The sequence below is a fragment of the Panicum virgatum genome, chromosome 8N (genome assembly GCF_016808335.1).
Source record: "Panicum virgatum strain AP13 chromosome 8N, P.virgatum_v5, whole genome shotgun sequence".
Lineage (NCBI taxonomy): Eukaryota > Viridiplantae > Streptophyta > Magnoliopsida > Poales > Poaceae > Panicum > Panicum virgatum.
In genome coordinates, this window is record NC_053152.1 from 12,020,488 (window position 1) to 12,090,532 (window position 70,045).

At 47.7% G+C, this 70,045-nt stretch overlaps 4 protein-coding genes, 3 long non-coding RNA genes and 1 pseudogene across 19 annotated transcripts; 4 read left to right on the plus strand and 4 right to left on the minus strand.

The window, feature by feature from the left end:
- Positions 1-5,782: 5,782 nt before the first annotated feature.
- LOC120685721 (AP-2 complex subunit sigma-like) lies at positions 5,783-12,359 on the plus strand. The gene is made up of 6 exons (XM_039967795.1): positions 5,783-5,976; positions 6,080-6,178; positions 6,265-6,315; positions 10,970-11,143; positions 11,527-11,586; positions 12,034-12,359. Exons 1-6 carry the CDS (start codon positions 5,974-5,976, stop codon positions 12,073-12,075), a joined length of 429 nt encoding a protein of 142 aa, XP_039823729.1. The 5' UTR covers positions 5,783-5,973; the 3' UTR covers positions 12,076-12,359.
- A 4,824-nt stretch (positions 12,360-17,183) lies between these two features.
- On the minus strand, positions 17,184-20,628 carry LOC120685894. Of its 10 annotated transcripts, none has more exons than XR_005679834.1 (5): positions 20,243-20,628; positions 19,946-20,003; positions 19,288-19,396; positions 18,487-18,672; positions 17,184-17,512 (listed from the first exon to the last, which is right to left on the minus strand). XR_005679834.1 is itself a non-coding variant. In XM_039968011.1 (3 exons), the coding sequence occupies exons 1-3, from the start codon at positions 19,352-19,354 to the stop codon at positions 17,460-17,462; spliced, it is 315 nt and encodes a 104-aa protein (XP_039823945.1). In that variant the 5' UTR covers positions 19,355-19,939; the 3' UTR covers positions 17,184-17,459. The 10 variants fall into 10 exon arrangements, 1 of the variants encoding a protein (XP_039823945.1); XR_005679835.1 differs by having other exon boundaries at positions 18,487-18,681; XR_005679833.1 differs by having other exon boundaries at positions 18,487-18,705.
- A 5,421-nt stretch (positions 20,629-26,049) lies between these two features.
- Positions 26,050-27,190, minus strand: LOC120684515. Of its 3 annotated transcripts, XR_005679332.1 has the most exons (4): positions 26,730-27,190; positions 26,534-26,649; positions 26,320-26,427; positions 26,050-26,084 (listed from the first exon to the last, which is right to left on the minus strand). It is a non-coding gene; the product is annotated as an uncharacterized LOC120684515 (long non-coding RNA). The 3 variants fall into 3 exon arrangements; XR_005679333.1 differs by lacking the exon at positions 26,050-26,084 and having other exon boundaries at positions 26,115-26,427; positions 26,534-26,616; XR_005679331.1 differs by lacking the exon at positions 26,050-26,084 and having other exon boundaries at positions 26,115-26,427; positions 26,730-27,189.
- A 4,916-nt stretch (positions 27,191-32,106) lies between these two features.
- LOC120686312 (probable LRR receptor-like serine/threonine-protein kinase At3g47570) lies at positions 32,107-35,572 on the plus strand. Its single transcript, XM_039968515.1, has 2 exons — positions 32,107-35,107; positions 35,202-35,572. The coding sequence occupies exons 1-2, from the start codon at positions 32,170-32,172 to the stop codon at positions 35,549-35,551; spliced, it is 3,288 nt and encodes a 1,095-aa protein (XP_039824449.1). The 5' UTR covers positions 32,107-32,169; the 3' UTR covers positions 35,552-35,572.
- A 5-nt stretch (positions 35,573-35,577) lies between these two features.
- Positions 35,578-41,512, plus strand: LOC120686313 (annotated as a pseudogene).
- On the minus strand, positions 39,540-42,150 carry LOC120686315. The gene is made up of 5 exons (XR_005680134.1): positions 41,896-42,150; positions 41,019-41,282; positions 40,674-40,831; positions 39,894-39,974; positions 39,540-39,787 (listed from the first exon to the last, which is right to left on the minus strand). It is a non-coding gene; the product is annotated as an uncharacterized LOC120686315 (long non-coding RNA).
- Positions 42,151-62,855: 20,705 nt separating this feature from the next.
- Positions 62,856-65,271, minus strand: LOC120686566 (putative UPF0481 protein At3g02645). Of its 2 annotated transcripts, XM_039968781.1 has the most exons (3): positions 65,021-65,271; positions 64,476-64,949; positions 62,856-64,397 (listed from the first exon to the last, which is right to left on the minus strand). In XM_039968781.1, the coding sequence occupies exons 2-3, from the start codon at positions 64,880-64,882 to the stop codon at positions 63,083-63,085; spliced, it is 1,722 nt and encodes a 573-aa protein (XP_039824715.1). In that variant the 5' UTR covers positions 64,883-64,949; positions 65,021-65,271; the 3' UTR covers positions 62,856-63,082. The 2 variants fall into 2 exon arrangements, with proteins under 2 accessions (XP_039824715.1, XP_039824714.1); XM_039968780.1 differs by having other exon boundaries at positions 64,476-65,270.
- An 864-nt stretch (positions 65,272-66,135) lies between these two features.
- Positions 66,136-68,500, plus strand: LOC120686824. The gene is made up of 2 exons (XR_005680395.1): positions 66,136-66,383; positions 66,986-68,500. It is a non-coding gene; the product is annotated as an uncharacterized LOC120686824 (long non-coding RNA).
- The last annotated feature ends 1,545 nt before the right edge of the window (positions 68,501-70,045 follow it).

Here is a 70,045-nt window from a genome sequence, read left to right on the forward strand (position 1 = left end):
CTCACAAAATATTACACCACAGAGTTTAACATAAAAACAGAATTACAAACCAAGTTCCAAATTTAACAAAGTACTTTTCAAACCAACGTAACAGAAGTTCATCAGAGTCCTTTATTTTAGCGGAAAGTAGGCACGAGAACTAATGACGATACGGATGTCTCGAGAAAGCCCGATACAAGACATCACTCGTTCTTGTCATCATTGGCCGGGGACGCATCCCACTCCACGGACCAACCAGGCGGAAGAGTGCAAGGCCAGGTCAAACTGGCAATCATATCCTCAAAGGTTTCACCTGAAACAAAATATAGCCACAAGCAAGGCTGAGTATTCTAATACTCAGCAAGGCTTACCCGACTGAGGGTATACTTAGCCCTTTACCTAGACATGCAAGGCTTTTGGCTTGAGGGGTTTGTTTTGCCGAAAAGCAATAAAAAGTAGATCCTTAATTGGGGGTTTTAACTTTCAGGTTCTAGTTCAATTAACCAGTCTAGGTGAGCATCTATCCAATAGCATGCATGGTGATAACATTTATCTTTTATTATCCAATCAACCATATTCATCATTCTCATCTTTCACTTCTTACTCTATGTGGCAAAAGAGTTAAGCAGTCCCATTATCCGTGAGAGGCGGACGATTCGAATCGAATTTGTTAACCTTGCAAGGCAGACCTAAACACACGTCACGTGGTTACTCCCAGAGTCACACGTGCAACATTTCCCCTTTCTTTCCGGGTTGTGGATCAGGGTCACCGTCCTCGACTACAGAGTACGACGACTCTGCACCCGCATGTGCGCGCATGAGAAACGACGTTCAAAGAAGGTGAGGGAGAAGTCCACTTGCCGGGCCAATCAGGTACTTAAGCTTACCGATTACCATATTCTCGGCATGTGTTTAGTACGTTCAAACGCTTAACTACCACTACCACACACTGCGGCCTTATCACATTTCACTAAATAGACGGAACATCCCAAGTACCACAGTCCCGCCCGTAGGCCTTATAGTTGCAGCAGGTAGTAAACATCCAACTCCTATATTTCTCGCGAGTGACAGGAAATCACTCGACTTCTACCGAAACATTAATATAGCCAACTAGCGACCTACACATACTAGTGATCAAACATCGGTACCTAGGATTATGCAATTAAGGTTCCAATCAACTCCTGTAAACTTAAATGCACAAATAGATAGGAACAATAAAAAGTTGCATAAGTTTAAAATAGTAGGACATGCTCCGGGGCTTGCCTTCCTGGGCGTAGCTGGATCTGGGCTCTTCCGAAATAGGGTTCGGGTCTTGCGCAGCTTCAGTTAGATTAACTTGAGCTTCGCGCTGCTCACTCTCGGACTCGGGCACCAGCTCGTAAGTTCCGTCAGCGAGAGTAGCAGTATCTATATGAGATGCAATGCACATGAGTAATTCGTTGTGATGGTAGGAATTTATGAATTATTTCACAATAACGGTGTAACACAAACAAAACCCAAAGTTAAAGAGTGAAACACTTTCATTCATATTTTACTGGGCAATCGTTTATAGAGTAACAACTCAACATATCTAACTACACAAGACATCATGATCAATAGCTCAAGAAAGCTATACTAATCTTCTAAACAAGTGGGAGTAACCTCCTATAGCAATTAAATCATGGTTGGTTAATAACTTAACAACTCAGCACATATACAGTATTAAATTCAACAAAAATTACTACAAACAGAAAGTAAACAGGACTAGCTATCCTGCAAAACTCATCCTAAACCTTGTAGCCAATTATCCAGAACAAATCATGTAGTCAGACAATTCCTAGAAAAAGATTGAATTATACAGGTTACACCAGAGTATAAAACAATCTCAAACTTTAACAGTAGGCCTAAACAGGGATGAATTAGCTACTGTGAATTTTTCAGGATTTATTAACCACACAAATAAATAGGAGAAAATAAACAAAACATACATCAGTTTAAAAAGATTAATTTTTAGATCCTGTTCTAGTCATGAACTGGGGCTCAAACTCCATGGACAAGCTAAACTATTCAAAAAGAACACTCAGAAATATTTTCATGATTTATTATCAACATAAACTATTTATCATAATTAAAATCTACTAAACAAACATTAAATCAAAGAAATTGCTACACAAATCTAAAAATATTGAAACTTGGAAAGTGGTGCTCATTTGGTATTGAAAATACACAGAAAAATTTTCATACATATATCTAAGTCAGAACATCCAGAAATAAAAAACAAAATAATTTACTAGATCTAGCCAAGATTAGGGTTTCATCTAGTTACAAAGGTCAACTGGTGCTCAAATTTTTACACAACACTAAGCATGCCATGTATTACATACCAGACAAAAATCACCTATAGATTCTAAGTAGAACTCCTAGAACAATTATAGCCTTTGAAATCTAATCTTTTTCCTAGATTAAAATACAAACAGAAAATAAACATGTGCATGTAATGAAAGTTGTAGATCTTGTTGCAAGGATTCCAAAACATTTGGATTTACATTTTTCTGATTTTTCTATGAATTTATATCGAATTTACAAGTTTGCTGGTTTGGAAAACAAAAAGAAAAAGAAAGAACTTTTTGCGCAGAGGCCCCTGGAAGACTTTTTCTTCTCGCGGATAGGCCCCTGGCCGGAGTTTGAAGCAGGGGAGCGGCGGGCGGCCGGATTCCGGCGCCTGGGGTCAACGGCGGCGAGGGGAGCTAGGGGGAGGAGCAAGAGGAGAGCGAGAGCAACCTTGGGGTGGCCTCGGTTGAGCTTGGGACGGCCGGTGGTGGCGCCTCCGCGGAACAGGGGCGGCGGCGGCGGCAGTTGGCGGCGGCGGCGGCGGTCCGGTGGCCCGCGGCGGCGGCGAGCGGGTCGGGGAGCACCGGTGGAGGCCAAGGGAGCGAGCTGCGGGGGTTGTTGGGCACGAGGGAGGGCGGAGGAGGGGGCTCCGCAGCAGCCTAGGGTGCGGCGGCGCTAATGGCGGCGGCGTCGGCCGTTTTCGGGCAGAGGGGCAAACGGGACGCGGCGCTCGTGCTCAGGGAGGAAGGAGAGAGGGGTGAGGGCGTCGTGGAGCTCGCGGGATGGTTCCAGGCGGGTCAAGGCGAGGGGGAGGGCATGACGCGGTCGGGCGGTTCAGCACGGCTTCACCGTGGCGGCTCGGCGTCTAACCTCGGCGTGCGCGCACGGGATGGCGCCGCGTGGAGAGGCCGAGAAGCATCGCGGAGGAGCCAAGGACGGGGCGCGGGGAGAGCACGGCGCGTGGCCGGCGGCCTTAACTCGACGGCGACTTCGGCTCGGCAGAAAACAGGGGAGGGAGAGAGAGCAGAGAGAGTAGAGAGAAAGAGGGAGAGAAATTTGTTTGATTTCAAATTTGAATCTTTCTCAAAATTTTCAATTAACACTCGAAAAATTTTGAATACGAAAGATGTTCCAAAATTCAAATCCTGCCACTTTTGTTTCAGGCCTACTTTCATTTGGGACCCAATTCAAAAGTTCAATGTGAATCCCGACAAATGTAGTTATTACCCAGTTCGAGCTAAATTCAAATTTTTCTTCAACTTTCGCATGAAAACTTAAATATATTTGAGCATGACAAATGTTCAACACTTAAAACTCTACAAGCTTTATTTCAAGAAAAATGTTCAATTAGACCACGGATTGAAAATTATTTTAAATTTAACACAACCAAGATTTTGAATTGCTAACCATTTCATGTAGACTTGCATTGGGTTAAGGGTACATGATTTGATGCTAATGACCCTGGTTTAGCTAATGACACACCTGGGGTGTTACAGCTTCAGAGCGCCGCCGTCCGCGAGCTCGAAGCGGAAGAGAGATGGAGGGCGGAGGACGGCGCTCCGCAGCCGCCGTCACGCGCGCACAGTACTGGGCGGGGATGGAGGAGGCTCGACGGAGCTCGAGGAGCTCGGTGGAGTGGCCGTCGCGTGCGCGCTTGCCGCGCATGCCGCCGCGCGTGGCCGCCGCGGGCGAGCGCCACGGCCGCCCCCGGGCTTGCCACGCCGCCGGACCGGCGCGAGCGGAGGGAGCAGGGCCCTGGTCCCGCTCGGCCACCCGCACCTGCTCGGCCTGCGCGTCGCCAGCCCCGCGCCCGCGGGAGCCGCTCGATCCGGGGCGAGAAGCAGCCATGGAAAGGGAGGCAGGGGCGCACGCCGCCGGAGAGGAAGACGAGGACGGTGCTAGGAAGACGTGCTTGGCGGAGCTCGGGGCGAACACGGGCGTGGGGGAGGATGCCCTCCAAAGCACCTCCACCCCTGCTCCTTCTCGTTGCCTTGGTGGCCTTGGTCAAGAGTCCGACAGCAATGGAGTCCATGTGATCTGCGATTCCCATCGGGGTGGACCTCGGCTGCGCCTACTGCTGGTCGTGGATGGAGCTGACGAGCTTGTGGTCCCGTGGGTGAAGTGATTCGGTCGGAGATGCGCTGTGGCCAGTGAATTTGATCGTCGGAAGGAGAAGTGGAAGACAGAGATGGAGAGAGAGAGAGACGAGAGTCAGAGAGAGTTCCAGAAGGGGAGAGACCGAGAGAGATAAAAGAGAGAAAAAAGGAAAGAAAAATAAAAGGGAAAAAAGAAGAGGAGAAACAGTAAGAAAAAAAGAAAAAGAAAAAAAGAGAAGAAAATTAATTTTTGAAATGGTAATTATAGATTGTTGAGTAAAAGGAAATGTGTTTGTTAAAACAAGATGGTAGTTGGAGATAGAATAAAATATGTGGTAGTTGGTATAGAGTATGGGATATAGAGGATGACGGTTGCAGAAAAACTGAATGTAGAGGAGAGAATTTTGCTGATTAGGATAAAATATTTCTTTTAGAGTATAGAAATAGAGTACAATGAGTGTGGATAGTCTAGAGCCCCTTTTGCAAGATTTCAAAACCGGCACCAGCTGGCGTCATGGGAAGCCCTGTCAATCGGGTTGCTCCATGATAGCTCCATCAGAGGAGCCTATGAAATTATGCTCTCTGGAGCCCAACGACGGAGGGTGAGCAAGAAAACATAGCTCCACGCGGCTCCGCTCGTCCATTTCACCTCCTTTGTCCTCGTGAGGGGCGGCGGACAGAGAGACGGTGTGGGAGCTCGACGTGAAGGGACGGAAGCGGCCACCGCGGGAGCCCGAGGCAGGGCGGACGGGCCGGCACCCGGCGACGGGAGCGGAGGCGAAGCAGCAAGATGTGTCGGACACACGTGATTTAAGGAGGAAGAAAGGAGTAAGGTAGCCGACGATGGGTGGAGGTAGGCCGATGGAGCATGGGAGCAAGCCACGGCGCACGGAGGAAGAAAGAAGCGAGAAGAAGGGATAAGGAGGAAAGAGAAGGAAGGAAGGAATGAAGGAAAAATAAAAGGAAAGGAAAAAAGAAAAAAAAAGAGAAAAGAGAAAATAGAGGAGGGGATATTATAGTCATTTGACCTTTTATATGGATATTAAATTTTCTGAGAAGCTGTTTCGTCAAATATTTTTTAAAATAATTGCAACTTTATCAGAGAAGCCGCTCCACCCGATAATCTGCAGCCAAGCTTTTTTAACGAGCCGAGCCTTGCCAAACGAGTTCTTATTTTTCTCTACCATCACAAAGCTAAACTGGTTCTCTCGGTAGAATAGAGTGATGACGTAATGTTTTTGTAATTCTTGTTGTCGTGGTGTTATTTTGGAAATACCAGAAAAGGTGTATTAAAAAATAAAACAAAATTCTTTTACTTCAAGGTTCTACTCCTGTGCTCCATCTTCTAGTTTTATTTCCTTTGCAAACCATAGAAAATTTTACTTTCTCAAGGGGGATATATGCTAAAATCAGAAGCCGTGGATGGCAACAGGCCGGAGACTTCCGACTTCTCAACCACGGCTTCCCTCGTCTGACCGTCGGCGCCAAAGGGCAAGGGGAAAACGGAGTGGTTCTTGTTTCTCTCCCCAGCGCAAGCTGGTGGCGGAATCAACCCAAAACCTTGCCGGATTTCCGACCTGATCACGACATGGTAACTCGCGCCCAATCGATTCGAGTGCTCGCGGGATCCCCACGGTTGTCTTCCAGTCGGATCTGAATAAAACTTCCTTCTTTTCCTTGGCATGGCGGTGCAGATCCGGTTCATCCTGCTGCAGAACCGGCAGGGGAAGACGCGGCTGGCCAAGTACTACGTCCCGCTCGAGGATTCGGAGAAGCACAAGGTCGAGTACGAGGTGAGATGCGTGGATCAGAGCTGCTTTCGATCCCGTTCTTGATTTTTTATTCGGGCTTCCTGATTCGGTTTCTTGCTGGCCCGCAGGTGCACCGGCTGGTTGTCAATCGGGACCCCAAGTTCACCAATTTCGTCGAGGTAACTCCGGTTCCTGGATCTTTGCAAATTCTTCTTAGGGTAGAAATTGAGCATGGTTAGGAGGGTCGTGGCATGTGGGAGGTGGACCAAATGCGAGTTTGGGAATAAATGGGGGTTCATTTCCATTGATGACAGTAACAACTGAGCAGATTATGTGGGCTGTTGATCAAGAACTAAAGACTTCTGTTGTTGATACTATCTGAGTGAATGAATGACATATGCTGTATGAATAGTTTCTTTTCTGTCAGCATTTCGATTTCTTGGTCGAAATTCTGTAAGGCTGTCACCTAGTAGGTTGATCTGTGGATATCAATGTTAGCCTAAACGGTAAATGCTAAACGGTCGGCAAGGTGCTGTGTAGTGTGTAGACTGTGTACATGGCGTGTACACGGAATTAAACGGATTACACATTTTTGTACTATATTAATAAAAAATAGATACAATGACATGTATATATGTCTAAAAACTTGTAATCATAGCTCAAAATTTAAGACAAACATTAGTATGTAACACTAACATGCAGCCTTATAATTGATACTTGATTGTTCTCATAAATTACTGAGTGAATGACGCTATGACAGTCACAAGTCACATTAGCACATAGTTCTCAGTTGACAGTTCTCACAGCCACAAACATACATAAGAGTTCTCGCAAATGACTAACATCTAAAAGTTCTTAAACATGCATATATGATGATAATTGATAAAGTGATAACAGTTCCATCAAGAATGTCAAGGCACCAAGCTCAGTCATCATTCTTTCCCCTTCCACCTCTTGCTCATAACTAGTTGTCACCACATTCTCTTGATAAGACTCAAATTCGATTTCTTCCTCCTCATCGTTTATTAGTTCTTTTGTTTCAGATTGGACATCCACTTCAATCTCTCTTGGCTGAGCCAATCTTGAACTCCTATGCAATTTTGTGACCTGCTTATTGAGTTGCATGCACCGACTAGTTCAACCCAAAAGCTTAAGCTGATGGGGAGAGGTAGGGAATTCACTTATATTCCAACACTCCTCACGTGGAGGCTCCCTCAGGCCTCAAACGTGGAATAGGAGCGAGCAACAATTATTTTATTTAATTGCGCTAACCAGGATTCGAACTCGGGACCTCTGGCTCTGATACCATATTGAGTTGTATGCACCGATCAGTTCAACCTAAGGGGGTGGGAATGATGAGGACATCCTTCACTATTACCCACTGGCAAAGACGCAACAAAAATGGGCCAAAAGTGGCCCAGTTGTAGTCGGGCGGCGACCGTGTGAGCCGCATAATCCCACCTTGCTTAGCTTGGGAAGAGAAAGCCACCTTAAAAGGGAGAGCCACCCTTCCCCTATTGGACTAGTCTTTTGGGGCGATTGGGCCTTTTCCTGAGTGGGTGCGCCGGAGTGCGGTGCTAAGATTGCCGAGGCACAACAAGAGGCCCTAGTGGCGTTGTAGGCCGGATCAGTGCGTCGTAATCTCTGTTCTCAAGGCGTCGCCTAGGCGACGCCTAGGCGTCCATGCGCCGTCCACTGATTTGCGCCTTGCTCGCCTAGGCGCCCAGCCGCTCCACCTTGCTAGGCGTCCGCCTTACCGCCTTGAGAACAGAGGTCGTAATTTCGGATGCCGGTGCTAAGATTGCGGGATTCGGGGAATCCGGATCGGTGTGTCTGGCTTTTCATCCAATCCCACCTGGGCCGGACCGTGGAGAACAGGTGGGGTGGCGGCGGCGCGAGAGGAGGGGCGCCGGCAGCCCTAGGGTTAGGGCAGCGGAAAAAAAAAGAGATCGAGTTTTGGCTCTATACCATGTAGAAGAGAATAGAGATGCGTATAGTATTGTGGATTGTATTAGCCTGAGCTTTGGGGCTGAATATATAGGGGTACATGACTTGGAGGGCAAGAAGCCTCTCCTACAGATATGGTAGGATACGGATACAATCCTAATCTACCTAATATAGAGATATCTCTAATATACTCTAACACTGCTCATCCCCACATGCCTCTGCAATCTGTTGCCATGTCAGCCCTGTAAGAGCCTCAACATCAGAGTTGTCATCATCTCCAGCATCAACCATCCAACCTTAGGCACAAGTTGCTTCTGTTGTGACCAAGGGACCAATGTTGTTGTTCTTAGCTTTAGATTTTCTCTTTGTATGAAGGTTGTTGAATCGTACATAGACAAGTTGCTCAACTCTCTCACAAGTGAGCCTGTTTCTTTTCTTCATATGAATCTGCATAATCAGATTCTCAAGTTTATTGATTAGAGTGTTGGACAGAGCAAACATGGTCATAATTCACAATCAACTCAAAGTTTGGACAGCTAGTGACTCACCCCTTCAAAGCAACTCCAGTTTCTCTCACACCCTGATGAACTTGAGGTCAAAGACAAAATCCTAATGGCCATCCTTTGCAGCGTTGAAACCTGTGTTCCATAATTTCCCCACCATTTGGCTGCACAAGTATAAAGGTACATAAATTTAGATACTACTCAACAGCTTGCAGATCTGGAATACTTTGTAAACACCAATTTAAATTTGCATACCTGGACAAAAATTGTAATCCTTGCAGCCTGCCATTGCTACAGGTTTTGCAAAGTGGCCACCTTGATCTTTGAATTTGTGCAGATCCTCATTGAGAACTTTATTTTTGCTTGTCATAATTACCATGGTAAAAAGTAGCAACAAAAAGAATTAGCAGAGAGAGCACATGTCAGCTATAGAATAAAGTTTTGAATATTTAATTTGCTATACATGAATCAATGATCAATTGACTGGCTACTTGCTGGTTCAACCTACGACTAGCACAACTGCACAGCTCAAGCTAGTTACAGAAAAGAGCATTTAGCATTGCAGGTTTAAATATCTACTAAATACAATGGAAGTAAATTCAGAATTCAGAGATAAATACAATGGAAGTAAATTCAGGATTCAGAGATAATATAGCTGTATAGAGTCATAATTCAGAGGGCACATTTGTTCGTTGTGGCTTGTAATTCAGAATGAATAAAACTAGCTTTTAAGTGCAGGTTTAAATGAAATAATATGAAAGAACATTTAGTGATACATGCAGCCATTGAACAAAGAGAGAGATCAAAAGGCAAAATTCTGAAGAAGCATTGAGAGCATATGCATGAGACAAAATTCTACATATTCAGAAGTATTCAGAACAAAGGTGGAGATAAATACCAGAAATCATTGGGAACATCAGGTGCATCAGACAACAAAAAGAAAAGGAAAGACTCATACTAATCTCTAATCTTTACAAGATAAAAACTAAAAATTTAAAACATTACTAGAGCATATCATTCAGAGAGTACTACTGCATGCTTGCCTTGGAGAAAGGCATTGAAGAGTACTGTGCCACTAGCACTAGCACCACGACACTACTGCAGTAGTACTGATGCCTTGGCCGAATGCATCTCAGGGCCTGGCCGCCTGGCGCAGTACCTGATATGCATACTACAGAGTAGGCTGTAGGCATACTACAGCTACAGAGGAGAAAGGGAGGGGGATATTACCTTAATTGCTAGAACTCGTAGCGTGCTGGCCTGGCGTGCTGCTGATTTGCTGTGTCCTCAGCTCCTTGCTTGCTGCTGTTGGAGTTGGAGCTCGATCTGGTGGCCAGTGACAGTGGGGATTGACGGGGTGGCTGGCTCCAAGGTGCTGCGCCCGCTGCTGCGCTCACTAGGCAGGCCCTAGTGCGCGGCCAGCACTGCACATGTGGCTGGTGTGGCCCTGCTTAGGGAGCACCTGAGGGGGATCTGACAATGACGATGGAGAATGGAGGGTACGTGGGCCGGCGGCTGGTGAATTTGGGCAGGCAAACCCTAATCCAGAGGGTCATTGGCATCTTATACTGGGCGGCTGGTAGCGGCGGCAAACAGGCCGATGAAAATTTCATCCCCCGCCCATTGATTTTGAGCTTCGCCATTGCCTAAACACCACTGTAATCGCTCAACTCGCCATGCAAAACCGTGCTGTGCCCATGTCGTGTCAACCATGTAGACCGTGTACGACCAAATTTGACCGTTTAAACGGGCTGCCTGTGTAATCATCATTTTTAGCCTAAACTGCACAGTTGACTGCCGAGTAGTGTTTACATGCCGTGTACTCGTTCAGTCGTTCTACACGGCCGTGTAGGCGAACACTGGTGGATATATATATGTCTGGTTATCTAACATAACGCACTATCGTTCTATTGGTTCACCGTTGGACTGGACGATCCTCCTCTGCAGTACTGATCCTTCTGTCTGATTTAAAAGAATGAGATACAAATTTAAGTCATGTGCAAAAACATACAAATCCTTTTCATTGCTGGTTGGAAGATTTGTCACTGGGTTCAATATTTTGCAAACAAAAATGCAATCCAGGCCATATTGAGTCCAATGTGAAGCTCACGTTTATGTAGCAGGGTTGGCTTTGAAACCTCCATTTTGTAATTATGAGCCTGTTGGTTTGAATTGGTTGTTTGTGTAGGAGGCTTGGCTTGAATCCTCCAGTACCTTGACTAGTTTTATACTACCTTGTAATGCACCCTGGATACATGTTAAATGGAAAGTATAAAATCAATTTCTGACTAAAGTATTTGCTGTACCTTTACTGATCCATGTAGGCCCTGAATTATTCAATTACTTCATTTTCTCCTACTAATCTAGAATTTTTCTTATGCAGTTTCGCACACACAAAGTTATCTACAGAAGATATGCAGGGCTGTTTTTTTCAATTTGTGTGGACATAACTGACAACGAGTTGGCATACTTGGAATGCATTCACTTGTTTGTCGAGATATTGGACCATTTCTTTAGCAATGTTTGTGAGCTTGATTTAGTGTTTAATTTTCACAAGGTAACAGATCTTTCTCTAGTTTACCCTGTAAAATTCTTTGTTTGTGGCACAATTATGATCCTTGATGCTGATGGTCCCTTTATATGTATTAAATGAAACATGTCGTTGGATTAACCAGTGGACTTGTTTATACTCTTTCTGCTTCACTTTTTTCCATGGTCAAAACAATACATATGTAGCCTTTGTTGTTACACTAATTCGCATTGCAAGTAATAGTTTCACATGTTTATATAGCTTTAGTCAAATGGCAAGAAAACATCTGTCAGAATTCAGCTGACTAAACACTGAACATAGATGTAGCTTTGTGAACCTCGGGTTTATGATTTTAGCAATTGAAGTTCAGAAACTACCAATTCTTATTTTTTGTTCTGTTTATCTTGAAGGTTTATCTGATATTAGATGAATTTATTCTTGCCGGAGAGCTGCAAGAAACAAGCAAAAAGGTATAGCACCTGCCTCACGTACTTGTATGGCTCTGCTTGTAAATTTATCTGATTTTGCTCTGATTTGGAGTTACGTTGAACTGGCTTTTGACTTTATTTCTTAGGTTATTGCATTTGACTAGCATATGTCAATAATTTCTTGACATGTAATCTTCTTATCAGCATCCATTCACATGCACCTTATTTAGTTTTGACAATTTTGCATGTAGCATGACAGAGCTAAATACTGTCGCACATGACCAGTGCTAATGATGTTTATATTTTTTCACTTTTCTTCATATCTGTTGTTCGTTAGGTGGCAAGTTTCACATTGTAACCTAAGATGTGATAACCAAATTGTATTGTAATCTTGATTCACCTGTCCAACGCCCCACCCAAGATTCCAAGTGCGGGCTTTCGTGTTAAAGCATAGAAAATGAATTAATGATACCCCTTTCACTTCTGCAGGCGATAATTGAGCGAATGGGTGAACTGGAGAAGCTGGATTGAGGATGAGAGGGAAGAGGCAGCTGCTCATGTGCGCTACCATTTGTACAATAATTTGTAGGTGTTGTGCATTTAATTTTGATGTTCACCATTTCGGATTTCACTTGTTGACTTGGTCAGTGGCCCATGCTGTCACTGTTGTCTTGAGGATTAGTCGCCGATGCTAGCTTGAGATTGGTCGCCAGCTGTAGTAAAATCTCTCTGCATCAGTTTCTCCCTGCAGTTGGAAAGAAAAACAATGTTTTGTACTGTGTTGCCACATAGATTGCTTTATGCTGTTTTCCTTAGCTTTGCTCGGTGAAACGTTGTGCTGCATAGATGGGATCGTTCGAGTCGGATCAACAGAAATGCCACATGAGATTCTCTGGCGCGCTTGACTCTGCATTTTTTCGCATATTTGATGAGATGGACAATGTGGAATGTTCTGATCTTCCACCAGGGTTTGCCGTACACGGTTTGGGCCGCAAAGAGAATAAGAGTTTTTTTTTTTGATAGCTGAGAACTTGAAGATAGCTCAGCTAGTTTAGGCTCAACTGGGCGTGAAGAATCGATGAACATAGCTCCGGATCAATGTGGTTTTACTGATCAACTATGGGCGCCTGTTTAGGAGCACTCTACTCTCAAAACAATCATTCCACCAATTTTACTCTACCAACTCCACCATTTCTAGTCCACTCTGTGTTGGGTATTATGTAGCTTCATTCCACAACTCTAGAAGGCCAGCTCAACTCCTTCCACCTTGTTAGCCCAGCCCATTTAAATTACCCCTCCCTTCCATGTGGATCCCCCAGCCCATTTAAATTACCCCTCCCTTCCATGTGGATCCGGTTGTCTTCTACCTATCTCGTGCAGCCGTGGTAGTAAATCGCCTCAAGGGGCAGTGTGGTGCCACGCGTTGTCCAAGGGGCTGGACGTGTCCGCGATCGCGACAAGGGAGGCAGGGCTGGCGCTCGCGGAGGAGGGCGTCACCAGCGAGCAGCCGACGGCGGTGGAGGAGCTCTGCGGTGGCGGGACTGGTCTACTGCTCGGCGTGGGAGTAGCTCGGCGGCGGCCGCCGCTGCGAGCCCCGACGGCGGTGGCGACGAACCTGGGGGCGGGGGCGGGGATTGCTCATCGGCGGCGAGGTCGGAGGGCGGAGAGCGCTCAGTGGCAGCGAGCCCCGAGGGTAGGGGGCGGGGAGCGCTCGATGGTGTCGAGGTCCGATGGCAGCGGCGGGGAACGCTCGGCGGCAGCGAGATCCGAGGGCGGGAGAGCGGGGAGCGCTCTAGGCGAGGAGCAAGCCTCGGCGGCGGCGAGCGCTTGACGGGCGGCCTCACTGTTGACTTTTTCTATTCTTTTGTGAGCTCTGATAAGAATTTGAGTTTAGCCGAAGACCTCTGCTATTCCAAAAGATTCCTTTCGTTTTATACTCTTTGTTTTCTTGGCTAACTTTGTCCCTATCTTTTTTTTGGGGACAGGTTTGAATTTACTAGATATAGATTTTTTTTCGTGACTCGAGAGGACAAATATCACCTAGGTGACTATTGTTCTCGGTAAGGAAATCCTCCAGTGCTGCATTATTCAATTGCTTTATCATAAGTTGATCAAATCAATCATCCTCCGTGTCATCTAAAGCATCTAGATCTTTACTTAGATCTCTTTTAACTTTAGATTGGTTAATTGGTGAGCTGGCTAGCCTACCTTGTTTCAGTTCCCTAATATATCTAGTCACATATTTAGCCTGAGATTCACTAACTCCCATCAAAACACCTAAAGCAGTGAGGTTTTTTGTTTGATTTTTTGATTATGCATAATTTTTTTATTAATACCAGCAAAGTTATACATCTGAATTATGCATTAAAAGAATTCTTGATTTTCCTTGAAAGTATGAAAGGTTAAGAATGCAAAAGAACATTAAACCTGAGTAATAGGTGGGTGCTTATAATAAAAATAATAACCAGCCGGGGCTCGAGAAGAGGCGCAACCCCCCACCCCACCCCCACCCCCGCGTTTTCATTAAGAGGACCAAGTCTCCTCGCTGCAACCACCACTAAGCTCCTGTAGCTAGTAGTCTGCCAGAGCCCTACGAGTGCTTATAATAGATGGCTGCAGTATATTCTTCTTGTCGAAGATGCTTACAATGGAGGTGGAGCTGGCGTTAGACACTTTGAAGACATCAATCGCGCGCATCTGCAAGAACATTGCGTGGACAGTTCTTGAGCTATATTCACTGTTTCTCCCAAGCTTGCTTGCAAATCCGAAGATAGCTTTGGCTCCCTCATCTTGTTTGGAAGCGCCCAATTTCAATCCAAATTATCCAAGAATCCAACCAAGTGGCAAACTTGAACAATTTGAATTGAAATCAGGTAATCCTTGGGATGTGGTGCAATGGCCAGGATCCGGCCACACCCCCTAGCACAAAAGCACATCATCGCAGAAATAAGCACTTCCATACATGATCATACAAGTTTTACAACAATAAACATGTTTACATTAACTGGGATGGTAGAAAGCGGAAGTTTGCAACTCTCAAGAGAAATCACTCAACGGAAATAAGATAATGAGCCATATTCCCAAGAGCTTCATCCTCAACATACATCGGTCACTTACTCCTCGCTAGCACCACCATCAGTGTGGAAGAACTCCAAGCAACGCGAACCACCCGAAACAACTTAACAGGTACACCGGTGAGTATAAAGGTACTCGCTGGACTTACTAGAGCACCCAGGGTTTAAGAATTAGAATTTGAAAGTTAAGATGGGGTTAACCTGGCGAGACCGGTCCGATCGGTCTCATTGACCGGTCAGACCGATGTCTCTGCTCGCCGTAGCAGAGCACACATCACGGCGTGCCCCATGTCGCCACCGGCGATCACAGCGTGCCCCATGTCGCCACCGGCGAGCGCGCCACGCGCCGGCCATCCTCGGCGTCAACCACGTCGCCACCGCCTTGCCATGTGTCTCCCCTGGTCACGACGTCCAAGTCCCAGTTTGCTTCTTCCTCCTCCCTGAACAGAACTCGAGCAGAGCCACCGTTGCCACCGCTCCGGCCAGCTCCGCCCACCGCTCGTCGATTCCTTCCACCAACACAGTCCTCACTTCATCCTCCACCCAGCCACGAGCTCGTTTGAGCCATTTTCTAGCCAAAATCGGCTCCCCACCATCGTCTGCCATTGTTAGCCGCTCGGAGCTCCGCTCCCACCGTCGAGCCCCTTCTTCCGGCCTTCCTCCGCCCGATTCCAGCCCGAGGTGAGCTTCGCAGTGTCGCCTCGTCCTCCCCGACCCCTCCACTCGTCGTCCTCGTCATCACCGGGGCCAGAGCAGCTGTTGACACTTTTTACGGGCCAACACACGATCGCGCTAGGTCGCGCGGCACGAGTAGGAGCTCCTGGCAGCACCTCCTGCGTGGAGCGGTCAGACCGGTCGCCGTGCAGAATGACGACGATCTGACGAACGCTCACCCGGGAGGGACCCCGTCGGGGTAAGCACGCGTAGGGTTGCCCTAGGCTTGGCAGGCCAGCTAGGGTGTCCTCAAACGCCATGGAGACGAGAGAAGAACAGCATGTCGAGGTTGGAAAAGCTAGGGTAAAAAGAAAAAGTAGATAAAAGATAAATGTATTTGATTGGTTCGATTGGGTTGTATCCTCAATCAGCCGTGACACTTTATATTTATAGGGTGGGGAAGACTTACCCCGCAAAAAATCTTATTTATAGATCTAAATTTATAAAATTCTCTAATTGTACTCGGACTCCTCATGGACCGGTCGGGCTCCTACCGGATCAACTACAGCACCAGACCGGTCAGACCTCTTGGTCAGACCGATCAGACCGATAGATGTCAATTTTGGCTGTCAACATATGCCCCCCCTATTTTTTGGTAAAGCTTGCTTACCAAAAAATATTCTTTTGAACCAAAATTGTCTAAGGACGACGATTAGCAACGCATTGGCCATATATTATCTCTAAACATGCTAAAAATAGCCGAAATAAGAAAACTAGCAAATGTAACAATTTCTAGCTTAGGATGAGCGAACTATTTCGGCTTTAGCATGTTCAATAATAGAAATCTTGACACGGCCAATGCGGCCGATTATTCAAATTTTGGCTTCTTGGTATGGCATAGTCATAATATGGCAACCAAGGATTATACCATAACCATGGATTATAATTGGGTATACCTCAATACGCGTTCCATGGCATATGCATCAACAGAATAAATGATGAAGACCAATGCGATGACCGCTGATTCTTTCTTGATCTTGGTGATGAAGCCCTTCTTCGTTTGCCTTCTAATTGATTGCTTTGTTTTTTTTCAGACACCTTCTTGTATTTATCCAGAAGCTCCTCAAAGGTCGGCTTGGTACTATTTTTTGCACCACCAGAATTTCTATGTTCAGACCGGTCTGACGAACCGGTCAGACCGCTCCTGTCAGAACCGATATGATTGCTCTTATCTTGCCCCTGAGCCGAACTTGAATATTGTTCGACTACATTATTTAAATAATGATCATCATTGGGGACAATTTTACTAATTGAGCTATCTGATTGCTCTTCAACAACCGGCTTTTCTTTATCTAATGTCAAATCTGAATTTTTGTTTAATCGTCCATCTTTTTTGACATGATAAACTTGCTTGATCACCTTATATTTCTTTTTCTGTATAGACCGATCTTTCTGAACAAAACAGTCATCATTGATAGGTGATGGTTCTCTAATTGCCGGTTCCCTATAGGTAACATATTTTGAGCACAAATATGTAGGGAGAAACAGCATACATGAATTATACACTACTAGAAACCGAAATTTCCCTGTGTGCCGGAAACCATCAGGGATATAGGGTAAAACCGTCTGGAAAACTAATTCTAACAGCAAACCGACAGGGATAAAGTGACAGAAAATAAAATTGCTGACGGGATTTTCCTGTGTGTTGACTCACAAGAAAAAATGTCTGTCAGATTAAAGAATCAGTCAAGAATCATTTCCCTGTAGGACCTTACCAATTGAATTTCCTTGTCAGTTACCCATCAGTGTTATTGATTTATCCCTGCCAGTTGCCACACAAGGATAAAGTATTTTTCCTGTCGGTTGCCACACAGGGAAACCTTACTGGACTTTTTTAAAAAAAAAAACCAATACACAAATTACCAATTTATAACTGACATTTCAAATTCAATCACAATCAGATATTGCACATATAGCTAATTTCAAACACACAGGCTTATACATCTGTACAATCCATGTAAGCATCAATCATTTCTCAAAATTTCTAGCATGTACATATCAAAACCAGCTCTCTATATTTGTTTTCATAGAAAGTGAAAAACACACACACATCATAAACACACACATCGATGAGGCAGCACTAGCTGTGGATTCAGCAGGAGGCGCCCATGGATTTCTCGTGGTCCTCTAGTCGATCCCGGACACACCATACCCGGCCGCCGCCAGCCACACGCCGCATTCTGCATTCGGCGATCAACCATGCATTTGCAGTGTTCAGAAACAGGCCAGGAAACAAAGAACAAGAAAAGGAACATCTCTGAAGATTATCTGATTCTGATCCATATTGCATTTCATAATGGGTTGCATAGGAATCGAGCACATTATTAATTTATTTATTACAATATACTTTAATCTATATCGCTGTACCATAACACATGAAATCAGGAAATGAACAGATTAAAGCAATAGGAAAGGCTGAAAGACACTATCTGAATAAACAAACCATGTTACTGTAAAAAGCTTTCCATGAAACCAAGGTTCTAAAAAACGCTAGACGCTAGGCGAACACTTGCCTATGGTTCAGAGTTTTTTGTGATTAAACGTAGATTGAACATGATTAAACATGTGTTGTGATTAAACGACACTGTGATTAAACGCAACGCTTGGCCACCGTTCAGCATTTAATCAAGATTAAACGACGTTTAAAACGTTTTTTAGAACACTGAATGAAACATGCCCAAAGATGAGGCAGATCATACATGCATGTGTTAAGTGAATTATGCTAGTCCATGTTGAACTCATCCATTTTTTTAAAAGGCAAGATTGTACTGAACTTTTTTTCTTGCACAAGGAAACAGTGATACAATTAAAAGGACCTGCGTACCTTCAAAAATGAACTATAGGCTCTTTCTGGCAAGGTTCAAGAAATCGCGATTAATCGCAAGATTAATCGTGATTATGCGTTGCGCGCCGGGTAAACACGTCGATTACAACTTAATCGAGCATTTAATCACTGGACGCGTTTAATCAAGCGTGTAGTGCGGCCTCGTGTAATCGCTAGAAACGCGCACGTAACCGGTCGAAAATCGTTCGCGCGGTTCCCACGGGCGCGAAAGCGAGAAGCGGGGGCAAAATTGGCGCGCGGCGCGGCGCGAAAGCGGGCAGGAAAGAATCACGCGCGGCGGGAAAGATTGGCGCGGGTCCGTCGGGTTACCTCTCTGTCGTGCCCTTCCCAATCCATAGCCGCCGCATTTGCTCGTCCACCGCGCCTCCTGCTCATCCAGACGTCCGCCGCGCCTCCCTGCGCCTCCGCCGCGCCTCCCTGCGCCGTCCGCCGTGCCGTTTCGGTCCGCTGCAGCTCTGCTTCCCCACCTCTGCAGTCCACGCCTCCCCGCGCCATCTTCCCCACCTCGTAGGAGTGGAAGGAATCAGCCTAGAGATTTACATGAAGAAGAAGAGTTCGAATCTGAAGCCGACAGTGACTATGAGGAAGAGCAAATTCCTAGGATTGAAGCTGTCTGGACTGTGGACTGCTGCATGTTGTGTTTGCCTATCATATTTTGCTTGATTGTGCATTTGTGCTATGTACTATTAGCTGCTAGCTGCTAGCTGCTGCTATGACTTTTAAGTTCTTATTTTCTTCGTGTCAGAAGTTTGAACTATGAACTATGCTATGTCATCATGTGGCTATCTGCTACTTCATGTGGACTGGTATGCTGCAGGCTGCAGCTGTTAATTTCATGCTCATTGTCATTCTTTCTTTCTTTTCTTGGTCATAATCTATTGTTAATGTCCAGCTGTCATCTTTTTGTTTTTTTTCATGAACTTAAACAGTTAAACTAATTAGGTTGTTGTCATTTGTGTAGGTACAGTTTCTGTCTAGCAAAGAAGATGGCCAGAGGAAAGAAATTACTGGTGTAAGACCTCTTGAAAACCTCCTTTTTTATTTTTTTGGCAATATTAGTACAAACGATTAATCACATTTAATCACGATTATTCACGATTACTCTTTTACCGTGCTCGAACGCGCGCACAGCGTGTAGCGATTTTTTGAACCTTGCTTTCTGGATCAGATTCCCCATCTTTGCCCGGTAGCTGCACCATTTCCTTTCACGCCATCACAACTGAAACTTAGCATAGGGGAAGTAATATCAATTCAATAACTTTGCTGCAGTCAAATAGAAGCCAGTATACAGAAAATACTACTATGCATAATAATACCAGAAGCTACAGAAAATTAAGCCATGTCACTACCAATTAGATAGAGAAAATGCAGCGCTTCTAGCAGAGGAGATGGAAAAAAATGCAAGATTAAGCATCAAAAAATGACTATTATTCCTATCTTCAGGTTTCCTATCGAATCCTTTCCATCTCAGTATGAAAACAATATCACATAGCTCAATGAGTAAACAAATGAAGCACAAAGTAGAGGAGCCAGTAACATAGCTAAGCTAAGACAGTAGACAAGCACTATTACAAAAGCAGTTAAGCACATGATTTTGTAACTACAGACTACAGGATAGAGGCACAGAGCACAACCAAGTTGCACAAGCAGGAAGAGGCACAGAGCACAACCAAGTTGCACAAGCAGGAAGCAACAGAGCAGAGCATAGCCAAGAACAGCAATAGGTACTGAACACCATTAGTTCTTGGAATGCAAGATACGAGATTACCTTCCCATTTCAACAGAGCATGCACTTGCACCAAGCCACCAACGTGTAAACTCTTATCCTGAAACCATTATTATCATGTATTTTAGCATAGTTCATTGGGGATGGGCATGTTAGCTAGAGGTATTTTAGCACTACATGAGCACTACGTGGAACGAAAATCAATTGGAGCTAGATCCATGAGCGCCTGGCCTGCCGCACGTACGGGCCCATCACATGCAAATCCGTGGAGCTAGATCTTTTGGTATAGGGACTCAAAGGGCATAAATAATAGCAAGAACGAGTTTACTTCAGACCTACCGTAACCAGATGGCCAGTCGTTCCAACCGAGCCTCGCGGAGGAGTAGTCGCGCGCCGGCGCTGAGATGCGCCCGCAGGCTGCTGCTTGCCGTTCCGCCCGCCGAGATGCGCTCGCAGGCTGCTGCCTGCCTTTCGCCCGCGCCTCACGGAGGCGCAACCAGGCGCCAACGCCGGGTCGCCGCCCGCCGACGGAGCTTCCTAGCGGCTAGTGCTCGGCCGAGCCATCGCCCGCCGCGGGGCTACCGCGGAGCGCCTACGGGGCCGCCATTCACTCGCCTCTCACCTCCTGCGGAGGATCTGATGAGGAGTTGTCGTCGGTGGAGAGGGAGAGGCGTGGATCTGAGGAGGGGTCTGGCCGTCTGGGGGCGGGGGCGGGGGCGGGGGGAGGGGGATGGAGTAGTTTGCTAGGGTTTCCCGTTGGTGAATGTGATTCATTTTATACACAATAAGAAAACGATCTAAACCGTCAGATGAGTGATGGGTGGATAGAAAACTTTGGGCCAACTTTGGGCCGTGTGTGCGTACTCGGAAAACGGCCCAGTCTCAGATTTTTCAGCCCACTTAGGTATTTGTTTTTATTTCAAACTAAGACATCTTTGTAAGTGATATATAAAAATAATAATTTAATATTAACCAATGCAATTTTCATATATATTATACTGCATATAAGTTGCCCCGTAAAAAACTCAATAATTTTTGAACTCATTTACTATTTTTAATACTTTAATTATTTTCTATAGTTTCATTGAAAGTAATTACAATTTAAACTATATATATTTCAAATAATATTTAAAAAACTATAAAAAATGTATTTTAAGAACTTCTGTTCCATTGTAGCTCACACCCTAAAAATAGATGAAAAAGTTAAATATTCGTTAGGAGAAATTCAAACTTCTATCTACAAATGACAATATAATAATTACAATAATATTTAAATTTGATAAAAAAAATTCTAGAAATTGATGTGGCAGCATAGTTTTGTCCTATAAGATTTCTATAAAAAGATTAAATAATTTTAATAAAGTGAGACCACACATTGTTCACAAAATGATACATCTTTCATATACTTACATATAACTCAAGGCAAATTTTCAGATTTGCATACCTTCTAACATTATCAAACTCGTATGCACCTCAAATTTTAAAACAATCATATGTTTACCGTAATATTAGAAAATATGAAGTTATATTATCAATTATTATGTAAAACACATGTTTTTATATTCTCTATTAAAGTTGATGAAAACATGCCATATGAAAAGAATCCAAAAAATTAGCAATTAGCATACAAATAAATGCCATTAAATGAAAGATATTGATTTTAGATAAATATAGCAAAAAGAATGATCAAATTTGGAGTTCATATGAGGGATAAATACCAATTACAAACTTCAATTCCAGATTAAAAAGAAAAATTGAACCATATATGTGTTCTTCACCTCTAGCGCAATTTCCCTGTGAGTTGCATATAAACTGACAAGAAAATTAGTATTTCCCCGTGAGTTCTATAAAGGCGGACAAAGAAATTGCAATTTCCTTGTGAGTGTGGGAAACCGACAAGGAAATTGGTGTTTCCATGTGAGCCTTCCTGATACCGTCAAAAAAATTACTCGGCACAGAGGGAAATTTCGGTTTCCAATAGTGATAATACCATGACTGATAAAAACAAGGCATGCTATAACAAGATCAACATGGCATAGGTATAAGTGACCCATATGACGGAAATGGCACTGAATTAGGAAAATTATTCCATTGCCGATTCCGATCGTAGAATTGTTGTCTTGGAGTAGATCTTGAGTGTTTTGGATGTTTTGGCCGACTAGCATCATTATTTTGTTTTTTGGATGTAGTCGGAAGCTCTCCAAGAAAAGGCTTCGGCCTTTTCTTTTGATGCTTGTGACGGCCTTTGGATTCAACGGTTTTCCAAACACCAACCTCGGGTTTTTTGGGCTTTACCATCTTAGGTTTTGTTTTATTTTGCAAAACCCTAGATGAACCGGTTAGACCGGTCAGACCGGTTGCAGTGCAACCAACAGTTTTGCCTTTGTTTTGTTGCCCCCTGAGCGTTAAAGTACTAGATTTAGTCTCTGTGCTCTTGCTAGGGGATTTTGGTTTGACAATTTCGGCTTGAGACGACCGAATTGTATCTTGACCAGCAACATTAGGCAAACTTTTGCAAGGATTATTAGCTGGCTTTTCAATAACCGACTTTTGAACAATAGGAGCTTGAATTGAACTATTTTCTTGATCAATCAAATACTGGACAAGATCAGATAGAGCATCGGATAAAGTATCTGAAGATTGTACCTCTTTTAATAGATCAATCGTGGATGGTGGCTTCCACTCCTTTATCTTGATGACGCCTTGCTCTGTTTCACGATAACAGGATAGAAGCAACCTTTCATCCACTTGATCGCACTCTCGCCGATACTCTTGAAGTAGTTCCTCTTGCTAGGGTTTGACGTATCAGCCATCATAGCCTGATTCCCGTCCCCAGCGGAGTCGCCAATTTGTGTTGACGCCTTTTACGGGCCAACACACGATCACGCTAGGTTGCACGGCGCGAGGAGGAGCTCCTTGTAGAACCTCCTACGTGGAGCGGTCAGACCGGTTATCTGGACCGGTCAGACCGGTCGTCATGTAGAACGACGACGATCCGACGAACGCTCAGCCAGGAGGGACCCCGTCGGGGTAAGGGTGCATAGGGTTGCCCTAGGCTCGGCAGACCAGCTAGGGCATCCTCAAACGCCATGGAGACGAGAGAAGAACATCATGTCGAGGTTGGAAAAGCTAGGGTAAAGAGAAAAGGTAAATACAATAAAAGATAAATGTATTTGATTGGTTCGATTGGGTTGTATCCTCGATCGGCCGTGACCCTTTATATTTATAGGATGGAGAAGACTTACCTCGTAAGAAATCCTATTTACAGATCTAAAGCTATAAAATTTCCTAATTGTACTCGGACTTCTCATGGACCGGTCAAACCGGTCGAGCTCCTGCTGGATCAACTACAGCACCAGACCGGTCTAACCGGTCGGGCAACCTATTTGACCGGTAGTAGTGCTGGTTTTGCTATATCGGAATTTCCGACACTCTGTCGGAACTTCTGACAAATTTAATTCAATCGGTCGAGGACCTTTTGTCGGAAGTCACCCAAAACTTCCGACGGACGTCGGAAGTTCTGACCCCAGGTCGGAACTTCCGATCAACATTTCCAGTGTCATGCGGGTCAGACCGGTCTGACCGATTTGGTATACCGGTCTGACCAGTTTGAGTAGTAGCAATGGGGACTGATAGGGAAAGTTAGTGCAAATTGTTAGCAATTGGTTGCGATTGTTGGGTATTTTGTAATTGTACAATCGTATTTGCATTCACTCATAACATATGCATACGATGTAGCAGCCGCGCGCAGCAGAAAAGGTTGTATACAAGGTGGTCGCAGAGCTGCAGGAGCAGCCAGAGCAAGCCCGGCCGGAGGTTTGCGAGAGTCCGGCCAGAGGCCTAATTGAGTCCAGCCCTGTGCAGCAGCCCGAAGTCAAGCCCCGGTGCATAACCCCTATTTTTAAATTATGAATCACTATATAATTATTACTTGTGCATTACGTATTAGGAATTATTTGAAAGTTTAGTTGCATGATCCCTAGGTTCCCTTAAGTCCTATACTAGTATGTGTAGGTCGATAGTACTGTCATGCTTAATAGGTTTCGGTAGAAGTCGAGTGATTTCCTGTCACTCGCGAGTTATAGGATAGAAGTCGAGTAACTCCCTGTTACTCGTGAGAGCCAGGATGTATTTATATTTCAGAATGTGAGTTACCAAATTCAAGTTGGGATGAATGGAAAAATTGAGACCGGACGGGGAATGATAATGGAATGCAGGTGTGGCATCAGGACAGAGTTCTTGGTTATCTTAGCTCTGCCTATGTTGATTAAGGACCGTACCGTTGTTGGCAATGCTCATCGGGGATTGAAATGTACTAACTGCAGGTCGGGAGTAGGAGGTAGTCGAAACCGATAAGACTAGTACTGCCTTGCTTCGAAAGTACAGGAACCCGCACCCAACTCCTAGGGTGGTCGAGTGGCCACAGAGAAAGGGGTTGCATGTATTTACTTTTGGTGGTCTTTCGTAGGGCTCGGCTGACTATATGTCGTTGGGCTGGTTCCTGTAGTCCGAGGTGGGAAAGGAAATGGTTGGTGCGTGTGGTCCGATGGGACATTTGCGTGCCTTGTTGGTTAGGTCCACCTTGCAAGGTTAAATCGAATCGATTCACCGTGTCTCGTGGATATGAGAGCCTTGATCTCTTTGTCACATCGTAGTAATGAGATATGGAATATGTATTACATAGGATGATGATTACTCTGAGTTGTTATCTAATACTCCACCATGTTTGTTCTAGATGTTATGCAAATATTAGTTGATGATTACTCTATATAGAATCATGAGCTAAAATCTTGGAAATAAGGATCCACTTTTAGTTGCTTTTCCGCCAAACAAACCACCAGCCAGAAAGCTTTGCATGTATAGTTAGTGGGCTAAGTATACCCATAGTCGGGTAAATCTTGCTGAGTATTAGTTGCTCAGGGTTTGTTGCCACAATGCTTTCAAGCCATACAAATATAGACTTCTGTCCCTGCTGCGTCAAGTTCATCCGCTGCGACGTGGAAGGTTGGGAAGTGGCGGAATCGGATACTTAGCTTCAGGAGATCTTCGGGGGCACACTTAGGGTGTGTCATTTCCCATGGTCAGTTGTGGGTGTAGCTGTAGATTTTCCTTTTGTTTTAAACAGTTGAAAACTTGTAAATTAAGTCTAAATTTGAGCTTCCGGCTTGTAAATTATTTATGTTCTCAAAACTCGGTGTGTAAAACTTAAGGTTTCTTAATATATGTTGTATCTGTACTTTCAAGTATTTGTCGTGCTTGTACCATTGCGCTCACCTTTGTGTGGGACCAGTGTCGTTTCGATCGGGCCGTGGGTTGAGAAATGACCGTCAAATTAAACCGTTAAGTTAATGCGCCAGATGTATTCAAATGATGGCCATGATGCTTAATTTAGAGTTTTAATTTGACGGTTCTGTCACATTTACCCCCTTGACTAAACAAGGATCATGCAGTGGTAGTATATAGGATGTGGCATCTAAAGTAAATTGTAATACGGTGAACTCAAGTATAATAAGCAAAATGACTCAGCATCTATACTAGATATCAATACAGCAAGCATATATAGTGTGAAGTAAAAGCATGTACATGAGCTCAACAATAAAGGAGCACTAATATTAACTCTATGTCAATGCCGGCGTGAGGACTAGGCATGCCCATTGACTAATTAGCGCGGCTGTCATGACATATTATAATCCTTGCAAGGTTGCGCAACTGTACCCACACGAGAGCAAGCCTGGCCGCCACCAAAATCATCGTCATGAAAAAGAGTGCCGAATCATGTCTCAACATTTCGCATATCCGCCCGACAGAGAATTGACAAAGAGGCCATGTTGACGAATGTAGTGAGTCTCTCAACAGGCGACCCACCCACACTAAGCCAATAATCCGGACGATTTTATGATACTTGGCGTACCATCTCATTCCGGCATGTGGTTTGCACGGGATAGAGCCAATGTCCAAGGTACCTATGACAGTCGACTCTAGTGGTTCAACAACCACCCGCTTCGAGTCTGATCATCAATATTAACAAGTGCTCATGTTTTAGTCATTCACACCTATTGTCTAATTAAGGTATAAAAAGGCCCATAGCTCGTGAGGGTGGTGCCATGCCACACCTCGTCTTCTCAGTAGCGGAGGACGACCAAAAATTTAGGTATGGCGGTGTATTTATAGAGTTTTGCTTCTGTCCATCAGGAATTTTACATCGTCCACCATCAAATTCATTTACAATTTATTGAAAAAGCTAGCCATGGTTAGCTATACAACATTACTTCGATTAACAAAACTGATAGGGGCAGAACTAAAAGTTAAGTTCTATATTGATGCTGTTATGCGTCGAGAAGCTAGCACATAAAATAAAATAATCTGGAACTGCTTGCTAGGTAATGTAAGATAAGAAGATAAGAGGAAACTTGTACCTGTTTCACTGCATGGGATAGAAAGGAGAAAAATGGATGGTGGTTTCCTTGCCAGCATAAAGTTTGCCAATTTTCAATAGTTCATAATGATGCAAACCTGCAGCGACACTGATGAGTATAGGGTTAGTAGAAGTCAGCCAATGAAATATAAGCTGATTGTGTTCAATTCAATGATGATTCAACCATGTAAGGTGGGACCTTGAGAGTGCAATACCTCTATTGTAGTATCTGATGTAAGCTGTTGAATAGCTGAATCTTGTTTAGTGCTGCTGCAGAAAACCCTATTCACCATGGAAGCTGCATCCCACAGCAAATCATGTCAATTGTATCCTGGAACAAGGATTAAATAGTTTATTTTAGACTATGAAAAAACACTATAAGAAGCATAACCTGTATTTGCTGAATGGTACCTTACAGGAGAGGAGGCGAATGCAGCAGCCGTTGCCCGTTGGGTTCCTCGTCGACGCGGACAAGGAGGACGGGGCAGACCTCGAGCGCGAAGAAGCGGAAGCGGTATACGTAGCATCGGAAGGTGGAGTCGTCGGCGTGCTCGATGCGCTCCGCGTCTAGCACCGAGTACTGGCTCGCCGGCAAGCTCATGTACTCCGCTGCAGGAGCAAGCGGACAGTTATTTCAAGCGACCCCTCAACTAGTGAACAAGGCGGCCATGAAGTTTGAGGACTGCTGAACCCGGTCAAGATCCCAACGAAGGCCATGACCTTGTGCCGGCCGCGCGATTCGGTGGCGAGGTGGACCGGGATCTCCGCGGAGCCCGTGCCGGAGACATCCCCGGGGCGGCGGTCCCATGCGACGGAGACAGAGAGCAGGCGGGAGGAGTCCGGGCAGCAGCTACGCGCGGCGGGCAGGGAGGTGGAGGGGGTGAGGTCGGCGGCGAGGCCGAAGAGGGGGCAGGCCGCGGAGAAGGCCGGCGAGGAGAGCAGCCGGCGCAGTGCCCCCGCGCGGCGCGAGGAGGGGGTCGAGGAGGCGAAGAAAACCTTGGGGAGCTCAGCATGGCGGCGAGCCGACCGGTCCTCCTCCCCTACGCGCGACGCCGGATCGGAGCTCGGGGGAGACAGGTTGGGGAAGGCGGAGGCGCGGCGCGGAGGCAGGCGGTGGCTGCGGCGCGGAGGCGGGGCGGCGGAGGCAGGCAGCGGCTGCGGCGCGGAGGCGTGGAGGCGGGGCGCGGAGGCAGGCGGCGGCTGCGGCGCGGAGGCTGCTGCGGGGCGGGCGGCGGGCGGAATGCAGCGTGGGGTTGAGAAAAAAAATGTTGGGCTTGGGCTTAGGTATGGCGCGCGCCATACTGGGCCATAACAGGTCTTCCGCCCCTGCGTCTTCTACTATTAACTAAGCATGACTAAGCATATACGAGACTCCAACTAGTCTAGTGGGGTTGACAAGGTAAAGTTCAACAATTAATAAGCAAGGCTAAACATGCATCAATATATGGTAGATAAATCACCAATCAAGATCCCTATCTATTATGCACAAGCAACAAATTATAATTTATTGGTTTATTTTAGAAGGTACTGTTGGGTGCCTGCCTGGTGCTTGCTGAGAACCTTCACAATACTTGACTTCGGCCTGGCTCAAACTTGAACTTGAACTCAACACTCTCTTGCGTTTCGGTCTGCACGTATGCAATGATGCATAAATATAAGCAATGCTTGAATAAGGGTGCATATGATGCAATGGACAAGTCAATTAATTTTAGAAACATACCTAGATGTACTATATTGTTGCACTAGGTTATGACATGTATAATTAGTCAAGATTAACTCTATAGCATCGAGTATTCATCAAGTTTAATTACATGAAATGATAAGATGCACCCTATGCGTTATTAGCTTTGCAAGGTTGATTTCTTGGTTACTTAGTATCTCATAATTAATAGTTGGAAATGAGTAACTTAACTAAATGAGACATGATATGCAGACAGGAATATAAACATGCTCAAAGTGATGCTATATGTTGATAACATAGGCTAAGAAAGGGGTTGGAAACATTGGACAAGTGTTTGGAATAGCAAGGAAAAACAGGGCTTGAGTTCATATGGCGGTCTAATTAACCAGCCCATATGGAGGTCTAACCAGGGGTCAGGTGGCGGTTGGACCTTGACAGGTGGCAGTCCAACCAGGGTCCGAAAATAAGCATGTTACAGAAAGGGTTTTGGGCTCTGATTTCCATCCCGGTCCGACAGCTGAGACCAAACTATGGTCGGACCGGCAATAAAGGGCGATCCCACATAGAGAAGACCAAGGTATCGAGGTAGCCTCGCGGTCCGACCAGGACCAGGATACACCGCGGTCCAACCGCCAGCCACAACAGAACATTGCTAAAGTCGCGAGACTCGCGGTCCAACCGGCCCCAAGGCGCGGTCTGACCGCGGCACGACGAGGTCAACAACCAAGCACGCCACCAGCAACTCCGGCGACGGATTCCAATAAATGAGGCGTCTACAAGCCTCTACTCAACGCCAATAACTTATTCCTCACCTTGGATTTGACATGCATCAAGGGTTTCAAGCTCTAGGCCAACAATAGTGATTTGGGGAAAACATGAATAGAGAGAGGACCTAGGGATGCATTGAGAAGGCAATGTGGGTTGGGGAAATCTATTCACCGATGTCATGGGATGCTCCAACAGCAAAGGCCCCACCCAAGAGTATGGCTCTTTGATGTGGAGTTCTTGGTGAGGACCTTGAAGGTGGGGAAGAAGAAGAAGAAGACGACCAAGAAGAGCTCGAGGATGAATGATTCCGGCTTCCACTTGACGACGAGGATGACGTGAGAATGTAGCTCCTACCGGCGAGGTCCGGCCTTACGAGCTCCCGATGTGAAGTTCTCCTAGAACAACCATGGAGGTGAGATATGGGGGAATAAGAAGACCAAGAAGTCATTGGGGCAAGAAAGAAGTTCACCACCGCAAGCAAGCTGAGGAGGGGTGAGGATGGAGGAGCTAGCTGCTCCAAAGGATGGCCGATGAGGTTGGAGGGGCTCCTATGGCGATTTTGGAGGTGGAGCTTTGGAGGAGTCGAGGTGGGAAGAAGCAAATGGAGAGAAAAGAGAAAGAGAGGCAAGGGAGGCTGTCTTGTTCGAATCTGGATGACGATCACGGCAGTCCAACTGCCATGCGGTGCGATCTGACCGCAATATTGGGCTGGGAGGACATGTAGGACGATGCGTGGTTCAGGACGTGGGCTAGGGGTGGACGGCGAGTCGGCTCGGCTCGGCTCGGCTCACAGTAGTTCGTGAAATTAACGAGCTAGCTTGGCTCGGCTCGTTTTCTGCACGAGCTAAAAATGTAGCTCGGCTCGGCCCGATTCCCAGCTCGAGCTAGCTCGTTTGGGCTTGCGAGCTGGTGGAGAAGGATAAAACAATGGTGCCAAGTGCAGAGAGGCCGCCAGGTCGGAGTGCAGAGTTGCTGCAGTCGGCACTTGGTAGGCAACGACACTCAGTAGGCTACATTCTTGGCACAGATCCGAACAACACAGGCTACGATGGCCGCGTTCGGTGACCTCTTGCAGGCGTCCGGCGGTGGGCGGCGGCAAGCTCCTACGAGCGTCAGGAGGCAGCCAGCTCAAGCATCAGGGTCACTCATGAGGAACTAGAGTGGCAGGGCGGCAGAGGTGGGCTTGTGCAGCGCCAATCGATGAAATCAGGAGCAGATGAGTGGGGCCTGGGAGACACGAAGAGAGAGAGAGAGAGAGAGGCGTTTGTGCATGCCGCTTCTGTGGTGTTAGCCATTCTCGTGAGGGTCAGGGTGAGGCATGGGTGCGTGGTTAGGGTTCCTGACTTTTGTGGGCTGGGCCTAACATGTGGGAATTGCGCCGCGCAATGGATAGCTTCCCTGGCTCGTTTGGCTCGCGAGCAACTCGCGAGGCAGCTCGAGCTAGCTCGTTTTAGAGACAGAGCTAAAATGCTGGCTCGGCTCGTTACAAAATGCAAACGAGCTGAGCCGAGCCAGCTGCGAGCCGAGCCAGCTGATGAGCCATGAGGTTTTTGTCTAGCCCTAGACGTGGCAGCTCGGACAGCGAGGGGCAGTCTGACCGGGAGATTCCCCCGTCTGACCAACAACACCCAACGTAAAGGGTCGAACATAATCAGAAACTTCTCCCTTCGAATTCTTTTTTTGTAATTCCAATTAAATAGCTTAGAGATTTCCAAAATCATGCAGCTTTTTCTGGAGATACAACAGATCATGAGGAATCCATTTTACTTGAATTTGGTAGAGCAGCCTTGGTAGATTTGGGATGAAAATTCCATGAAGAGTGCTATATTTTCAACTTTGGCTAAGCTCTAGGGGTTTCCCTTAGAGTCTTTCTATCAAAAAAAAAACTTTGGCTAAGCTGTTTACCCTAAGATGGCCTCAATAAATCTGGGAAAAATAACTGAAATTCATGGCTCAATGGGAACTAATTTATCATATCCATTCTCAGCATAAGAGCTATGGAGAAATTTGAAGTTCCACCACGAACTACCTCTTCAAGACCAAGCTCTAAGTTGAATCCGATTCCAAATAAGGTCAAATTCAGCTTAATTTCTTCATAGATGATATATATGGTGCACATGGATGCTCCAGGCCATGCTTGGAATTTTTGAGATGTTACACATCTATCGGTGTAGGCCACTCGGCCTTCTCATATGGAGTAGCTATACAATGATTGGTTTTTGGATGTGTAATTTTTTATTTTTCCCTGTAGAACGAACGGATATTTAAATAGTAGAATATAAATGCATTAAATTAAAACCCATGAATCTACTCTCTTTGTAACATTTAGCTCTACCTTCAACGTGTGAAAAATACATACTTAAGAGTATTAGACCTTATACTCTAATATGATTCCACGAGCTAGTATTATGAAACAATAACTTTCAATTACCCCTTTAATCTCGTAAAAAAGAGTTCATTTTTTAACTCTACAGTATTTCCAATCATGAATGATCTGTTGTTAATTTTGTTATAGGTTAAAACACCACCCCGTATGTTTATGTGGTTCATTTTATTGTTGGTTAAAATTTGTTGTTTATCACTGCCCTACCTAAAAATTTGGGTCGGGTCTGCCACAAGGCCCATTTCCGGCAATACAATGATTAATTACTAGGAAATATACTCCTAAGTCCTATATGCCAACTATTTTCTTCTGTGGCAATATAACCTTATTTGATGCAACGATTTGGTTTTTTGTTGCAAAATAAAGCACCCATTCGGATGTAGCAATAGGAACTACCCCTTGCAACGAAAATCAATATTATTGCAACGAAAGAATTTCGTGGCAATATTGTTGACTGGTTGCAACTATTTTGTAAGTGGTGGCAATAACCTGTACCTCTTGCAACAAAAATTAAGACTATCGCAATGCAATATATTCGTGGTATCGCAACCATTTTTTAAAAAAGGTGGCACCTACCTATTGCAACAAATTTTGTGATGTTGCAATGTCATCCGTCGCAACATGCCAAATTTCTAGTAGTTCACTTCATATGACATGGCCCGCTGAGCTGCATAGTGCTTACACGGCTTTGTAGAAAGCAAACCCAACAAATGATAGCGTCCTGTCTACGAGTTTACAGTAGTCAAGGTCTTCCCCCGTCCTGTGCTCACCCAATTCTAAGTCAAGGTCTCCCATATTCTCCTAGCGTCCTGTCTACGAGTTTACACCAGTACGTCAAGGTCTTCCCCCGTCTTGTGCTCACCCAATTCGAAGTCAAGGTCTCCCATATCCTTCCTTGCTTTCTGCCATAATTTATATATAGATCGAGACGGAAACGCTAATAGGTCAGTGGAAGCAAACCACAGCACTAAAGACTGTAGACCAGCTAGCTTCTCCTGGGAGCTCTCGCTGTGGCTTGCATGCCAATGCATTACTGCAACAGCATGCCCATCCCACCAGTTGTCCCTCTGCTGCTGGTGCTAGCGGTTTGGTCTATCATGGCCAGCGCCATCGCCGCTCCTTCGCCCAGCAGCAGTGAAACCGACGCCGCCGCCCTGCTGGCTTTCAAAGCCCAGCTCGCCGACCCTCTCGGCGTCCTCCGCGACAACTGGACCACCGCCACTTCCTTCTGTCACTGGGTCGGCGTGTCGTGCAGCCGCCGCCGGCCTCGCGTCACCGCTCACGCGCTGCAGGATGTGCCGCTCCAAGGAAGCATCGCTCCTAGCCTTGGTAATCTCTCCTTCCTCTCTTTCCTCAACCTGAGCAGCACAGAGCTTACAGGCTCCATCCCGGCCGACCTTGGAAGGCTGCCTCGTCTCAGAATGCTTGCTCTTGGCAACAACACCTTGTCCGGCACAATCCCGTCGGCACTAGGGAACCTCACAAGGCTTGAGCACATCAATCTGTTTCACAACCAACTCACTGAGCAGATCCCGCGGGAGCTGCGAAATCTGCGCAATCTTAGGTACATGAGTCTTATGACCAATTATCTCACAGGACTAGTACCACATGATTTGTTCAGCAACACATCTCTGTTAGAAATTCTGGACTTGGGGAACAACAGTTTGTCAGGCACAATTCCACATGCCATTGGCCAGTTGCCCATGCTGCAAGACTTGACCCTGCAAGTAAACCAGTTTTCTGGTCCCGTACCTCCTGCCATTTTCAACATGACCAGCATGCAGTACATTTATCTTTCAAGCAACTACAACCTCAGTGGGACCATCCCTAGCGGCAACAATAGCTTTAACCTCCCCATGCTTCAAGTATTAGCCATGGATGAGAACAGTTTCACAGGTCAAATTCCGTTGGGGCTCTCAGGATGTCAGTACCTGCAAGCACTCTCACTGATGGACAACCAGTTTGAGGGTCTAGTGCCAGCATGGTTGGCCTTGCTTCCAGATCTCGCTATAATCAATTTAGGTTATAATAACCTTGTTGGCACTATCCCACCGACTCTCGGCAATCTTACCAATCTTGAGTCCCTGCAACTTTCAATGGCCAAGCTAAACGGACTGATCCCACCAGAGCTTGGACAGCTGAGGAAGATCACTGAATTATATCTTGATAATAATCAATTCACCGGAACCATTCCTAGCTTCTTTGGCAACTTATCTGAACTACAGATCCTTGTATTGGAGGATAACTTCCTGCATGGGTTAGTACCAACAGTATTAGGAAGCACCGGAACGATTAAGGTTCTTTATCTCAGCACAAACAGGCTACATGGAGAACTCAACTTTCTATCCACACTTTCAAACTGTAAAGAACTCCGTAGTCTTAATATTCGATCAAATTATTTCACAGGTGGCCTCCCTAACTGTGTAGGTAACCTATCTATTCATTTGGAAGCCTTCTCCGTCACCGCAAACATGTTAACTGGTGAAGTTCCAAAAGCGCTGTCGAATTTAAGCAGCCTTTATTGGATGCAGTTTACTGGAAACCAATTTAGTGGCACAATTCCAGAACCAATTCTGATGATGGACAAGCTCCAGATCCTTGACCTCTCTAGTAATGTCATGGTTGGTCCAATACCAAAAAATATAGGTATGCTAAGGAATATAGAAAAACTATTACTTTCACACAACTACATTTCGGGTGCCATACCAAATGGTATTGGGAACCTCACAACTTTAGAAATTTTTGATCTATCCCACAACAACCTATCAGGCATGCCAGAAAACCTATTTCATCTTGATCGCATGATAACCCTTGATCTGTCTCAAAATTCCTTGGGAGGTGCACTGCCCGATCACATAGGTCAGTTGAAGCAAATTAACAGCATAGATCTCTCTGCCAATCAATTGCTTGGTAGGTTCCCTGGTTCCATTGGACAGCTCCTAACGGTCACCTATTTGAATCTTTCACACAACTCACTGAATGATTCACTTCTGGACGTTTTTCTAAATTTAACCGGCTTGGAATCACTAGACCTATCTTACAATAATCTCTCTGGTACCATCCCACAGTACTTGGCCAATTTTACCTTCCTAACTAGCTTGAATCTCTCATTCAATAAACTACATGGTCCGGTACCGGAAGGAGGTATATTTACAAACATCTCAGGACAATGTTTGGAGGGGAACTTAGCTCTCTGCGGTGGCATTTCACGCTTAGGACTTGCACCATGCCAAAGCATCCACCGATCAAATCATCGGTATATCTTAAAGTTCTTGATGCCTGCTGGTATTGTTACTGTACTTGGAGCTGTTGCCACGTGCCTATATATGATAATGAGACACAAAGCCAAAAGGCAGGAGGAGCGCCTGGCTTCTCCTGGCATAGTCGGTGTCCTAAACCACAGGTTAGTCTCCTACCATGAGATTGTTCGCGCCACTGGTAATTTCAGTGAGAGTAATCTGATTGGGGCAGGAGGCTTTGGAAAAGTTTATAAGGGGCAATTGATCAATGGAGCTATGGTCGCAATAAAAGTTCTGAACATGCAGCTAGAACAAGCTGTGAGAAGCTTTGATGCTGAGTGTCGTGTCTTGCGCATGGTCCGACACCGCAACTTGATAAGTATACTTACAACCTGCTCGAATTGTGACTTCAGAGCCTTGGTCCTTCAGTATATGCCCAGTGGAAGCTTAGAGGCTCTTCTGCATTCTGAAAATAGAGAGCAACTGGGATACCTTGAGAGATTGGAAATTATGTTGGATGTGTCCATGGCACTGGAGTATCTTCACTATGATCATTGTGAGGTTGTCCTGCATTGTGACTTAAAACCTAGCAATGTTCTATTTGATGACGACATGGTAGCACATGTGGCGGATTTTGGGATTGCGAAACTATTGTTGGGTGATGACTTCTCCACAATTTCTGCGAGCATGCCTGGAACAATCGGGTACATTGCACCAGGTAATTAACCTTTACTATGGTTTGAACTAGTTCTGTTTATACTACCATTTACTTGTGTCAGTGTCTTCATATTGTTTGGAAATTTCTTGGCCAGAGTATGGATCGGTGGGAAGGCTGTCAAGAAAAAGTGACGTATTCAGCTACGGGGTCATGCTTCTTGAAGTATTCACCGGAAAAAGGCCCACAGATCCTATGTTCGTTGGGGAACTAGACATTAGGAGATGGGTTCATCAAGCCGTTCCAACAAATGTTATGAATGTTGTGGATGAGCAGCTACAGCAAGACCCTGCTGGGACTCTGAATGAGTTTCTGATCCCAGTGCTTGAAATAGGATTACTGTGCTCCGATGATATGCCGGACCAAAGAATGACGATGCGAGACGTGGTGACGAAGCTGAAGAAGATAAAAGAGGCATACATGGCTTCTATAACTAGGAGGCAGTGACAGATCTCCGAGAATGTTCTTGGTGCTTGACAATGACCAGTGGAATCAGGAGAAACGAAACTGGTAGAAAGCACCATAGGCGATTTTACATTACAGCAGGTGATTTGATTTGACAATGACCAATGGGATAAGGAGGGATGAAAGTGGTAGAAAGCTCTGCAGCGTTTTTTTTCTCGAATACGCAGGAGAGCTGCGTATCTTTGTATTAATAGGTAGGAAAAGATGTGTTTTACAATGCGCAATGCCAAGACATGCGCAGCAACAAATACGCAGCCGCTATTACAGAAATAGATAGCTGCAAAGGTTCAGAACTAGAAAGCTTTATTACTCAGGAAATAAACAACCTAGTCTCTTGGCTCCTGCTAGCACCCATAGCTGACTCGAGACGACCGATGATATGGCATCTCACATCGTCGACACGGCGTGTCGGCGGCTGTTGGTGCGAGAGGGGAACAGCTCATCCATGGCCTCAATATGGTTGGACTGTAGCTTGCCGCGGTAGATCTCATTGTACGCCTTCAGTGAGGTGGCCGTCGCTGGGGCCTTGTCATCTATGAAGCCCAGTCGACGCATGACCACGATCTCCCCACGCTTGGCCACTGGGACATTAGCCAGGCTCTGGCTAGCAATCCTGCTGCTGCGTTTTGGCAGGGTGACAACAACGGTAGAGCGGGCAGCCCGTCCTGTTTTTGGCGGTGGGGATTGCGCCAGCGGTGTGCGAATCGGTGTGGTCATCAAATCGGCAAAAGCCTCCAGACGGGAATCAGCCGGTAGCTGCGAATCGTCATCCGGCGAATTGGGCGGTGGAGCATCTGGGCTGCCCGGTGCATGGGCCGCACGGCCAGGCCCATCCACATGGGAGTCCGCCAGGCACGCCGGCGTCGTCGGGGGCGGGGGGTCGCTAGTAGACACCGCGCCTACAGCCACCAGTGGCGAAGCGACATAGGTGTTCGCCACGTCCACACGCGGCCGGTGCACAGGGGTGGGTGGACGGGTTGGAGGTGGCACGGGACAGCCAATGTGGTCTTCATCCGTTGGCGCAGCAGGGGAGCACCCGTGGTGGGCGCTCGTGTCGTCCGTCGCAGCGGTGCCCGACACGGGGAATCCTCCAGGGAGTCCCACCGGAGATGCATGCATGCATACTGGGGAGCATGCCTCGTTAACCGTCGCAGGACCGAGTCCTGCCGGTGAAGTGCATGCGCCGCCCAATGGGCGCGGTGAGAGGGAAGCTTCAGCGCTCATGGGGTCGTCAACTCTTGCGGCCTAGGCGTCCCTTGCTGCCAGAACGTTGAGGACAAATTCCTCTGCCATATCGACCAGAAGCGGCTCGACAACCTTAGCACGGGTTCTGGCAGGGGATAGGGTGGCATTGGGTGTAGCACCCACTTCAGGCACAGCAGGAGCACGCCGCGAGGTCATGTTCAGTGGCCCGTGAAGCGGTCTTGTCGTCGACTTGGTGGTCGCAGCCAAGGAAGGAAAGTCCTTTTGCTTGTCAAACCCGGCCGTCAGGTGGGCAGCATACCGCTTCGGGATCGTGGACTCTGACCGTTGGGAGACGGTCCCACCAGTGGTCGTAACGCAGTGCGACCAGTCCGTGGAGTGGCCCGCCGAACCTTCGCCGCCGGCGCGGCGGCCGCCGCCGCGGTGGCCATTGGCGCGTCGGCCATCACGACGAGGGAAGGCGTTGACAAGAGGACTGCGAGCCGAACCCTGTTGAAAGCCAGAGGAGCGGTTCGGGTTGCCATCCGGACCACTGTCGCCGTCATCGGAGTGGGAGGGCTCACCGGACGAGGAGGGGGTTCGCGAGCCGAAGTCGAAGATGGCACGGAGGTGGAAGTCCACTGGGTATTGTAGAACCCACTTCTGCCGCAGGTATGGTGTGACATTGGCGAGGAGACGTTGGTTGATCGGGTCAGAGTGGATCACCTGGATCTCCGGCTCTGCGATGAGAAGGGTTTTGGCTGCTGGGATAGACGCCGGGTCCTTCGTCCAGGCCGACACCTTGAAAGTGGACATGTCCGATTTGCTGGCAGTCGCCTCGTCCTGGCGTTCGATCCAGCACTGAGGGGCGAGCAACTTGCTTGCGGTGTCGAGATCCCAGGCATGAGCCGGAATGCCATCAACCTCAATCTCAACCTTGTAGAACAACATATCTTGCTCAGCGTTCACCAACCTCGTCCATGGCCTCAGGGAGAGGAACGTGGAGGCGAGGGGAATGGGGCTGGCATTAAGGATACGGTCCCGCACAAGCTGTGTAGAGCAGAGAACTAGGAAGCTGCCATGATGGTAGAACTTGACGGAGAGATCCCCCTCGGCGACGCCAATGTAGCCCACAATGAAACGCAGGACGTCAAGGTAACCAACAGCCTCGATGATGTTACTGACCTGCCCAATGAGAGCGAGTCGCAGGCGAGCTTCTTCGGCCGCGATCGCCTCGCTGCGGTCAATGTAGCAGCACTCCGGTTCCGGCTGTGGGGAGTCACAAGCCGGACCCGTCGAGGCTGCACGAGCGGCGACGGCGGTCGCTGAAGGCGGCGGGGAAGGAGTACTACCCAGGGCGTCGGAGGCGATTGGTGTGGGCGGACCGTTGTTCAACACGCGGACGAAGCGTCGCCGTGGAGTTCGCCGAGAGCCGGTGGCCACCTCCTGGGAGTGCTGCCGCCGTGGCATGTGGCAATCACGGGCAAGGTGGCGGAAACCATGGCAACGCAGGCAGCGCCTAGGCAGCCGGCAGGTGGCGACCCGATGGTTGTAAGACAGGCAGTTCAGGCATCTGTCCACCAACTCGGGAAGGAGACGGGAAGCAGGGACACTGGTTCCACGAGCATCACGACGAAGCCGCAGGCGCGCGGAGTGGGGGAGCACCTCTTGGAACCCATCTGCATCAACCTGGGGCCGGCGACGGCCGCCGTCAGTCGATGCAGGGGGGTGGTGAACAACCGGCTGGTCAGCAGCGTGAAGAGGAGGTGCTCTGCGACGGCGCACACGACGAGACGGGCGCCGGCGCTTGTGTCGTTCCGATGTCGGACCTGGGGGCGGTGCAGTCACTGCCGGCTGCGAAACCACAGGCGCGGGGATAGAAGAGCTGTGGCAGACAGCATCCCGATAGCTTGTAGGGCGCGGGGGAGGAGATGGAGTGAAGTCATATCTACCATCTCCTCGTCGCTCTCCTCGGCCCAACGCACCGCCTTGGGGCGGCCGGAGGAGGATTCCCCTGGGTAGAAGGGGCGAGAGGCTGCGGAGAGTGGAGAGGACGCCGGCGGCGGGCAACGAGCTTCGCCAGATGAGGCCGGAGCAGCGCCCGTGGAGCTGGGGGAGGGGGTGACCATCGCTGACGGTAGGCGCGGGAGAGCAGGGGTCCGGCGGGAGGGTGGCCGTCAGGCGGGGTGGGTGGCCGTCGGTGCCGGAGTGGCCGCCAGCGGTGCTGTGGCCGCCGGGACCGGAGTGGTCACCGGTGGGGTTGGGAGCCTTCTCGGCTAGAGAGGGAAACTAGCCCATCATATCTTCGCTCTGCAGCGTTGACAGTCCAATCAATTGAGTTCAACGAAGATCCTCCCCTCCAAAACACGTTGCTGCCCTCTGGAGACATCCCTTGCTTTCTCCACGCCTCCACCTCCACTCCATTCTGCCTCCCTTTCCTACAAAAAGCACAGGTCCCTTATTGCTTCTCCATCTGCCCATCCCCTGCTCCGAACCAGAGCAGAGCTCCCCTGTCTCTTGGCCAACTGCTGCTCCTTGTGTTTCCACACGAGAACCCGTGCAGCATAGCAGTGGCAGCAGCAATGTCGGCAGCGGCACCGGTGGTGGACGCCGAGTACATGGCAGAGATCGAGAGGGCGCGGCGGGACCTCCGCGCCCTCATCGCCAGCAAGGGCTGCGCACCCATCATGCTCCGCCTGGCGTACGTCCACCTGACCCTCTCCGTCTTCCATGGACAGTGACATAGTCTAATTTTGCTCATAAAAATCTGCCGTGCAATTTGCTAACATTTCCTTGCAAAACCACCAACCGTGATTGTCTTGTAGATGGCATGACGCTGGCACTTACGACAAGAAGACAAAGACCGGCGGCCCCAATGGCTCCGTCAGGTTCCCGCAGGAATACAGCCACGCTGCAAATGCAGGGATCAAGATTGCTATCGACCTTCTCGGTCTGTCACTACTTCTGTCTCCTGCTGCGTCTGAAACTTCTCCGATCAACTGAAGTCTTGGTAACACCTGCCATGCTTCTTTCCTCCTGTGCAGAGCCAATCAAACAGAAGCACCCCAAGATCACGTATGCAGACCTGTATCAGGCAATATGGATATATCTGCAGATTACTGAGTTGGAGAAGATAGCACACCATATTTAACTGTGTACGGTGGACCAGCTTGCCGGAGTTGTTGCCGTCGAAGTTACTGGTGGACCAACCATCGATTTGTTCCTGGCAGGAAGGTGAGTTAGTACAAGAGACTATTCCAGTTTCAGTATCCAAAGGAGCAACGTATTGTCAGAGTCTCTTATTATGGCTTTTCATGTTTCAAACTAGGACTCTTCGGTTTGTCCAGAGGAAGGACGTTTGCCAGACGCTAAGCAAGGTTGCTTCATAACACATCACTGGCACTATCTAGTACTAGCATGCAAAACAAGTTATGCTGATCTGTCGTAAACAAGAGGTAGCCTCCTACATAAGTTACTAAAAATGTCCACTTTATCTTGCTCTTGGTATTGGTGATTAGGTGCTTCACATCTTCGGGATGTCTTCTACAGGATGGGCTTGTCTGACAAGGACATAGTGGCACTCTCCGGCGGCCATACTCTGGTACACAATCACATCTGTCTGGTTCATATATTATCCTAGAATACCTTTCTATTTTAGTATAGAATGGTTTACACAGATGAATATGCTCTTTGTTAGATAAACAAGGTCTGATTCTTTTCTATTCAAAATATGCGCTACATGATACAATTTTCAGGGAAAAGCTCGTCTAGACAGGTCGGGATTCGACGGTGCATGGACTAAGGATCCACTGAAGTTTGACAATTCTTATTTCGTGTAAGCCTAAAGCTGACTTATTCAATTCAACTACTAACCAGGAACAAGATTGCTTAATTTTGTTTGGATTGTTGATTAATGTCACACCTGATGCAGTGAGCTTCTGAAAGGTGACTCTGAAGGGCTCTTGAAGCTCCCTACTGACAAGGCTCTTGTGGAAGATCCTGAATTCCGTCGCTACATCGAAATATATGCCAAGGTGCATAACAATTCAGTTGCATCTTCCGTTAATGATCAAACTGCTCCTGAAAGAGAAACAATTGCTTTCTGTGAACCTGAATTGGTTAACCAAAACATCTATCATGTCAGCAGTGATGCTTTCTCCATTTTATTTACTTCCGAGTTTTCCACACCATGGATTCACAGAATTTCACTGCAGTCTGCAATCTTAAACTTCAATAGTCAAAGAAAGCATGGATTTAGAAACCTTACTAATAAGATATTGTGCTTGAGGCGCCTTTACATGGTAGTTGACACAATTCGTGTTTGTTCACCGAACATTTTGTCAATAATCTTCCGCAGGATGAAGAAGCCTTCTTCAGGGACTATGCAGAGTCACACAAGAAGCTCTCGGAGCTGGGATTCACGCCACCTCGCTCTGCTGTCTCGTGCAAATCCAGGGGTAAACCAAAGTCCTTGGTGGTGCGAACTGCCGCTGGGGTCGCGGTTGGTGCTGCAGTTGTCGCATGGGCGTACCTGTGCGAGTCAAACAAGAGGATGGGTTAGCTTGCTTCGGCTCAACATTGTTACAATAACACTGGTGGGATACTCAAAACATCTCGACGTTGTGTGAATGTGTTTGCATCTCGTCAATACTTAATGATGGCACCATGCCATGTGTTGTGATGTTGTGAGTTGTTGTCAGATGAAAAGAATGCTGATATCAAATCTGATGAAAACAGATGGAAATTATTGTTCTTTTCTTCCCTGACAGCGTATTTGATGCGGTAATTGCTTTTTTTTTTCTGAAAAGAGAGTGGTAATATAAACAACTCGATCCACTAGAATATGTGCTAAAGCCAAAGATCTTCACTGCCTTACGAATGAACTAATTCGGACCTCTCAGAACTGATCCACTGAAGCAGTTCAATACAAGAAGAGCGAAATTGCAGACAACTCTACAAAACATCTAGAGCCCAAAATTTTCGTCACAGCAAGCACATAATCCAATTTCCCAACAATCGGAAGAAGCGAACCAAGAAAAACGCATATACAAAATAAACTAGGGTCTTTCCAATCAAATCCGCAGTGCTCTGTCTGCGCAACCCAGCGGAAATGTAAGGGGAAAACAAAAGGAAGGATTTGTAACCTGTATGTAGAAGAGAAGATTCCGGCTCGCAGGGGTGCTATGCGCTGCCGTGTGTGCACATACCACCGTAGAAACAGAAAAGGGACGGCGCCGCCGCGGCACTGTGGTCGTGCTAGCCGACGGCGAGCTGGGGGCTGAGGCCAGCGTGCGTGACGGGAAGGAGAAAGAGCTGGAGCACGCAGGTGGGCCCCATATGGGCCTGTACTGGACTGGCCACAAGAGTTTCCTTTGCAGTTTGATGGACTTGTGGTGCTGGGTGGGGGGGGGGGGGGGGCTGGGGGCTCCGTGAGCTTCCTGGTTAGGCTCAGCCGTTTCTCATTGCAATTTTAAAAGCAGAAAAAATCCGTTGGTGACCCCTTAACTCGAAAATCAGAAATCCATGGCCCTCCAACTATTAAAACCGTTCAAGTTTGGCCTTCCGAGCGGTTTTGACGGTGGTTTTAGCTGACGTGGTGGTGGGCCCATATGTCACCTGTTGGTGGCCCCTCAAATATTACTGGAGACCACATTTACCCCTGAACTAAAAAATCTAGTCAATGATGGTCTTCCAACAATCAAAACTATTCGCATTTGCCTCCAGGCGATTTTGATGGCGGTTTCAGCTAAACTGGCAATGGGGTCCACATGTCAGTTTCTTCTCCCTCCCTTCTCTCTCCCCCTTTCTCTCTATCTAATGTGTGGGCCCGGGCCTCCCCGCCCCGCGGCCTTCTGCTTTCTCTAATTTTGTTTCACTTCAGGGGGCCTGGGTGCAAAAGGCACTATACCACAACCCAAAGATAGCGACTGCATTGTGGTCGCTATAAGTCGTTTTAGCGACCAACCATCTGTCAGCATAACTATATGCCGACCCTAACTATTTGACAGTAATAATGGCGTCGGTATAAATATATACCGACCGACGTGTTTTTGCTGACCAATAGTCCGATGGGGTAGGAAAGTAATACCGACCAACAGTCCAACGGCAACTATTCAAATAAACACAATATAAATTATTATATCCAGCATATATATATGTATATATATATATGTATATGTATATGTATATATGCATATGTATATATGTATATATATGTATATATGCATATATATATGTATATATATATATCCAAATTACTCTGTTAACAATGGAATCATAAGATAACTCAACTATTAGAACATCCATAATAATTCATTGGAAATGAGCCTATAACATTAATACTAAGTCATCCATAGTTCCATACATGAGGTAGCTAGCTAGCAAAGCTAGTCCAATTGCACACTACAATATAAACTAATTAAGTTGGCTCACAGCCATCAGGTCTGCATATATGAGCAGACAATCACCATTTGAGCATCGTACCAAAAGCCATCAAGTTTGCAGGAGTAAGTTATTAGCATTTCCACATCTACCATTACAGGTCAAACTATCATACTACACTACAACAATTATTAAGAGCTTGGGCAAAATATTGATCTCCAGGAACTCCAAAACAAAATACAAATCTTGCATGAACACTTCGCTTCCAGCTTGCAAACAGCTTCAAGCATCCTTCTTCCTAGCAATTTTTCCAAAACTGCCTGAAAATGAATATAACATGAAATCAGGACAGTTTTCAGCAAAGTATGAACAAAAAAAGGAAATGGCATACAACCACTCAAAATGTTGTTAATGTCATATTAGTCTATTCAGGTGCTCATTTTGAGTTTATATGCCAGCCAACAGAATAAAACATGATAGAAATAATTTCTCATCTATTCCCAGCTACTTCTCACTCCAAATAATGCTCAGATTGCTCTATGTTATTTGTTGAAAGTAAAATTCAGACTAAATACCTGCAGTACCAAAGGAGGATTTTGATACCTTGCTAACCTTCAACTAACATACACATCATTAGTTAGAAACTTGCCCAATCACCAAAGATGTGAGAAAAAAATAAACAACAAAAAGTTTAGGTTATTACCTTTTTATATGGCCACGCAATTGCCATCATATCAACATCACCCATATTGTTCATCTCAGCATGAGGACGAGGCAGAATCGCATCCCTTTTCAGCACTAGTAACAATAACTTCACAATATTGCTTTCCAAGAGGCTGACATCCTACCAAGGTGGTTGGATCAGTTGAGATAATTGTTCCCTAGTATCACTGTTGATCCATGTTTTATCCATGACGAGATCCTTAAAAGTCACTTTCTACATAATATGGATAACAACAGTTAGGCTTGCAACTCATTTCAGATCCTGATGGTTGTTGATAATTAAATTGTCTTCATGCTTGAACTTCTAGGCTTAATAATTAATATATCCGCAAAGAGTCATTAGTTACTATATGATAATGAAATTTAGGATTTTCTACATTGATTTCCTTGTGCCATGCTGCAACATCTTATTTGCCTGGCAAACATCCATGTGGAGAGTTACAGCTTCTGATCAAGAGTTACAACTACCTCTTATGTCATTCTGGTATCATTTCTTTGTTCAGTTTATCCTAAGGATTTTCCCCTTGAAACACGATTAAAGATGAGCAATATAGTGGATGTGATTGAAATATAATTCTAGGACAGTGACTTACATTTAGATTTATATCTAAGTTCAATATCAAATTCTTTACTCTTGAGACCATTTGTGAATGCCAGCAAGCTCACGCTACTATTGTCTTTGGATACTAAATCTACTGATCAGATTTTAATTGGATTATAATATGAAGTTCAATTCATGCTGCTTCCCTGCATGGCCTTCCTCTCACGTACGCCGCGCAAATGCTTCTCTTCTCAGCAAGAACCATAGCAAGCGTGACTAAATTATTTGAATTGATGGAAGAATGCTTGACGCAATGCAAATATACTCCATACTACACCAACAGTTGAACACTGGCTCTCCCTCCAACGTTGGCGCGGCAAGGCCGCGCTGTGGTTTCTAGTGTTAACTAATTTACATTTCAGATTGCTTAATGGAAATGCTCAATTCCAGTGATGAGATGACGAATCCTACCATTGCACAAGGTCAGGTATTGACAAATGTTGATGTTGTGGATGTTCAGAAATTTTCCAACTTCTTATGATATGGTCACCATGTCCTTTACCCCAAGAAGAGCTAATTCAGTTTGTAACAACAGCCAATCTTTGCATCATTAAGAAGGCAGTAGCTAAAGTAGGATATTTTACCTTCACCTTCAGTGAGCCAGTAAAGCAGCAAGGAGGTAGCTGTGCAAAGAAAAAAGTTAGTTAATCATCTCTGATTCATTTAGCAAGATGTAGATTAAATGAGCTAATCGACAGAGAAAATGCAAGACTAGAGCACATGCTATTAAATTTAACCAGAAAATACCCGGTTATGATTCTAATTGTCGACAATATGCAGCAACTAAAATCAACAAAATAGTTAAGTGTCCTCCTGTTTTCAGTTCAACCAATATGCAGCAAGTAAAATCAACAAAATAGTTAAGCGCCTCCACTTTTCAGTTCATCTATGTGAGACTAAAAATTGCAGAGTTGACATAGAAATACTACAATAGCTTCCTTGGCAGCGTGCTGCTGGTTGGAGCCAGGGGTGACGGCTTCCGGCAGGTTGGGGTGGCAGCCTCCTCGGGATGTGGTTGCCAGTGGAGCAGCGGTGGCGGTGTCAGTGGGCGGTGTGCTTCTGGACGGAGGGGGCGTCGCCCTTGGATGCCGCCGGAGGAGGGGCGGCACCTTCATCATGCAGGTTGGGGGCGGCGGCACCTTCCTGCAGAGGGGAGGGGCGGGGGGGGGGGGGGCTCCTCTTGCTGGTTCCTGCAGGTCAAGCTGCTAACGGTTTGGATCCTAACCAGGTCGAGTGGTTTGGTTTTGCCTCTGGGTTCTCATTGGATGGGGGGGCAAGCGGGTTCTATGCACGTATGGTTTGGTCTGGATTGGTTTCAAGGTGCAAACGGTTTGGATTAGTTTGGATTGGTATGGTTCGCTCCCTTACATGGTCCTCACACAAAGAGCCGGATCCTAAAAATAAAACCTCACGTTCACACTATAAAATTTTATCGAAATTGACTGAAACTTGTTGGAGATGACTCAGTATAACTGGCAGCTACTCTGTGTAAAGCAGTGTGGCTAGAACTACATGTGGGTCCCACATCAAGAGCCGAGTCCTAGAAATAAAACCTCGCATTCACACTATAAATTTTATCGAAATTGACCGAAACTTGTTGGACATGACTCAGTATGACAGGCAGCTACTATGTGCAAAGCAGTGTGGCTAGAACTATACATGGGTCCCACATCAAGAGTCGGACACTAGAAATAAAACCTCGCGTTCACACTATAAAATTTTATCGAAATTGACTGAAATTTTTTGGAGATGACTCAGTATGACTGGCAGCTACTCTGTGCAAAGTAGTGTAGCTTGAACTATATGTGGACCCCACGTCAAAAGCGAAGCCACTAAACTAGTTGGAGAGAATTTGATGTAATAGTTTGAAACCGGTTTGTTTGGGTTGCAACTATTGGTTTGGTTTGCTTTGGAGGAAGAGAGCAAGTAGTTTGGGTTGGTTTGGGTGGAATAGCAAGTAGATGGAGTTGGTTTGGCTTCTAAAATATATTAATAATGAAATAGTTTGGTGTGGTTTTGGTTTGGTTTCCAAACCATTAGCAGGGTGTCCTGCAGGTTGGGGGCGGCGGCACCTTCCTGCAGGTTGGGGGCGGCAGCCTCCTCTTCAGGGTTCCTGCAGGGGGCGGTGGCTTAGTTGGGGCGGCTTCCTGGCCGTGGATGCTGCCGGAGTAGGGGGCTGCCTCCCGCTCGGAGGATGCTCGGGTAAGTGGAGGGATGAATCTGGGAGAGGAGGGATCCATGGTGAAGCTAGTGGAGGCGGCTCAAGATCTACAGAGGAGAGGCAAGAGGATTGGACTGTGAGATTTAGGGGCTGCGAGATGTGAGGGGCTGCTGCGCGGAGGCGATTTGGAGAGGAGGGCGCGTGGAGGAAATTGGCAGCGGAGGAAGGCGCGCGGCCGCAGAAGATTTGGCAGAGAAAACGGCGCTCGGGGTGGCGGCGGCCATGGCGAATAAAAATAGAGAGAAGTTAGGGTTAGAGACAAGCTGACTGGTGGGCCTTTGATGAAATTTTTTTGAGCATGAGTGTCGACTATAAGAGCACGCAAGGAGTGAATTGGGCCTGGTCCCTGTATACCGACCAATGGTTGGACACAATTATTAAGTTGTGCCGACCGACCATTCAACGGTACATCCAAATTGATATACCGACCGATAGTTGCTTGGTACAACTGGAAATACCGACTGGCGGTCTGTGAGTTAACTATACCGACGAACGGTTAGTCGGTACTTTCCTACTTATAGCGACCAACGTCTGACGGTATAAAGGGGCTGTGGTATAGTGAGGGCAGGAGGGCGGTGGCTGTACCTGTTGGCCGGTGGTGGCAATTGGCAGGCTGGTACGGAGGTCGTGGGCGCGTGGCATGTTCGCCGATGCATGACAGCTGGTACATGCCGATGGCGCAGCTCGTCGGAACGGCGGGGCTAAGCTCTGGATGGCACAGCGCCAATGCAAGTTGGGCGTGACATGGGCGGCAGGGCTTGACGAGGCTGCGTTTTAATGCAAAGCGCCTTTTCTTGCTGGGGAAGGCTAGTTTGATCGAGGCGTTGGGACGACACTGAGGTGGACAGTCACGGCGAGCCACGGGGCGGGGAGGCCCGAACCCATAAGTTAGAGAGAGAGGGGAGAGAGGAGGAGAAGGGAGGGAGAATAAGCTAACATGTGGGCCCCACTATGCCCATCAGCCGAAACCACCGTCAAAACCGCCCAAAGGGCAAATGCTAACAATTTTGATAGTTTGAGGGTCGTCGGTGTCTGGTTTTTGAGTTCAGGGGGCAAACGTGAACTCAAGTAATAGTTGAGGGGCCACAAATGGACTAACATGTGGGCCCCACTGCCATGTCAGCCGAAACCACTGTCAAAACCGCCCAGAGGGCCAAATGTGAACAGTTAGCTGGAGGGCCGCGGATTCCTGGTTTTCGAGTTAAGGGGCCAAACCTGGACTCCAATGATAGTTGAGGGGCCACCAATGGATTTTTTTCCTTTAAAAGTGGAGTCCTGCAGGCCGGCCCAGCAATTCTCGAACCCGGCAGGACAACACATAAATGTTTTTTGTTTTATTGGATTTCAGTTGATAAATGTACTATATATCCCTTTGAAAATTGCAAAAGATCATTCATAAATAATTTGTTTTACTTTCTCACTACAGGCCTCATTTGACATAAAATTCATAGTTTCTCATTTTTATATACAGAACATTTCATGCACCAAAGAGGAAAAAAAACACCCATACATAAATTGACTATGTACATGAACCAATGTTGACCCATCAAGGCTTTGTTTGGATACCAATAATCTACTCTAATACATGTGGATTGAGGTGAAAAATGAATTAGTTCCCGAATCAATACCACCCAAAGGAGTATCCAAACAACCCCCAAAGGAGTGGAATGAGCACTAATGTATTGTACTTTACAAATCGAAAGGTGTTTGATCAACCAAAATGTATGTCTCATGTACATATTCTGTACATTACACCAACATAAAAATGTACACCTCTGAACATGTGAATAGGACGGTACATATTTCCGTGCGTATCCTTCTTCCTTCCCAATATAATGCCACAATGAAGCGTGCTGGAGCAGCAAAAGTGAGAAAAGGGCTCAAACTACAAGGGACCCCTAGTGTTTTTATTGAAGGGAGATGCAAAACATGGGCTCAGTGCTAGGGCGCATGGGTTAGAGAATGACAGTTTATTATGTTGATGGCTTTGTGTTTTTCATTTGGTGTAGGCATGGTTTCATGTGATTATTAGGGACGTTTCATGAAGTGTAGTGTAGTAATGTATGGCCAGGTTGTCAAGAAGTTTATGTAGGTGTGTTGTTAGGGATGTAAGCGGTACGGATATGGATATTGACAATATCATATTTGTTTTTATATTTTTCTTCGAATACGGATCATTGACGGATAGCTATCAGATACAAATATGAATACGGATTGTCTCGGTTACGAATACAAATAAATATATCTCGAATATGGAGCAAACCGGATGCGAATAATATCGGTTACGAATATTTCTTCGGATATTGAGTAAAGGCCGCATCTATACATATTGCATGTGTTGTAGTCATTGAATCGCTCCATTAGTCTAAATCTCAATTATGTTATGCTTAAAGGAGCAAAATAACAATACATGACAATGTCATTGGGTAGTCACATCGATAGAGCATAACCAAACATTCAACATTTCAGCTACACTACACTACACTACACAACAATCCAAATTATTAGATTATATAAACATATACCATACTCTACTATACTGCTAGCACTTGAAGGTCCCAAGTCACAGCAAAGCTGCTGCTTCAATACTTGGCTGTTCGGATATATCTTTGAATAGTACTTCGGATATATCCGTAAAAACTAGCAGATATCAGATACCGGTCGGATATTGGTCATATTGTATTTGTATTTGATATCTACGGACGGATATCAGTATCTGTATCGGATATCCGGATAATTACCGGATATCCAAAAAATATATCTAAATGGATATCCAGCATTCTTCCATACCATTTACATCCCTATGTGTTGTGTACTCATATGTGAATTGCAGCTATGCTTTGATCCGAGAAATTAACAAAGAGTGTGCTTTCGAATCATATATTATGAAGTGTGTGGATATCTGCTGTGGTGGTACATGTACACCATGAACTTCAGCTATGCTTTTGTCTGAAAAAGTTCAATAATAATATAGTGCCCACATTTCTGTTGTGCCTGTGCACATATATACTTTGGAATCTTTGAAGCACACTATTCTGGCATCATATGTGAAGCGCTATTAAAGCAAAAAAAAACAACCTATGGAATAATAGCCAAATTAGTGAAATACTGCATTATATTACTGGATAAAAATAAGAGAAAATTGGATCCTTACCATCAAAAGAACCGATATTTAGATATATACCATCAAAAGATTTGGCGTGAGATATATACCATGGAAAGATTCAACGTTATAGCTATCTACCATTTTTCTTACCTCCCGTCAGTTTTGTCGTTGCCGCCGTGCTCTTTCACCTGGTGACTGCCACCGCCTCGCCTCGCCCGCAAGCGCCGGCTCTTCTCCCCGCGCCGCCTCCTCCCGTCCTGCTCCGCTCCGCCCCACCCCGCGCAGACTCTCGTGCCCGCCTCCGGCCCCGCCACCGCCGCTCAGATCGCCGCACGAGGCAGCACCTCGGCGGCGAGGAAGGTCCGACGGCAGGAGGGGCAGGTGAGGCGGTACCCCCACATACTTGCGCATGAACTCGTGGAGGAGGCGGCAGCCAGCGCATACCGTCCAGAAGGTAGCCAGGGCGGGGGCTGTAATCGCCTTGTAGACCTCGGTAGCGCGGCTGAACGCTGGGTGTGCTCCCTCCCCGCGCTGGCGTCCTCCTGGCCAGGCGCGCTCCCTCCCCGCGCCGGCTGCCAGGGGGCAGGCTGCCCCACGCGCGCCGCGTCCGCACCCCCAACGCGCGCTGCGTCCGCCCCTCCCCTGCACGCCACGCCACTTTCCCCTGGTGTTTCTGGCACAAGCAAGAACACGGATTTGCAAGTGAAACTAGCTGCAGCTGATCCTACAGCATGAGCTCACCTCATCTCCTCATCGATTTCGAGTCGTAATTTGTTTCTGGATATGGTTTAGAAGAAGTGTTGCTCTCAAGTGTGGTCCTGGCAATTGGATTGGTGAGCTGAGCTAGCTGGAGAGGGGAGAGGAATGCCTCCTGGTGCGATGGGTGTCAGGAACTGGAGCAGGTGGAGGAGCGATGTGTGGGGGGCGGCGCCGCTGTCGCTGCTGCTGCAAGGAGGCCGGGTCGAGGACGGGGGCGTGCTTGTGGGCCGCACGGAGGCGCCCTGCGGAGAGCTCGGACTCGGCCTCGGCTTCGGGCTCCGCTGCCGTGCCAGCGGGTGTGGGGGAGGCTCGCCGGCCATCAGTGAGTGTTGTTAGAATAAACCACGCCATGGTGTGTGCCTGGTTTGTCGTGTCAAGTCCGTCCACTACTGGAAAACGTGTGTTTACCGTGTGCCACAAAGTTTGCCGTGGGCAAAACATCGGGCACACGGCAAAGACTTGGTTTGCCGTGTGCCAAGAGAAAAGGCTCACGGCAAACATCTGGCACACGGCAAACGCACATTTTGCCGTGTGCCTCGAGACACGGCAAACAACTGGCATACGACAAAAATTGATTTCACCGTGTGTTTTTTTGTGCGCACGGCAAAGATTTTTCAAAAAAATTAAATTTGGCCTCCACACATTTTCTGGTATAAGTATACAATACATGTTGCTCCATGTTAAACATTGGTGAATTTCTCGATATTTTTGCTATATTTAGACATTTAATGTCAGTAATCAAATTTCTGATGATTGAAATGGAAGTTTTTTATTAGTGGAGTATAAAGAATATAAAATTGATAGACATATTCGCGAGTTCAATTTGAGGTTGTATGCGTAAAACATAAGTAAATTTTGAATATCTTTGTACCAAATCATGGTCCAGAACGTCTTGCCAAATTAGTTTAAAATTCTAATAAAAGCAAACAAATTCCGAAAATCATGAAATTTGTCGTGGTGTCATTATTTCATGTGTGGATACTGTGGAAAAAATTTAAAATATTTCGCACAAGTTTCGCCGTACAGTAGTTATATATCGAAACATCTCCAGCAAAGATCCATAGAGTTGAGAAGTAGTTGTATAGGTTTATTCTAAAGAGTAAAGTCCATTTTTGGCCATCGAACTATTGCCCGAGTTTGGTTTTGGCCATCGAACTCCAAAACCTGGTATCCTTGACCACTCAACTCTCAAAACCGTTCATTTTTAGCCATCGGACGGTTTTGGTGAGTGGTTTTGCTGATGTGGACACCACGTGGCGGTGGGGCCCACATGTCAGCTTAATTTTTTTTCTCTCTCTTGTTTCTCTCTTTCTTCCCCGCTCTCTCTCCCCGGCGGCGCCGCCCTCCCTGGCTCCCTGCCCGTCCCCACCTCTCTCTCCAAGGCCATCGCGCGCGGAGCAGAAGCCCGCGGGCGGGGGAGGTCCGCGCCGCCGCGGCCTTGGGCGGGGGAGCTCTGCTCGCGGGCCTCCTCCCCAACTCAACTGCAGGGGTGGCGGGGCGCGGCCGCAGCCCCGGCGGTCTGGCGAGAGCACATCGAACGCGCCCCGGCAGCCGCACGGTTGAACGGAGGTGGCTGGCGAGCGGCGGCGGCCCTTCGCTCCCTCTGTAGGCGGCGGCGGCAGGTCCCCTGGTCGAGGATGCGGACGGCGGCGAGTGGCGGGCGAGGCGAGCGTGGCGAGGGCCTGCAGGGCCCCCACTCCGCCAGCCTCGCCTTGCTCTGTGTGGCCGCGGCACCGGCGAGAGCGGGCGGAACACAGCCGCGGGAGGGAGTAGGCGGAGCATGGCGCGCGCGCGGGGCCCGCGGGACGGCGGCGAGTGCGCGGCTCGACGGCGAGCGAGTGGCTCTGCTCCCTCTGCCGGCAGGCGGAGTTTGACGCGGCACCAGGAGGCGCCGCGGCCCCTCGCACGGAGCTCGGTTGCGGCCCCCTGGCGGCGCGGCGGGCGGATCTCGGCGCGGACCCAGGCGACGCTGTGGACGGAGACCGGGCGGAGCAGGCCGTCATCGTAAGTGCCCATCTCCCCGCCGCCGCCATACGGCTCGCCGCCGGCGGGAACACGCCGGGCGAGCTCCGCCATGAGCCAGAGCTGCCGACCGGGTGAGCTGGAGAGGCGTGCGCGCGAAGGGCGGCGGCCGACGCAGGGTCAGCAGAGTTGGATAGGAGAGAGGAGAGGTAGAGGGAGAGAGAAAGAGGAGAGAGGAGGGAGAGGAGGGGCTGACAGGTGGGTCCCACCGCCACGTGGCGTCCAACTCAGCAAAACCACCCAGCAAAACAGCTCGATGGCCAAACATGAACGGTTTTGAGAGTTGGATGGCTGCGGATGTCCGGTTTTAGAGTTGCATTGCCAAATCCGGACGCAGTCGATAGTTGGATGGTCAAAAATGGACTTTACCCTATTCTAAATGTTACGAATGAATTTGCAGATGACCATGAAACATTTTCTATTTGCAAAACACAAGTAAGGTTGTTTCATGACAAAATTCGGTTATTTTTCGATTCAGTTTGATAATTATTATTTTTTTGCGCGGTGCCGCCCCGACTGCCGCCCCGACTCCGAGGCCTCCGGCGCGCGGGCGGCCCCCTCCCGTCGCCCAGCCGGCCCCCTCCCAGCGTGGCCTCGGAGTGGCTTCGCCGGCCTCCGGCTGGCCCCCTCCCGGCGCCCACCCGGCCCCCTACTCTTCCTCCTCCGGCACGCGACCACGCGTCTGCCCACCCCTACTTCCTCGCTGGGAAGCCACACCGGGGGACGCGCCGGATCCGGTGCTCGACGTCGACGGCGGAGGCGTCGATGGCTCCAATGGCGGGGGAGCGAACGACGGCGGCAGGGGAGCGAGCGTCGGTGGCGGCCGGCAGGGCAGCAGCAGCGAGGGTGGGAGCGGCAGCATGCTGCCCAGATCCGGTGCCGCCCCGACTGCCGCCCCGACTCCGAGGCCTCCGGCGCGCGGGCGGCCCCCTCCCGTCGCCCAGCCGGCCCCCTCCCAGCGCGGCCTTGGAGTGGCTTCGCCGGCCTCCGGCGTGCGGCTGGCCCCCTCCCGGCGCCCACCCGGCCCCCTACTCTTCCTCCTCCGGCACGCGACCACGCGTCTGCCCACCCCTACTTCCTCGCTGGGAAGCCACACCGGGGGACGCGCCGGATCCGGTGCTCGACGTCGACGGCGGAGGCGTCGATGGCTCCAATGGCGGGGGAGCGAACGACGGCGGCAGGGGAGCGAGCGTCGGTGGCGGCCGGCAGGGCAGTAGCAGCGAGGGTGGGAGCGGCAGCATGCCGCCCAGATCCGGTGCCGCCCCGACTGCCGCCCCGACTCCGAGGCCTCCGGCGCGCGGGCGGCCCCCTCCCGTCGCCCAGCCGGCCCCCTCCCAGCGCGGCCTCGGAGTGGCTTCGCCGGCCTCCGGCGTGCGGCTGGCCCCCTCCCGGCGCCCACCCGGCCTCCTACTCTTCCTCCTCCGGCACGCGACCACGCGTCGGCCCACCCCTACTTCCTCGCTGGGAAGCCACACCGGGGGACGCGCCGGATCCGGTGCTCGACGTCGACGGTGGAGGCGTCGATGGCTCCAACGGCGGGGGAGCGAACGGCGGCAGCAGGGGAGCAAGCGTCGTTGGCGGCCGGCAGGGCAACAGCAGCGGGGTGGGAGCGGCAGCGTGGTGCGGCCGGCTGGGCAGCAGCGGCGGGGGTCCGGGCGACGGCGGGGGTGCGGCCAGCAAGGCAGCAGTAGCGGGCCCGCATGGATTTCTTTTTTTTTATTTGATATTCATTTTTTTGCCGGGTATCGAAAAATACACACGGCAAGCTCTTTGCCGTGTGCCTGGCAGAAGGCACACGGCAAAGGACCTCTTTGCCGGCACTTGTATACCGTGAGCGCTTTGTCATGAATTACACACGACATAGCCTTTGCCGTGTGTTTTTCGTCCTTTGCCATGTGCTTTTGGCACACGGCAAACTAGACGAAGTGATCGTGTGTGCGACGAGTACGTGGAGTCCAGGAAGTGTAGGTGCTAGGTGCTTCCTGATCTTGTGCGTTGTGTTTTGTGAATCATGCGTGCGTGCGTGTTCACGTTGAGTTAGTTAACTTGTTTGGGTTTGATCGAGTCCTAGCGGTCGACTCGTGCGGCAAGTCGATGGAGTCAGATGGCATGCGTGCGGTGCGAGGCATGGGCGAGTTGTGCGCCAAGTTGGAGCTCGTGCGTGGCGACGTGCCGGATCGTGCGGATCACAGCTTGAAGACCGGGAGAATGGAGTTTGTGCTCCAGGTGTGTGTGCGTTCCGGGTCTATAAAAGGCCATTGTACTTTGGTGACTGAGTTCTTTGAGATGAAATAGAAGCCAACATACACGCCGTTGGTGCGGCTGAGGCATTCGTCGCCGTAAGAGTCTGTGTTCGTGTGTGTCCACTTCCAGAGCTAGCTTCTCTCTCGCGTGTGTGCGTCCATGTGAGTTCTTGCCGGAGTCCGTGTGCTCGTGCTGCTGCTGATTTTGGGCGGCTCCAACAATTAGTATCAGAGCTGGGTCCGTAATCTCTTGTGCCCACGCACACTCGAGTGGTGTAGGCCTGAATCCCAATGAACCGTGGGTGTGAGACTCGTGTGTGCTCGTGTGTCGGGCCGGTCAGTGGTGGACCTGCGAGTGTGAGGTCCGTATGTACTCGTGTGTGGAGCCGGTCATTGGTGGACTGTGGTGTGAGACCCGATCAGTGCTAAGGGGCACCAATGTGTGACGGGGGAGATTATTGGGATTAGTCCCACATTGGTTGTGGGGGAGGGTTGAACCAACTTAAAAATTGATAGAGTCTCTCACCTCTTAGGCTAGTTTTTGGAGTGTAGCAGGACTTCCTCTGGGTGTGCGCTCGGTTGAACAAACTCTCCTGGTTTTGGGCTAATAGTGGGGAGGGGATGGCTGGCGGTGAAAGAGCACGGCAGCAACGACAAAACTGACAGGATGCAAGAAAAATGGTAGGTAGCTATAATGTTGCATCTTTGCATGGTATATATCTCACGCCAAATTTTTTGATGGTATATATCTAAATGTCGATTCTTTTGATGGTAAGGATCCAATTTTCCTTAAAAATAAGCCATAGGTTTAGCAATATTATATTGTATATTCCTACATAGCTAGTACTCTGGTTTTTATATAACGTTATATATTTATCACATTAATTTGGCTTCGTTCGCCTGAAATCTCTGCGGAGATTGGACCAAAGGAGCTCCCATCCTTATAAGAAACAAGATGGCGGGAGGTTGACCGGTGGTGGTGGCGGGCACGGGGCGGGGTGCCACCGGCCACGCTACCGGATTTCCCAAGTTTGCCGAGTGCCCAAAACACTCGGCAAAGGGCAAAAAACACTCGGCAAAGACTTTGCCGAGTGTTACACTCGGCGAAGAGCACTCGGCAAACAAAGACATCTTTGTCGAGTGTTTTCTATCGCGTACTCGGCAAAGGATTTGCCGAGTGCTATATGCGACACTCGGCGAAGATTTTTGAAAAATATAAAAAAAGCGCTTTGCCGAATCCTAGACCTCACACTCGACCAAGATTTTAGGAATATATAAAAAAAACACCCTTGGTGCTGCCGGCCGCCGGCCGTCGTGCCCTCGGGAGGCCGAGCTGGGCGCGCCGTCATCACGAGCCGCGGGAGGCTGAGCAGCGCCGCCGCGGGAGGCCGAGCAGTGCCGCCCCGGCGGGAGGCTGAGCTGCGCCGTTATGGCCCGCCTCTAGGCCGCTACCGCCGGCACCGCGCCGCCACCACGCGCCGCCACGCAGCTCTGCAGCTCCGGTGGCGGGAGGAAGGGAGGGGACGGTTGGGCACCGGGTACCGGCGGCGCAAGGGGACGGCGGCGTCCGAGGAGATGACCGCCGGGGTGATGGAGCGCGGAGCCCGAGGTCCTCTGGCCGGGACCGTGGATCCAGCGGCGGGAGGTCAACCGGCGGCGGGAGAAGCACAGGAAGGGGCCGGCGTTGGGAGAAGCAGAGGAGGTTGACTGGGTGAGGAAGGAGGGAGAGAGAGATAATGAGGGAGGGAGAGAGCCCGTGATCTGACGGGGAGAGGAGAGACCAATGGGAGGGCATTATTGAAGGGATATGGATTGATGACATGGCAGTTTTGCCGAGTGCTCATCAAAACACTCGACAAATGTTTTTAATTTTTCTTTTTTCAGATTTCCCCTTCTCCTCCTTCTTTTCCATAACGTAAACATAGATTAATATCAATTAATTCAACAATACCTTGTCAAATTCACTCAATAATATGTATTTGATTTTTCTACTCATATAATTCAATTATTTTATGCACTTATAACTCAAATTTAATTTTTATCAATTAAAATTCTATAATGGCATTTAATACATTAAAATTATCAAAAGGTTCCAAAAAATTAGGAAAAAAAAGTCCAAATCACTACCCTATACTATTAAAAAAGTCCACATAACCCCTCAGACAATTTTACCGTTCACTTAACCCCTCCTTTTTGCAAAACTAGTGCACTATTCACCTTTGAGTCACATTCTAATCCGGTTTTGCTGACTAGGCGGTGGTTTTGATGACTCATGGTGCCACACGGGCCGTCCAGCGTGGCCACGAACGGAGGCGTAGAAAACGCCTTCTGAATAGACCCGGCTAAGTCCTTCCCCTTCGCTCTGTTCTTGTGGCGCCTCCATCTGGGTGCCGAGCATTCGTCGCCGACCACCACGCCACCGGAGTCGCGCATCCGCAGCTCCTCGCGCTTGGCCGTCAAACGTTGCTGGTTGCGGTGCCTTCGCCTTGGTCGTCCATCACCGCCGAATGCGGTGCCACGCTTGCCCCCATGGTCGCAGCAAGTTCCGGATGCTCGCTGGCTCGCCGCCGCCTAGAGGGCCGGCTATTGCTGTGGCTGGCAACTAGGATCGGCCACCTAGGTGCTGCACCGCAATGGGGGCAGCGACTACAAGGCCGCAGAAGAGCAGGACAGGAAGGATGACGGGTGGCCAACCTGACAGATTCAGCTTCACAGGCAGATAAAGCTTCAAATAAGAGTAGATGCATATTTCCGTATGTAATTGTGACTAAATATCCAATGGGAAATGTTGTTTGATGTGAACTGATGAGCTTGTAATCTGAGATTGTAAACTGAAGATTTTGTGAATTTTATGAATTAAGATTTCTGCATGCTATCGTTTGGAAGCATCTCATTCAGATGCAGTGTTTTTTAGCATGTGCCTTGGTTTCTGCATGCTATCGTTTGGAAGCATCTCATTCAGATGCAGTGTTTTTTAGCATGTGGGAACACTGCAGCTGACAGGTATAAGAGATTTTGATCACTAATATGTGAAAATTAAACATCTGTTGAATCAAAATGACAGCAGATCACAGATGTGAAAATTTTGTATGGACCAAACTTGACTAAGTTCACCATATGACCAAGTGGTTACATCCAAAAGACTGACCAAGTTCACCAGACCAAATAGTTACATCCAACTAAAAACAGAATCACTTGCTGGTAGAAGCTCTCTTCTTGTTTCTTGGAGTAGCCTTGCATGCAGATGATGTCTTGTTTCTAGTTGAAGTAGCCTTATCAGTTGCATCACCAGGAATGCTTCTTTCAGTTCCTCTAGTACTCTTTGCCTTCTTGTGTGGCCTACTACACTCCAACACCTGTACACAACAAAATGTTATCAGTTTATTTGCATAAGAAAATTGCATCTTTTGCCTGTACAAAATAATAAGTACTTGCCTCTTTTCCAACCTCAAATATTCTCCTATTTGCATTAGATTTAGGACCACAAGTCCTACTGTTGTGTCTAGTACTCTTACACTTGCGGCACCTGATCTTGGTTCCTATCCTACTGACCTTTGTGGGTTTTTTTGCCTCACCAAGCTCCCTCCTCCTTTCTTTCCTAGGCCTACCTGGCATCTTCACATAGGCTGGTGGTTGTGGCTTTCTGTGATCTGTTGGCCACTGATCCATTCCTTCCATAGGCATCAAGCAATGATCATAGATCTTCTTGTATTCCTCTACTGAATAGCAATCTGCTATATACTCAGCAGATTTTGAACTCATAACAAGTGCAGTGATGGCATGAGCACAAGGTATACCTGCCAGCTGCCAGTACCTACAAGAACAGGTCCTCTTGTTTATGTCAACTATGCATCTCTTGTCCTTCTGCCTGACCTCATAGCCACTCTTGCTATTCCAAATAACTGCGCTGTGTTCTGCTAAGTCAATATACTTGTTTAGCTTCTTTAAAATGTTTGGACAGATCTTTGAAATCCATTTGCCTGACTTGTCCTATTTTGTTGAATCCTGGCATAGACCTTGGTCCTGATCCCCTCAAACATGGAAATGATTGGATGTGCTCTAACATCTACTATCCAGTTGTTAAAGCTCTCACACATGTTGTTATCCACACTGTCATAATTTGATCCAATGTTGAACCAAGCTCTACTTCAGTGCTTGGGGTTGGTGGTCATCATATCCTTTGCACCAGCCGGAGTCAATTGTGCTAGCTTTGCTTTGCAGAAGTTAAAGAATGGAATACTTAAAGCCTTTGCACACATCCAGAAGGGCTTCTGAAAGTCATCTTCCCTAAATTTCTTCCTCCAATTGGCATATATATATGTCTAGTACACATTCTATGCTCAATTTGTGGAAATAATTCACGTACAGCATTGAGAAGACCCTGAAACAAGAAGTTGTGCATATCAGAAAAATGTTGTCGTAGTAACAAATGGTTTCACTCTCACTACAACATTAAGAAGCTAAGAAATTTTACCATTTGTTGGTCAGAAATGATAACCCAACCCTTGCCACCAATAGGAATCTGAATATCTTTCTGAAGAAGACCTAGAAACCAAGTCCAAGAATTCTCAGTTTCCTTCTCCACTACCGCCCAGGCTATTGGATATATTTGGTTGTTTGCATCCCTACCTAGAGCACATATTAGTTTCCCATTGCAAGCTCCCTTGAAGAAGCAACCATCAACTCCAATGACTCTCCTACACCTAGAAAGGAATCCTCTTTTGCAGTGGCGGAGCCAGGAATCACGGCAGGAGGGGCTGCTTCCCCTTCTTCCTCCTCTAGCCTCTCCCCTCCTTCTTCTTCCTTCTCAAATTTGTAGGAGGGGCTTAGGGGGGGCTTCATGGAGATTACAGCGGTAGGGGGGGCTTGAGCCCCTCCCGCCCCACCGCTGCCTCCGCCCCTGCTCTTTTGCAAGCATCAAAGCAAACATAGAACCTTTGGAATACTAGAAAATTATAATCTGGATCCAAGCTCACTGTAGATATGCTCCCAGGATTGCTTCTAAGCATTTCAGCTTGGTACTCAAAGATTTTTGCATACTCTCCCTTGCATGACTCATAGATGCTTCTCATTACTATGGCCTTAGCTCTCTTGATCTTGATAGGGACACATCAATACCCATTTCAAGCAACACAGTCTCCTTGATATTTTGAAGCTTCCAAGATGGATTTGCCTTGATGATGTGCTCATATTTGTCAGCTATCCTTGGACCAGTGACCAATCTGTTATCCTTCCTTTGGGGGCAAATGTGCACATTATTGAAGGTCTTAACCTTGAACTTATCATTATCCTTGCTAGCAAATATGAACCAGGGACAGCCCTTCCATGAACACTTAGCTCTGATCCTATTAGCCTTATCCTTTGGAACGGTCAAGTGCCTCCTTGTAGCCAACCCATACTTGATCAAAGCATTCTTAAACTGCACTCTTCCACTAAAAATCATCCCAGGAGAAAAGACAGGAATTGTTGCTTCACTATCATATCTTGCAAATCTGCTCTTCCTTCTAATTGCTTCATTTTCATTATCATTATCATCTTCGTAGCTACACTCATCACTACTATCCAACATTGGTGGTTCATCCTCATCTTGCAAATTATGTGCCTCTTCAGCAATTTCTTGAAGTTGAAGCTCTAAACTTCTACTATATTTAGATGTGCCTGATGGATTTCTCCTCTGATCCCTTGCATTGGTTCTAAACTCTTTTGCTTCATCATCATCATCAGATGTGTCCTCATATCCTCGAGCATATTCTTCATCATCGTCAGATGTGTCCTCTTCTTCTTCAACATATTCTTCATCTTCACTTTCAGAAACAGAGGAGTAAAATGTCGATCTCTTGTCATCCTCTTTTAAAGGTGAACTATAAAATGCATTGACCTTTTCAATATCTCTTATAATCTGATCCTGGACATGCACTCCCTGAAACCCTCCTTGATCAGTGCCATCAAACTTGAAAATCTTCACATAAATTTCAGCCACTACACCCTCAATTATGCAGTCTGACATGTATATGCAGGATTGATCATCCCCTAGCCTTCTCAAGCCATTGCTTAGTTCACCTCCAAAGGATAACCAGTGAAACTCAATTTTTTATTCTTCATTCAATGCAAAATGATCAGCCAAAAACCCTCTTAGTTCAGGCAAAGATAACTTGTCCCTCTCTATGTGTGACATCTCCACTCGCCCACCAACATAGTGAACATCATTTCAATAAAAATCAAAACTCCCCCCAAAGTGGAATCTAACAGGAAGAAAATCTTGTGGGTCCATTTGCCCTCGTAGCACTAAGCAAAAAACAATCATAGATCAGAACAGTTCATACGAAACAAATGAAGTAAATTCATGACTCAGTTTTCAACAACATAAATTCAAAATAGTGCACACAAAACCCATACAGAACCAACCAAAACCACTGATTCTATCTACGTCGATTCCCCCCATGACCAATCAGAGCACCAACAAAACAAACTAAAACCCAAAATTACCACCAAGATCTGATCCACCATAATTCCATCTGCTAGAACCCTAGCAGCCAAATCAACCTGATATGTCATATTCTATACTGTCCTAGGGCAAGGGAAACACACCTACTTGCCGCAGCCACTGCCAATCAACTCATCCACCTTGCGATCATCTGCATGTGCGATCTGCTGGGAGCGTCGAGAGGGAGAGTTGATCGCAAGAACAAGAGGTGGCGGCGGGAGAAAGAGAGAGGGGCGATCAACACCTGTGACAGTATTCAGGAGGGGGTTTACTGGACATAATTCCTTTTGCCACGCTTGACAGCCTGCGTGGCACCCTGAGCAATCAAAACCACCATCTAGTCAGCACAACCGGATTAGAATGTGGCCCAAAGGTGAATAGTGCACTGGTTTTGCAAAACAAAGGGGTTAAGTGAACGGTAAAATTGTTTGGGGGGTTATGTGGACTTTCTTAATAGTATAGGGTAGTAATTTGGACTTTTTTCCAAAAAAATTACCAAAAACTAACATGAAGCAATCTTTGTTCTCTATTGCCTATACAAAAAGTTTTGTAGTCAAATCACAATTCGACAGTCACTTTGACTCCAAATCTTGTTGAATCCTACTCAACGATACGATTACGATCCTTCCTCTGGGATGCTTCAATTTCTAAACATCGTATGTGACAAAATATTCGAAACCTTCTCAAATTTTTACCACAACCTCCACATATGATATAATCGCATCATGACAAATCTCATGATTTTCAGACTTTATTTGTTCAATTTAAAATTTTAAAACCATACGACCACACGTTTGTAGTTATGTTTCGTGAACAATTTGTTCAAAATTCCTTTTAATTTCATATGTTAAGCCTCAAAAAGGGATGAATAATATGAATACCAATTTTCTACTCATTTATTCTATTAATTTAATAACTTGCGGTTCAAATTTGACTTGATTCAAAAAATTGCTTGAAATGCAATTAATTATTTAAATATAGCAAAAAGATACAAAAAATTACCAAACTTTAACATGGAGTACCAAACTTTAACATGGAGTACCATATGTTATATGTGGAGAGTATAAAAAGTTGGAGGGATAGAAAACAAAAAAATATATATTTGCCGAGTGTCGAAAAAAACACTAGGCAAAGTTGCTTCTTTGCCGAGTGTCAAAGAAAAAAAAACACTCGGCAAAGACTTGTTTGCCGAGTGTCAGGAAAAAACACTCGGCAAACAAGCAAGCTTGCCGAGTGTTTTTTTTTCATGTGTTTTTCGTGCAACACTCGGCAAAAACAATTGTTTGCCGAGTGCGCGATGGATGGCACTCGGCAAACCCTTTAACACTCAGCGTCTATGCATTTCCCCTAGTGACGGGCGACGGCCGGCCTGGGGCGACAGTGAGCTTGGTTAGCGAGGGAGCGGCCGCCTTGGATGGAAGGTGGCGGGCGGGGCGGGACAGGGCGCGTGGAGACGTCGGAGGGGTGCGGGTGGAGCTGCAGGGCTTGGAGAAGATGAACAGCGCGACGGAAGGTTGAAGAAGATGAACAGTGAGGCCATTGGATTCCAATCGGGCGGATGAGATTGGTCGCCTGAAAGGCTATTGATTTTCAGTCGACTGGATTATATACAGCACGCGCGAATATAGTAGTTTTACATTTAGTTATAAGTAATTCCAGGTAAAAAGTACGTTTTCAGATGACTGGGGTCCTGGGGTCTGGGTACTTTAATTTCCCTTGCATTTCCATCATATCTGAGCGGCACTACTACTACTCCGGCCATGTGATCTCCTAATAGGTGTGCTCGATCGGTCAGGGACGCTTGGGCAGGTCCAGCAATCCTCCGAACCAGCTGCTCTGGCACGGGTAGGCCGAGCAGAAGGTCTCGAGCGCCGTCATGAGCAGCAGCAGGACGGATGCGAGCAGCGTGAGCACCTTCCACGACCTGAACACGTACTTCCTGAGCATCTTCCCCGCCCGCACCGACGCCGTCCGGTTGCGGTGCGCGTTCACGGCCCGGATCACCCTGTCGAGCCGCGGCACCCGGCTGAGCCGCGCCGCCCGGCACATCCCGTTCCACATGGCGGCTGCCTCCCGGTTGCTCTTCATCCGGTTCACCACCACGCCGCTCTGCCGCAGGATCTTCACGTCCTTGGCCGACACCACCACGCCGTTCATCAGCTCCGTCCACCGCGCCAGCACTAGCGGGCCCCGCACGGCGACGGCCTCGTAGGCCACCAGGTTGCGCAGCACCACCTCCGTGTTGCCGTCGAGGGTCACCACGGGGAGGCTCAGCGTCGCGGTGGCCTCGTCGAAGGCGATCCCCGCGATGCCCTCGGGCGCCGGCGCGAACCGTACGCCGCACGCCGCCAGCTGCGCCACTGACGGGATCTTGATCTCCTGCGCCAGCGGCGAGGTGGCGGCGCCGATGTGGCCCAGGTTCACGCTCTGGAGACGAGCCTGCACGTCCACCGAGGGCACCAGCTTGCCGATCACCGGGAGCACCCCGGCCACCACCGGCGCCTTGCGCGCCAGCTGCCCGGAGAGGCTCGACACCAGGCCCGCCGGCCGCGAGATGAGGCTCTTGAAGACCCGCAGGCCGGACAGCTTCAGCCACGCCTTCTTCAGCTTGCCGTACTCCGCCGCATCCGGCTCCGGCAGCTGCTGCTTCTCCGGGTCGTCCTCCAGTTCCGGCGGCGGCGTATCCTTGCCGCCGCTGGTGTGGTCGTCGTCCCCGTCGGCGTCCGGGACGAGGAAGTGGTAGAGGAGCTCGAGCAGGTGCGCCTGCTTGGTGAAGTCGGCGATGGCCATGTTGGCGCAGATCTTGATGGGGGACACGTCCTTGATGAAGCGGTCCAGGACGGCGTGCAGCGCGTCGGTGGCGGCCTGCTCCGGGGAGGCGGCGTCGCTGTCGTAGCGGAGCTGTAGGTTCCGCGCGAAGAGGGAGAGCGGGAGCTGGTTCTCGAGCATCATGGCGTCGCGCACGGTGGCGTTGATCCAGTTGGTCGCCGACGACACCATGTCCGTGGCCTCGCCGCGGCGGTCGTAGCCCTCCAGGAAGTCCAGCAGGAAGCAGGTGTCGATGGCCATCATCCACGCCAGCGTCTCGTCGCTCAGCTCCAGGAACCTTTTATATATTCTCTCAATTTATTGGTGATTTATTCATTTCGACAAAGATCAAGAATCGAAATTTCGACATTTCCACCTGTGGTAGGGCCCCCGGATCTGGCCCTGGAGGTCGATGAAGCGCAGGACGAGGTGGCCGACGCGGCGGCCGCCGGCGAAGAGCCGCTCGGCGCGCTTGGCGGCGGCGAGCTTGTAGCGCTCCATGTCCTTGAGGTGGGGGCGGCCCTGGTGGTAGGGGCCCAGCGCGAAGTGCTGCGGGGTGTAGGCGTCGGGCTTGGTGTCCCGCAGCGCGCGCGGGACGTCGAACACCCGCGCCGCCGCGCCCAGCGCCTCCGCCGACGCCTGTTCCAGGGTCTCCCGCACGCGGCACAGCCACCGCGCCTCCTCGTCCAACTGCGCGCCGGCCTGCGCCGCCGCCGCCCGCACGAACCGCGCCCGCGCCGCCTCCTGCTGCGCATGCTGCTGCTGCTCCGGCGACTGCGCCATGATGAATCTTGCTAAGCTACAGCTGGTATACGCCTCATCCTTTGCTTGCTTGGACCGCTTGCTAGTGCTGCGGGGTTATCATATATAAGCTCTAGGTGCTATGTACTGGTACATCCTATATATATAACAAGTTCCCACCTTACGCTGCCTATCCCATCCTAGGAACCAAACACATGCTTGGAGGGATGATTTGAGAGGAAGCGAGTCTGGCTAAAAGCAAGTGATTATCTACTGACTCTATGATCTATGACAAATCGTATGAAGTATGCGATTTTGGACGAGATGTAAATAAATGGAAAGAAGCTAGTTTTTTTTTCTTTTCTTTTCTTAAGCTCTAGTTATGCTTTTAGGTTCATTTCAGATAATCACTTCATATAACTGGTCTAGAAGTGATTCCCTGGAAAGAAAATGTTTGATAGGGCTTCTTTTGGAATTAGCCTGGAAGCTGCTCCTCTACCAAATATAGGTCGAAAATGTGGCTTCTTTTAATTTACTGTGTGATTATGAGTGCCCCGATCATCCGGTACACAAGTTTCAGACTGCAGCCGTGAATCACGTTCTGGTCACATAGAATATATACAGAAACGTCGCCATTCATTTTCACTTTGTGGAGCACAATAACGATTGGTCATATCCACATTTCATTTCCGTTTGAGAAAAGCAGTGATGACTTAGATGTTGCTGGCTTAGTGCATGCATGCATGCCCACACCCTGTTCGATTATAGTACCACAAGATTCTTAGCCTTGCTCCCGGGCCCACGGAAACTGTAAGGTCATGCATGTTCATACTATGCAGCCGTCGTTATACATGGTACAGGTCCTGTTTGTTGTCGATCTATGGCAACGCCCGTTCGTGTTTGGTAGCGCGGCCAAAGGACGATCTTGGATGCGCGCGCTACCGACATGTGTGGATGAGCGGACCCTGCAATAAGCGAGACACACGAGGCGAGCTTGGAATCTTGGATTCCGATCCGTTTGGTAAAGACATGCATGATCACAATATAGAAGAAAATGGAAAGAAATATATACTGGGATTGAAGAAAAAGATGGAAACATGACACTGCTTGAGAACTCAATTGTCGAACCGATTCTTAGAGCATCTCCAGCCGGGTCTGGAAAATAAAACCCCTACGTTCGATTTTAGGAGTCGGCCTGCAAGAAATGAGGGCCCAAAATGAGCCTCAACTCCACCCGGACATGCAAATGAGGCCCCTATTCCTGTGGGACCCACCAGTCAGTACATCACCCGAGCCGCGCGCCCGCCCGACGCCGTCGCCCTCCACGACCGCCCTCCGCCGTCCAGCGCTTCGTTTCGTCATCCGCGGTAGCGCTCGGCACCCGGCCTTCATGCTGCGCGCCACGGTCGCTCCATGCCTTCCACCTCTGGGTTTCCCTTGCTGGCTGATGCCTGATTGCGCTTGCGCCTGCCTGCCTGACTGACGACGGCGCAGGAACCAGAGGACCTTCAGGCCCAAGAAGAGCGCGCCCTCGGGGAACAAGGTACGGCCTGGGACATCCGCTCGCGAGCTCTGGGTACAATTGTTTTCATTTTCTTATCATGCGTCGTGGATGCGAGAGCCCTTTTATTCATCCCACTGATGAATTCGTTCGCACGCGCTGGACTGATGGGTTGGCTCCTCAGAATTCAATTCAGTTCGTCTGTTCATGCAAGGGACAAAATCCTACAAGTAATACGTTTGCTGCAGCCAGCTGTTGCCGGTGATCGATGAGAATTACTTGCATTGGGTTGGGGACGAAATTCAGCTGGAACTTAGCTGCATCATGCTGTTTTCCTGATAACGTAGTTATACTAGCAAACGCTGTGCATATATCTGCTTCATGCTCAATTCCGAATCTGAATGTTTGTTTGAGACTGTCAGCAGGGTATGTGAGCTGGTTGTAAGAGGTGACCTGTACTATTTAAATCATGTCAATCCCAATCTGTTATGTAAATGGGGCTATGAGTAGAAAAAGATATCAATTTTTTATACTGTGCTATGCTTGAGCTACTGCTTCATCCTTTTTTTTCTGCCAAAGAAACTAAATTGATTACCATATTCTTCACAAGTTATGTGTATAAATGTGTTTTGTTTCTATGGCAGATGTCAAGGTTTGGAAAAAGTCTTCATCAGCGGTGGGATGAAGACGACGAATCTGATGACGATGACCTCCTAATTCTTGATGGTCTTATTGAGGGCTCAAAGAGGAACAAGCAGAAGAAGAACTTTCGTGGATCTTTGCCTAGTCGTCACAGCGTGCGGAGGGGCATCTTGGGGGGTCATGATGGTATATTCCGGGACTACTTCGCGGACCCGTGCATATACAACAACAAGCATTTCAGAAGGAGGTTCCGGATGTCCAAGTCTCTCTTCCTGCAGATCGTGGCTGCAGTGGAGTCTCACGATGACTACTTCCTTTAGAAGCCCAATGCCGTTGGAGCTCTTGGGGTTCTCCAATCCAGAAGTCTATTGCTGCCGTTCGGATGCTTGCCTATGGTGCTTCGGCTGATTTCCTAGATGACTGTGAGGATGGGAGAGAGCACCATCATCAAGTGCCTAAAACATTTTGTGAAAGCTGTCATTGACGTTTTCAGTGAACAATACCTGAGGGCCCCCGATGCCGAGGACACAGCTAGATTGATGTCATTAATCATGCAAGAGGGTGGCCAGGCATGCTTGGCTCCATTGACTGTATGCACCGGAAGTGGGACAAGTGTCCGGCTGCTTGGAGAGGCGCATACACAGGGCATAAGGATGGGCCGACCATGATTCTTGAGGCTGTTGCATCTCAAGATTTATGGATTTGGCACGCCTTTTTTGGTCTTCCTAGTTCTCTCAACGATGTCAATGTGCTTCGCCGTTCTCCACTTTTCTAGAGTCTGACTTCTGGGACAGCACCAAAATTAGAATACATTGTCAATGGAAACAAGTACAACATTGGTTACTATGTTGCCGATGGGATATATCCAGCCTGGGCAACTTTTGTGAAAGCTTTCCATAGTCCCCAGGGGAACAAGAAAACCTACTTCACAAGAGCACAACAATCAACGAGAAAAGATGTCGATAGGGCTTTTTGGGTACTCCAGTCTCGATTCGCAATGGTGCGGGGGCCTGCGAGGTTATGGAGTAAGGAAGATCTTTGGTATATCATGCAATGTTGTGTACTCCTGCACAACATGATAGTTGAAGATGAGCGTGAGGAGCCCGACGATTTTAACTACCATCAAGAGCCAAACGGTATCCGTGTGTTGAAGCCCAAGGACTACGAGCATCATGATCCTCTTCTTCTAAATGACTTCCTCAAGATACACGAAGAAATTGAGGACAGGTCGTCACATGAGCGACTTCGTGATGATCGAGTAGAGCATCTATGGGCAAGATATAATGCTAGGTAGTTTCTATGGGCAAGATATAGTGCTTGTAGTTCTCATGTAATTTATTCATGTTATATTTAATGTGTGAAAATCAGAATTCAGATTCTTGTTCAGTTTGCCTTTGTGAAAATCTGAATGTTATATTTGGATCTCATGCTGAACTGGACTAAGTATTACAGAGTTCTGAATTCTGTACATTTCTGAACTCTGTAATACAATAAAGCATTCTGAATTCTGAATGTTATATTTAATGTGTGAAAATCAGAATTCAGCTCTGGCTGGAGTCTCAATCCAATCCAGCATATTTTCATGCTGAACTGGACTAAGTATTCATATTTCCATCTATTTATATTTTTTGAAACAGGATGATTGTTTGTATTACAGATCTGCAGCACCTGAATGCTACCTTGCTGTCAGGCAAACAATTCTGGAATGAAGTCTGAACAAAACCAGAGGATCCAAATGTTGCAAATGTTCAATGCCTAATGCCAGGATTAATCCTGGCAATAAGAAAGGCGCTGCTCTCGGAGCAATGATGAAGTTGCAGACTTACAGCATTTCTGGTGTCAAAGCAATGCTCCTCCTGAAGGTGGTTGCAGATGGTGCCAAATTTTTTTCAGATAGAAAGATGGTGCCAATTGCCATTAGTATGAAAGATTGGAAGAAATGGTCTGCGCACTAACAAAATTTGAGACGGTTGGCAAGTTGAAAGCTGCAGATTGCTTTATATCCCTTAAACGGAGTGCACCCTCGTCAATGTTTTTCAGGGTTTCTTGGTCCACCTGCTGCTAGTTGCAGTATGACTTCCTGCTCAAGAGCTGCAATCTCCCCAACTAAATCTGCAACAGACTAAAATTATATATTCTAAAATCCCTAGGACAGACTCCAACTACACTGCAATGCTATCAGCATTCAGTAGAATCTCAAGTACAGAAAAGTTACATTGCACTTTCTGAAACCTGACATATGCACAGTAAAGTACTGCATATGCACAGATTAAACTGGTATATGCACTGAACACCACCACACCAATTATGATCACAGATGATCATCAGTGCCAAGCTCCAAGTTCAGCAGCATCCAAAATTCAGATAATATATGCACTGAACACATTACACACATGCAGGCAAAATCACAATTGTCATTCTCAGTCATAACAGAATCACATATGAACACCACCACCATGCCAATGACCATCTGATTCCAGCAATGGCAAGTTTTACAATTTCCAGAACATCAACAATTTCAGAATTCAGAATTCAAACATGAATGCAATATAACATGAATCTGAATAAGAGCACTCGCAACATCACGGAGAACTAGTAGCATCACCTACACTAGCAGTGTCACCTACACTAGCACTCGCTGCCTTAGCGAACTAAGCTCTCTTGACCAACATGTAAGCCTTTTGATGCTCATCCATGTTGTTCGTGTCACAGAACATGATCTTCTGCTCTTGCTCCCATTGTAGACGCCGCTCCTCGATGTCTAGCTTGCGCTGTTCGATCATCAGATCCTTTTCCCACCTTTCCTTCTTCAACTGCACTTCCTCGGCCTTCATTGCCATCAGGTTCCCCATCATATCCTTGTACACGTCGCCTCCTTCATTTCTTTTCAGCTTCTCCTTGGACTGCTTTCGCCCTGGAGGTCGGGCTTTCTTCGCAGGAGATTGGGTTCCGTCACCATGTTGAGTTCCTACCGAGAGGTTGATCTCTTTTGACTTACTTGGCCTCTTGTCAACTTTTGCGAACTTTTCCAAATGTCTCACCTCGAACCAGCAATGGATGAC

Bases quoted from the DNA above. Each gene is read 5' to 3' on its own strand.
- LOC120685721 (XM_039967795.1), top strand. The intron at 6,316-10,969 runs GTAACTCCGGTT...TTTCTTATGCAG, and splicing joins AGTTCACCAATTTCGTCGAG to TTTCGCACACACAAAGTTAT. The intron at 11,144-11,526 runs GTAACAGATCTT...TTTATCTTGAAG, and splicing joins TAGTGTTTAATTTTCACAAG to GTTTATCTGATATTAGATGA.
- LOC120685894 (XM_039968011.1), bottom strand. From the start codon at position 19,354: ATGGGGAATCTGATCCAGAAAGCAAGGTTCAAAAAATCGCTACACGCT. The intron at 18,682-19,287 runs GTAAAAGAGTAA...CACTCCTACGAG, and splicing joins TGTGCGCGCGTTCGAGCACG to GTGGGGAAGATGGCGCGGGG. The intron at 17,513-18,486 runs GTAACCCGACGG...CGCCGAATGCAG, and splicing joins GGGAAGGGCACGACAGAGAG to AATGCGGCGTGTGGCTGGCG.
- LOC120686312 (XM_039968515.1), top strand. From the start codon at position 32,170: ATGCCAATGCATTACTGCAACAGCATGCCCATCCCACCAGTTGTCCCT. The intron at 35,108-35,201 runs GTAATTAACCTT...TTTCTTGGCCAG, and splicing joins AATCGGGTACATTGCACCAG to AGTATGGATCGGTGGGAAGG.
- LOC120686566 (XM_039968781.1), bottom strand. From the start codon at position 64,882: ATGGCGCAGTCGCCGGAGCAGCAGCAGCATGCGCAGCAGGAGGCGGCG. The intron at 64,398-64,475 runs GTGGAAATGTCG...AATATATAAAAG, and splicing joins ATCCGGGGGCCCTACCACAG to GTTCCTGGAGCTGAGCGACG.